Here is a 69120-nt window from a genome sequence, read left to right on the forward strand (position 1 = left end):
AAACATTAAAAAAAAACAATGTAAACCCGCGTTAACTTTTCAAACTTGTGACTCACTTGAAGTCTAATTCTCAATTAATTAAATGTTGAAGGATGAAATTGAAAAGAATGGTTTCAATTATACAAAAAGATTTAAAACAAAAAATAGTAATTACAGGAATGGTGATCAAAATTGACATAAAAATATAAACAAATTAAAAAGAAAAATGAACTTAACAAAAGGACAAACAAAATACCAATAAAAAAGAATGAGTATCGAATTATAAACAATAACATATTAAAAATTAGGATTGAATGATTAAATTGAAAAAAAATTAAAATTTTACCAAAAAAACCAAGAGTAAAAATTAAAAATCAAAATAAGAAAGAACAAAGTGGTAATCCCTATAAATTAGGAGACATATATGAAATTTTGCATTACCAACAAGAAAATCCAGAGGAGGATAGAGAAAAGAGAGGGGAAAGAAAGCATCAACGATGCCAAAACATGTCATCATCGATCACACGCGTCCAAAAAAAAATGACACTATAACACTTTTAATGACAAGGTGGAGGGAGAATTTTGGTCGTCAGGAAGTGCAACACATGTCTCCCAAAGGGTGCGGACACCCTCCACATGTTGGTGCGTGCATTGCAGATACCAATCACTTTTTATTATTATTTTATTATATATAGTCAAATATCAAATTGTCCATAGTATAACCTGGTATAACAAAAAAAAATTCAATATGGAAATACAAAAAAGTCCTTTGGTTGCTAAATTTTAATTTTTTTTCTTCTATGAGCATCTTGATCTTTTCATTGTGCTTTTGTTTTATTAATATTTTTTTATATTTAATCAAATACCTAAATTTTCTCTTATTTAACTTAATAATAATGAAAACACCATTGTAAAAAATACAAAAAAATCCTTGGATTCTAGTTTTTTTTTTTTTTACTTTCAAAAGTATTTTAGTTGTCTTACTATGCTCTTTAAAATGAAAAAATGACTTATTTGTTTTTGATCAATTTAGTAATAATTAACAAGTCTTATGAAAAAAACTTTGATGCACCTAATAGCCAATTCAATATATTTAGGCGTGAAGGAAAACGATGTCATTACACTAATCCAATGAATAGTGCAAATGAATATATATCTACGATGTTTTTTTAAGAAAAAAAAATTAAAACACGCTTGCATTATAAAATTATAGATGTTTTTTTAATTTTACTATCTTTCATTTTTTATTTTTTATATTAAGGTTCTTTTTTTTATTGCTATTTATTTTGTTAGGGATTATTTTTTATATTTGTTTTACAATTTTATCCTTCCATGGAGTTTTTTTTTTTATATCAAATTTGATATTTATTCTTTTTATTGCTATTTTGTTTTTGTTTTAACAAGTTTTTAAATTAGATATTTTTTTATTATTTTATCATTTAAGATTAAATTGGTTGGGAATTAAGCTTCTTGATTCAACTCAAGTATAGGATTTCACGTGTTGCAAGTTTTAAAAATTTGACAAAGTTTACGAGGTTTGCTCTAGTTTGCTTGGTTTTTATTTTTTTTTTTTTTAGCTAATGTATTTTTTACCCTTTTTATATATTTGCTTTTTTTTTTTTTTTCTAACTTCTACTGGGCTAGTCTCAAATTCATGATCAAAGTTAACGGTTTTATAAGTTAACGCGAGTTGATTTTATTTTTTAAAATATATTTATTTTAATTTCAGTATTTGATGTGTTATAATTTTTTATTTATATTATATAAATTATTAATTGATTATTTGGTAACTGGGTCTCAGATTTTTTCTATTTCTGTTTTTTTACATAAAAAAAAATAACCGACTGCTCAGGCCACAAATATACTAAATGGCTAAAATATTGCAGAAAAGTGAAAAAAAAAAAAAAAAAAAAAGAGAAAAAAAGGGGTGAAACAAACCTCGAAAAGTAGTCTACACGAAGCTGGGACGTTGCTGGCACGTAGAGACCACAACTTCAGTAGATATAACTCTACATCGAATTATACTTGTTAAAATGAATTGTTGGAGATTATAAATAGAGTCGAATAGATACCATGGGCCGTGTTTTCTTAATGGGCTTGGCGATGTTTTGGATTGGGAGCCATGTTTTGCAATCATTGAATTCCTTTTTGGGCTGGATTCTAGTTTATCCATTTTTAGGGTTCTCAAATCTATGGGTGTTTTTAGTGAATGTCTAGAAGTAGTTTTTATTTCATATGACTTGGAAATAAAAAAAATTTATGTTTTTATAGTGTATTTCAATGGTTTTAATGTGCAAATATAAAAATTAAATTAAAAAATCTGAAAAAAATATCATTTTAGAAAACACTTTTAAAAAGCATCATATATTATTATATCAATACATTAATCAATTGCAATTTCCAATTATGTTTTCCCGATCATAAACATTAATTGATCTTATAGTTTTTAGACTTAGCTTAGTATTGATTTTAAAAAAGAGCAATAGTTATTAGATCAACTCATATCTATCATTTTTGTTCAAAACTACATTGTTTTATTTTGAAAAGAAATTCTTAATACCAACTTGATAAGGTTTGATTGAGTCAACCGAGTTATTAGTCTATCTCATTAGACCAATGTCAAAATCAGTTTAGCATGAAATTTGGTTTGAACTAGATTCCGAAACATAAATCCTATGAGTCCACCTAGTAGATCAAGTGCAATTTAACAAGATAATAATGATTTATTTGATTATTTTATAAAAAAACTTGAATTAATCTCCATGGAGTTTAAAATTATACTTTGATAAGAGGAAGTATTTTTAACTTCACTGAAGTTTATTACATTGGATTCCTCTATACTTGGTGGCTATACTTGTTGACTTGTAGAAGAAACACAAACTTCTTGTCTATTGCAAGGTACTCACATATGAATTTCACAAGCATTGCTTGGATTAATTAAATAGCATATCCCACGAAATAATTTATATTCTTTTTTACGGACTTCACATATAATTACATCTTAAGCTTTGATTCTTTAAATATAAACTAACCTGTTTTTTCTTTATTTATCTAAAGACTGCTTTGTATTTATTTTACATTAAAAAATCTATTTATATTAAAATTCATATAAATTCCATCGGCTTGAAATTGCAATATTTAAATTGGCAGAAAGTAAACCGTACCTTTGCATCTCCTGTATTCAAACAAATAGCGTATTTGAAAGTGTGGTAGCGGTTATTTTTAAATAATTTTTTGTGAAAATACATGTCAAAGATGTTTTTATATTTTTTAAAAAATTATTTTTGATATCAGCACATCAAAACGATCCAAAAGTATAAACCGCATTAAATTTTAACAAAAAAAAAATTAAATTGAGAATACGGTTTGCACCCGCTTATAAAAATTTAGATTTTTAAACTAAAATATTTTAATTTGGTATATTTCTAAACACCGCCTTGATCAACCCATGTGTTCACATTCATAGACAACAAACTAATGTAGAGCAAGTGTGGATCTGGAAAAATATGACTACAAGGCCAATCCAACACCTCCAATCACACCGTCCGATCTCCGACGATTGCGGTTGAACTCATGACGGGTCCCATGTTCAGCAACTTCAGAGTGGGCCCACTCAGGAAAGTCCTACGCGGTTTCATCTGCCCCCTCTCTCACACTCCTTTGGGCTCACAATAGTCAAGACTCTAGAATCCTCAACCACATCTTGTCGCAAGCTATCCAATCAATTTTTATTTTTTATTTATATAAACACATTTTGAAAAAAGTTGGATGTAATGCTAATTAAGTAATGAACGTTTTTTGTTTTTATAGTAATAATATTTCTTAACCAAATTTTTTGAAAGAAATCGAATCGAAATTGATGTGTTTATGAGATATTTCTTTCTTAAATCTTTATTTCCGAATCAAATCCATTAGAAAAGCAAGCAAACCTATTTTATCATGTGTTGTAATTTATTTTTTTACAAATGTTTTTTAATTGAATATAAATTATCATCATCACCATCATCATCAAAACACCTATAATAGTTGAAAATAACAATATGTTTGACAAGTATGTGAACTTTTGTGAATTGAAGCTATTTGTTTTTTGTTTTTTTTAAATTAATTTTTTATATAAAACTTTTTTAAATAAATATATTTTGAAAAATAGCCGCTATCACAATATTAAATAGACTCTTGATATTATTGGTTTACTGCATTAATTTTACAATTTAACAGCCAATCTAGACACAAAGTTAAAAAAATATATATTTTAATGGGTCATTAAATTAACTTGCAGGTCATCATCTTGATCTGAGTCAATTATTTGTATTAAAATATCACCTTGTTTTTTTTTTTAAATCACTTGAAATTGACCTGATTGGACCAACCGGCCCTTATTAGATTAATATCTTTTTAAATTCAACTTAAAACCTAACACAAATTAAATTTTGAGTTGTAAATTTTCTGGATCAACTTTTCCAGCGGACCAGTGCTGGAAGGGTGAATGAAAGTCACTAATAATCTGCTTTGGATTTTGTATTATACAGTATTTGCATATCAAGTGTAAAGAAATGGAACAAAAATGCTGCCATATTAGGAATCCTACCATCCTCAAAAGGAAGAATCCGTCAATTCCATTAAAGCCAATACCAATGCAAGTCAAAGCGCCTCTGCAAATCTCATTGCAATATGACATCCTTCTTGAAAGTTGAAATTTAAAAAATGAAGTCAATAAGGAAAAAACAACCAGACACGGCCATAGCACAGCTTTGGAATCCATGATACCTTCTAGTGATCTCATTTCTTTCCTTGTACCAACTTGTTTTCAGGGTGGCACCTTGCAAATCCTCCTAAAACCAGTGATGTCCATCCGAAAATAAAAGAACAGAAAGGAAAAAGCTCTTGTTATTCACTTTCTTTTGTCTCAAAGAACCAATACCTTCTTCTTTTAAAGATGATGCCTACCAAGCTTGGAGCTGAATTTGACTCTGATTATTCCTTCTCATCTGAAAGTTCATGTATGAGCAGCAAATCGTCATCGTCATCGTCATGTTACCAGAAAGAAGATAGTAGCTATGAGGCAGGAAGAGAGCTGAAGAGGAAAGTAAAGAAGCTAAGATCATTCAAGCTTCCAAGATTGCCAAGCTTGAAGCTCATCACAAGACAAGCCAAAATTCAATCTGATGATGTTTCTGTCCTGTCTAGTGATGCAGCAAGCTCACAACATTCAGGCATGGCACCAAATTATATGAGGACCACCACTTCTTCAAATGCAAAGAAAGAGAATTTGCAGGCAAGTCCACCCCCCCCCCCCTTTTATTTTAAAAAAAGAAGTTTCGGTAGCAGTGTTTCAAGTAATTGAAATAATAAATGTAGTAAGCCAAATTATTGCCTTTTCTATGCAGAAATCAGCAAGAACTTTGGCAAGGCGATCTAGTTTTAAGCCAGCAAAGAGTTTGACAAGGTTGTCTAGTGCAAAATTCAGGAGACCTTTGATAAGGAAATCTTCTGGAGGAACTGACCTGAAGAAAAAAATGAGGAGGTCAAGATCAATCAAGCTTGCCGGCCGATCTTCCATTGTTTTTGCAAGTGATGCGGATGCATCAGTGGACTATTTGGAGGCAAAAAACTGTTCTGATGGGAGGAATGTTCATTTTCAGGCAAGTCCCCATCTTGAATCTACTTTGATTAGCAACAATGAGGATAGGAAAAAATCAAGTAATTCAAAGCAGAATTTAGCTTCTTCTGGTAACAACTCTATGAGAGTCATGACAAGAACTTCCACATTGAGACCTGTAAGGATCTTCACAAAAGTGGCGAGCTTCAGAACAAAGCGTTCTCAAATTTCAGAATCAAGCATCCAAAAAACCACCTGTTCTTCGGCCATCAAAGAATCCAAGTTTCCAAATCATCTTGAGCTGCAACCAGGAGGAAGTGAATCTGAAGAAAATTCGATCATGAAGGTTTGTCCATACAGTTACTGCTCACTTCATGACCATCGCCGTTCTGATGTACCTCCGCTTAAACGCTTTGTATCAATGAGGCGACGTCTGTTAAAGACCCAAAAAAGCATGAAATCAGAAAGTCGATCCTCTCGAAGAGCGAAGCATTCTGGTATTTCAAAGAAGGGAACACAGACAAGTCAATCGGCATCTTGTGGAGACTTGGCAGTTCTAGAAACATCCCATGACAAGATGGCTGTCTCGTCGTCCATTGGCAAAAAAGCTGGACCAAGAGCTGAGTCAAAGAATGCTCACGGAGGAGATGAAAAAGATGACAGAAATGTAATAAGTGTCACTGAGAACCAAACTCTTCCAGAAGAAGCTGATGAAGGTAGAATTGCAAGTTTGAACTCGAATGTATTTAAAGGTGATTCAGAATTGAACACAGCAAAGGAAAATGATTCAACAAGTGTAGCTGATGAACGAGTCAATAAACCCAGAAGCCTAAGCCTGAATAGATTCGTGGAGTCCACAGAAATCGACAATATGGTCTCTTCTGCTTCCATTGGCAAGCCATCGCAAGAGGAAACAGCATCCTGTGAAGAAAAGAACCAATATGCTGTGCAAGATTATCGGTTCCTAGGTGCAGATTCTGAGCATGATTATACTGTGGATACAGGCCACAAAAATCCATGGGAAAAACAGAAGCCCATGGGATTGTGGAACCTAATATATCAGCATATGGCATCAGGTGTTGCTGCAGAAGATGGAACCCGACCACATCTTAATAAAGAAGCCAAGGAAGAGGAAGAAGAAGAGAATACATTGCCTGGCATGAGCAAATCTGGTTCTTTTCAGGATTTTTCTAGTACAGATCACAGCATTGGTGAGGAAGATCATGATGAACGCAGCCGGAAGATTCAGCAATACCAATGTGATGCCATTAAGCTGGTGCAAGAAGCATTTGATAGAATACTCTCAGAAATTCCAGACCAGCCAACTGATGATCTATCAGTGACTAGTGACACAACTTCAGACAAGAAGATCGCAGAAAAAGATCATGGTGAAGACAGACAATTGAACATCTCAACTTCCTATGATTCAGGTGGAGACAGCATGGTGCAGGAACCAGAAGAAACGAGGCTCCAAGCTGATAATACCTTCCAAAAAGAGAAGGCAGAATCAAGTGTGGAAAGCAAGTCTAACCAGCAAACGCCCAAGAGATGGAGTAATCTGAGAAAAATACTCATCCTCAAGAGATTCATCAAGGCATTGGAAAAGGTGAGGAACTTCAGTCCACAGAAGCCACGGAATCTAAATGTAGAGGCTGACCCAGAAGCAGAAAAAGTTCATCTGCGTCATCAAACCATGGGAGAGAGAAGAAATTCTGAGGAATGGATGCTTGATCATGCACTTCAACAGGTTATTTCCACACTAGCCCCAGCTCAAAAGAGAAAGGTAGCTCTGCTTGTACAAGCATTTGAGACGGTCACCCTGCCCCCAGAAGTTGGTACTTCGCCAGGGTCCAACATAGAAGGTTCTTCTCATACAACTCCAGTTAAAACCAGCACCGGTGCCTCTGACTGCAAAGGGTCTAGAGAAGGAAAAGAAACTGTATTTGGAATCACTCTTCGTAAGACATCAAGCCTTGAAACAAGCTTCAAACAGAATCAAGACCAAGCCAATGACTTCTACAAAGTGGATGAGCACATTCGAGGTTCTTGTTCTGAGGTGAAAGAAACAAGTTTAAAGAATGGTTACATTCATCTAGCATCGAGTCCTTCGTCTTCAAAGAACACCGCTGCAGAGTTGAAGAATGAATTTGTTGCTTTCAATCTTGGTAATGGTGAAAATAATTCCACTGTTAAAGATGATGAGCCTGATTTTGTCAGCCACTGTTTGGTGGAGGATACAGATTCCAAATTATGTGACAATCCATTACCAAAGTCAGCTGATGTTCTACGAACTTCTAGTGAGGAACTTGTGATAAATGGGGAAACCCTCCAAGAGGATGCCAAAGAAGCAAGTGCACTTTCTGCCTCAGGGGTACATGATCGTGATTTTGGATTAAACGGCCAAAAGTCAGACATCAATAACAAAAACAACGGAACTTGTGATGAATCAGATGAAACCAAAAGCCAAACCCTGAAAGATTATGAGGGTTCCGTTGCAAATACCGATGTAGTTTCTTCATCTTCAGTTTCTGTGCCACTAAAGGAATCATCTGAAGTTGCTGGAGAAGAAAATGAGCTCCTCCAAGGATCCACCCTACTTGACGATTCAGAACCAGGTTGCACAACTGATGCTGCACGTGAAAAGCAGAAACATATGAAGTTCTGGTTCTTGATATATAAGCACATGGTATCAGGCAATGCGACATTACTTGAGGGAGCAGATAACGAAGAACAAGGGGATGGTGGCAACAAATTGGTTGAAATGAACACATTGGATAATGATGATGCGGGCAACCAAAAGATTAAACTCCAGCAAATTGAAGCCATTAGACTGGTAGAAGAAGCAATTGATCAAATCCCTCTTCCAGAATTTCAAGAAGACTCACCAGATGATCAATCAGTTGCCTGCGACATAATTCAAGACCAGGACCAGGAGCACACAGAAAAGAAAGCTGGGGAAGGGAAGGAACCTTTTATCTCATCTTCCTTTGAGGGCACCAATGAAAGCTTTGGAAAATCTGACAGCACAAAAGTAGAGGAGAGCACCACACTGTATCAACAAGAACAGCAACTCAATTCTGATAACATCAGTGCACAAGAAAAGGCAAAACCAATACCACCAGCAGGAAACAAGCCAAAGCCAGCTATGCAAAAATGGAGCAATCTGAAAAAGGTGATCCTCCTCAAGAGATTCGTTAAGGCATTGGAAAAGGTGAAAAAATTCAATCCACGGGAGCCACGATTTCTGCCCTTGGACCCTGTGAGTGAAGCTGAAAAGGTTCATTTAAGGCACCAAGATACGGATGATAGGAAAAATGCTGATGAATGGATGCTTGATTATACACTTCAACAGGTTGTTGCTAAACTGACTCCGGCTCGGAAAAGAAAAGTGTCATTGCTTGTAGAAGCCTTTGAGGCAGTCACCCCTATTGGAAGTTGAAAAATACATGATACAGCAGCCCTTTGAGTTATTCTGTAAGGTGAAACACAGCCCTTGTGTTTCCTTTCTGTTGTCAGTTCAAAGCCAACAATGCTGCCCACATACAGCAGCCACTTGATTTCTTTTATTGAAAAAAAAAATTGAAGTCATAACGAGTTTACATCCCAGTGTTTGGAAAAACATGCACGTAAGATAACAAGAAGCTGTTAGCCGATAATTATTCACTTTGTAGCATCAGCGATACAGGTTAAATTATCACACAGGAGAAACCTCAGTGGATTTATCATGCATACTAGTGATAGCATTCTAGCAATAGATGAAAGCCATGAATTCAGTGAAGATAGTGAAGGAGCATAGACTACTATCATTATTGTAATTCTAAAACCTCATGAATGTTTCTTGTGGAGACTGATTAAGAGTTTTGTGACCAAGTGATGTATCTTGTATGGTATACTTAACAGGATTCCTTCATTGTCAATGAGTCAAAAATAAAATACAATATATCGAATTTTGACCATAATGAATTATTGAAAGCAAACTTGATTATATTTTTTTTTTTTGGAGATTTAATGGCAAGATTCTCTTCAAACTCAGCCAAACCAGTGGCCAGAATACGATCTGCTAAACCATTAGAAGCAAAAGGTTGGACATTACAGTTATCCTTTTCTGGACAACTATTACTGCCATACATGATGAGCAAACTACTCCATAAAAAAAAATAGTGAGTAAATAGTAAATCAATATGTAATTAGATGCCTGATGAACAGGACAGGCAAGTTAATCCAAATGGGTACCCGGAAGTATCTCCATGAGCAGCCAACCAAGGTTCAACCATTGAAGCACCACAGCTGTCAAAAATATGGCTTTGAGCACCCAATCTTCCACAAGAAGCCAAATTAGACTGTTTTGCAAACCAGTTCAAAACCTTGAACCCATCTTCAAAAGCCCCCGGGTACATGGTCTCTGGTGCCAATCTATACCCAACAGCCACGACAATAACATCACACAATTTAACTATTCTCCGATAAAAGGTACCGTTTCCTACCGATTCATTGCTTCACAAACCCACCTCCGTGAAACTGCAGCATCACAGGCAACTTTCGGTCCGGTAAAAGTTACCTGGGGGAGGCAAATAGCTGCAGTAATCATGGGTGCAGGCAATCCGGAGGTGACAAAAGTGTCGGGAAGGAAAACGCGGAGGGAAAGAGAAGAGAAAGGGTCGACATGGATGTCTTTGGTAGCGACACTGTCAGTAAAAGAAGGGTTGCTAGCGGGGATGGATTCATGGGGTGGAGACGTTACACCAAAAGGGTTAGGTTACAAGCAAACTGATTGATTGTTGACTGGTGCTTCTTCCATAACGAGATTTGTCTTAATTGATGATTTCATGCTCGATTAAAACTCACTCTTACGTGAGAAATCTAGATTGTGAAACATCCATTATAAGCTAAAAACAACCAAACAAAGAACATTCCTTGAACTAAACCACAGAATGTCAAATTACACATTATGACAGAAAATTGTAGGGATTGAACAGCATGAACCATGAAAAGGTTTGAGGCAACTCCAAAACTGAAGTTATCTACAGAAAACGGCCTCTCATTTCTGCAATGGATGAGCTTAGAATGTAGCCAGGGCATGCAAGGTAAACAAGCTCCAATTCTTTTGCTGCATCTGGAAATCTCCTGTAGAGCTTCCTCAGCCTCATGCCCTAAACCATTCATCCAGCTGAAAAAGAAACAAAAAGAGAATGATGCCTGCACCTAGGAAGTAAAAACACCAAAAATATCTATAAGAATAACATGCATCTCTGTGCTAGTATCATATCAAATTTGAACCAACCACCCCCCTTACTCCATACAACAGCCTTCTCACACAAAATCCCCATGTTCATAACCTTCCAAAGATGTACAAAATGGGAAACATGAAAAAAATTCAGACATGTTACATATGAGAAAACACGGCCACAAAATTTAACAAAAACAATTTCATGAACTGCCAAGGAGAACAATAACAATTTATTAAACACACGGTAGAGAATAAAGCAAAATTGTACAGCCAAAAAAAAATCCAATACAAGACCTCAGTTTTGGAAATTGCTTCTGCTTAAACTACATGAAAACATTACAAAAACTACAAACAGTACTTCAGATGCCATAAAGTTAACAAAAGCAGTCATTTAGGAACTACCTTAAAATAAAATGTTTAGGACTTTCTTGTCTAATCTTCTTCTCCATCTTTGTCCTTCTTTTTCTTCTTCTTCTTCTTCTCACTTTTATCAGACTCACCATCAGCTTTGCCATTATCAATGGTTGCAGCCTCTTCAGCCCCTTTGTCTTTCTTCTTTTTCTTCTTCTTCTCAGACTTCTCAGTCTCCTTTTCTTCTAAATTTCCCACTTCAGCATCCTCCTTACTCTTCTTTTTCTTCCTTTTCTCTTTCTTCTCATCTTCACTTCCCTCCACTGGCAATTCCTTTTCAGCCTCGCCACCCTCTTTACTCTTCTTTTTCTTCTTCTTCTTCTTCTCCTTTTTCTCATCATCACTTCCCTCCACAGGCTCTTCCTTCACCTTCTTATCCTTGACACTCTCTTCGTTTTCAACTTCTGTTTTAGTTTTCTTAGCAGGAACCTGGGCAGCAGGGCCATCAGAGCTTTCATTCAATTTGCGCTTGCGCCCCTCACCATCTTCCCCATCCTTGTTCTTTTTCTTCTTCTCCTCTTCACCAATCTCCTTCACAGCTGGTTGAGCAGCAGCAGCAGCAATTCCAGCTACCATAGAATCTCCGCCGGGAGGCAAAACCAGATTTCTCATCCATTCATGAGGAGTGTTGTCATTTGGCTTCCCATGCTTATCCAACTTCCCCTCAGAAATCAACTTCTTCTTTATCGAAGCCCTTGGCCCCAACCCCCATTTCCTTGGATAAGTATCCCTATCCATCACAACCCTCTTAATCTTTGCCACAACACCATGATCACAAGTAGCCATAACAGCAGTTGTCATCTCCGCAATTCCCAGAGCAATAGCCTCACCCTTAGTAGTCATCAACACAACTTCCTCACCAGCCTCTATATCGTTCTCAAACCTCAACAGCCCCGGAATCATCAACTTAGCACCATAACAAATAGCATTCACAGCAGAATCCTTAACCACCAACCTCTTATAACTGGTCAAAAGCACTTCAAGAGGCATAATAGCTCTCCTCAAGTAACTCTCATCGCGATAATTATCATAAACCCACTGAGCATCCATAACATCATGCATAGTAACCATATTATCTTTCTCCCCTAAGATCCCTGACCTCACCCTCCTCAACTCTTGCATATGCGCACCAACACCAAGAATCAACCCCAAATGCACACACATAGTCCTAACATAAGTCCCCGCCTCACACGAAATCCAAAAAACAACCAAATGCCTATCTGCATCATATTCCAACATCTTACTCTCATAAATTGTCCTAATCCTAAGCTGTCTTTTAACAGCAGAAATCAAGGGCGGCCTCTGAAAAACCGCCCCTGTAAGTGTCTCTAACGCTCTCGCTACTTTCGCAACATCAGGAACCTTATCATGCAATCTAGCAATACAAACATACTCTTTTCCAGCACCTTGTTGAGATTTAACAAGTCTAGTAGCTCTATCAATACAAACGATTAAATTACCTGTAACTTTAGGGTCTAATGTGCCACTATGACCAGTTTTTTCGACACGTAAAATCCTCTTAATCCAAGCAACAACTTCATGTGAAGAAGGGTTTGCTGGTTTATCAAGATTCATAATACCATACCTGATGTATTCAGCAAGTGGACGCTTGAGTGGTGAGTGTCCAGATGGAAGTGGAGTGTAGTGTCCAGTTCTTACATTGAGTCTGTCGTAGTTTTTCAAAAGGATTGGCCACTGTGAAGTGTCGATCGTTGGGGTGAAGTTTTGAGGCTTGATCATGAAATCTTTGTCAGTGTCTGTTGTTGGGTTAGCGTCTGTTTGAGTTTCTTGGGTTTTTTTCTTGTGTTTTTTCTTCTCAGAGCGAGAATGCTCGACTTCAGACATGGTGGTGGTCAATGTTAGTAGAGAGGGAGTGTCAGTTTCTAGGGTTTTGGCGGACGCTTGTAAAGGAGTACGAGGGTTTAGAGATGGAAATGTGGATTTATAGGGTTAGGGTTTTGGGGGGGCTTCGGGGGCTAGGGTCTATGATGGCTAGTTTAGATGGGCTAGGGATTCTGTGGCTGTTAGGATCAGTTGGTGCAAACCAAATTGGCCCAAAGGTTTGTTAAGACCGGTTTGCTTGGGGCTAGACTGGAATGCAAATTTGCCCAATCAAGCAGACGCCCGTCTGGGCCCGCCTAAAAAACAATTACAGGCAAAGATATTACATCTAAGTTTTTAATAAATAAATAAATAAAAAGCAATATCATTGTTACATTATTTTATTTTTATTAAATATTTATAAATATATCGCACAAGTCTCCCGTGATAGGAGTCACACAATCAATCATAGTATCATTCAGTATATCAATCTACATGTAATTCAAATGCAATTCTAATTGTTTTCTATGGTTAAGACGCATGACGTACTTATATGTTAATTAATTTTAACCAATAATTAATATTTTTCCATGTATTAGAAAATTAATACATAAAATTAATGGGCCTTTATTGCCACGTATGCAGATATAAAAAACTAAAACATTGATATTAACATAGATTTATTAAAAAATATTTTTAATTAAACCAATAGAAAGCCCATATCATAAGTTTCAAATTAAAATGCATGTTGAAATTAATATATCAACCTACGTCAAGATCCTTAAGGTTTTTTAATATTCTATGATAGTACAGGAATTGTATTTTTTGAACTCTAATTATTTTGTAATTAAGTTTTTTTCCTTAATAAAATTATAAAATTAAGTGATATCAAATTCAATATATATCAAGAAAATAAAGATATTATAATTTTTTAAAGATTTATATTACATTTTATTTTAGTTGGAGAATAAATAATTTATAAATTCAATTTCAATCATTAAAGAAATTAAATACCAGTATACCAAGCAGTAAGAAAATCTATAAAATAACTATCTAATAAGTAGTCCGATGGTAAAAGTTTGAGATTAAGAGGTTTGCTTCTCTTATGATATCAAGTTTGAACCATGTGGTTGCTGCCAATATGATAATTATTGGAAGCTTACATAATTGTTAATTTTAAAGCCAAATAGGATTAATTAAGATTAGAGTAAACTGACACGAACACTTATATTAATAAAAAAAAATCTATAAAATTAAACTACATTAATCAGTATAAATTCTATACTATTCATGTTTTAAACACAATAGGAATGACACAAATAAACATACTTATACCAACTATAATAATACTCAAATAATTTTATTTTGTTTGTGAAACATTAAACAATGGAGATTATATATATACGAATGATTTAACGATTGAAATTGTTGTATCCGACTAGATGACTATGAATAAAAGGAATCCAAGAAAAATACACAATCTTTTAGCATATAGTAAATTGAAGAAAGAAGGTCGAAAGGAAACAGGAATGAATAAAGTTCTGCGCAAGAAAGAAGCTTCTACTTGTAGTTTCCCCAAAGTCAAATTCAAAATTCGAAGCCTTCTTGCTGTAAGACAACTACTCTCCGTGTAAAACAAGGACTTGAGGCTCAAGCCAAGGGACCGATGCTCTTCTTCCCCTTCTCCATATATATAAATATATAAACACAAAGAACACAAGCAATCAAACACAGAAAAAGTTCAAACTTGGTTCTGGATTTTGGAGCTCTCATGGCTGGCCTTCAATACTACTTCTTTCCTACAGATTTCTTCTATCCTCGCCCACCGTCAGCTGCTAAAGAGACTGTTAGCAGCACCGTTCAACGCATTCAACCACAAAAAGGAGACGCCGAAGATCGTGACATGGAACAACACAAGGCCATGATGGTTCGATACAAGCTTGACCAAAGCAACCTGCCCCAGCTCTCTGCTTCAACAGCAATAGTCCCCTCTCCATGCATAATCAAGACTGAGATCGATTCGCAGGAAACGGTTGGATAAAATTGCTTAATTTCTACTGGGATTCTTGCAATTTAACACCAAATTGACCTTGCTGATTTTCTTTGTATTGTTTTACATACAGGAATCGTTGAATACCAAGCTTTTCTTTGGGTTAACTAGTTATCCTGTCTAATATTCTTGATTAAAGTTATTTCTTTAATTTTCATTTATTTTGTTTAGTGTAATGCAAGCTCTCTCTCTCTCTCTCTCTCTCTCTCTCTCTATATATATATATATATATATATATATATATATAAAAAGCTTTTCTTATATTGATTTTTAAGATGAGATGAACTATTTAAGTTTAATTAATTAATCTCATTCATAAAGATAAAAAAAATATTCTAAACTTTTAACATGTCAGGGAGTAAGAAGGAATCCTATTTCTAGACATGTTAAATTAGTGTGTATTTGGTGTCAAATTTGGTTTTTATACAAGTGCCTTATCTTTACTTTTTTTTTATTTAAGTTGTTTTTTTTTTCCTATTTTAATGTCTATTGTTATTTCATATCAAGTGAGTCTTGATTTAAACATTATTGAAAAAAAAAAATAACAGCATATATTCAAATAAGAAAATTAGCAACTTAAGAAAGTAAAATTAAAAATGAAATTTATTAGAAAAATTAAAAAATAGATCACGCAAATATAAAAATAATAAAAGCTTTTCACCAAATATACATTTTTCTCTCATTCCCAGAACAATTTTGGGGTTAGACTTCTTAGAAAAATTAAAAAAAAAAATTGATATACTATATCATTATTCTTAATTCATATTATTTTAAAATACCCTCCTTTCAATTTCTCTTGTCATACAAGATAAGCTTTAAATAAAGGTATTGTTGGAAATATCCTTGACACGCATCATTTTAGCATTAATAAAAATAAAAAAAAGTCAGGTAATTTCCTTGTCGTTTTGATGATTCATGATTGACGGCTGATCAACAAAATGCTAAAAGTGGTGGTTTTACTTTTACCTTACGCACTATTTATTTTAATATTATTTAAATAGTATTTTTTTTTAATCCAATTATTTAGTATTTTGTTTGTTAAGGATGGGTAATTTATTATTTATTTCAATTTATTTTTTATTAAATTATTCTAGCTCTAAAACCCCAGTTGTAAGTTTAGTTGATTAACTTGTTTACCTCGTATATTTTTTTAATTGATTTTTTTTCTTTTAATTTTATTGTTTAACATTTTATTGATTGAGAGTTGGACTTTATGTTTTGTTTTGTTTTGATTTTTTTTAAGATTATTGTAGTTTCATAACTCAAGTTACAAGTTTGGATGGGTAACTCGAGTTAATTCCAGTTATTTGTTTTAGTTCTTTTTCTAAATTGGATTTTATTTTTTTATTTCATTATTTAATATTTGATTAATTAAATATTATACTTCACAATATATTCTGATTAGTTTTTTTTATGGGGTTATTCTAACGTCATGACTTGGGTCACAAGTTTGATAGATGAACTTAGGTTGAATCAAATTTATTTATTTATTTATTTGTTTTCTACTAGGTTATCTCAACCTCGTGACTTGAGTCACGGGTTTTAGCGGGTTAACCTGAGTTGACTCAGATCATTTTATTTTATTTATTTTAATTTTATCCTTTGATACATTAGATTCATTAGAAATTAAGCTTTATTATGTGTTTTGTTTTTCTTTCAATGGGGTTATCTTGGTCTCATGACCTATATCGTGAGTTTAACAGGTTAATCTAGATTGACTCGATTAATTTTTTTTTAATTGATTTATTTTTTAATTTTATCCTTTAATATTGATTTGATTAAGAAATAAACAACATAATTTATTTCAATTTATTTTCTATAAGATTATTATAATTTCATGATAAGGCTTATGAATATGGGTGTTTAAAAAATCAGTCCATTTATAAATATTTTCTATTATCTGATCCAACTTATCCCATCAAAGTTAGATGATATGAATATTATAAAATTATAGTAGATAAAAAATTCATCATATTTTTGTTTAATTAAATAATTTTTTTATTAGTTGTTCAGATTATTTTGAGATCTACTAAATACTTTTATGCAGTTAATTTTTTTCACCATAAAAAATATAAATACTGATTTGATTTCCTTATTAAAAAAAACAATTTGACCATCAACGCGTAACACGTGATAATGTTCAAGAATCTAAAAAATACGTAAGAGTCAAAAAGTAAAAACAACATCAAGAAAGAAATAAAGAGTATACTTTAAAAACCCGGCATTACAAATTGATTTGATTTGGTATTGAAATCAGGCTAGATTAAAAAAAAAAAAATTAGTATAACTTGATTGATTCGGCAGGTTGACTCAACAAGACCCGATAAAAAATTTAATTACAACTTATTGATTTTTTTTATAACTTGTTGATTTTTTTTATTAAAATGATATTATTTTGATTTTTTAAAAAAAATTAACTTAAATAATCTAATACACAGTTAAAACTAGAAACTCGGATATTGAACCGACCAGCTCTAAAAACTACGTCACGGAGTAAAAAAAAAACGAGTACCCACCTTTCCTTTCAAGCCCCAAGCCAAAACATCCCCTCTCCCCTTCTATAAAAATATCAAGGGCGAAGCACAAAACTTTCAACCAAGAAAACAGAGCTCTCAACGAAGAAGAGGATCTCACTAGACACCTCTTCCTAGATTCCTTGTCCTGCTAAGCTTTCAAGATCTTTGGCAGTACTCTTACCAACCATCTCTTGATTTTTGAAAGCTTAATTTTCATGGCTGGTCTTCAGTACAACTTCTTCCCCACAGATTTCTTCTACCCACGTCCACAAACTGTGAAAGTAGACACCGCCGCCGCCACCACACAGAAAAGCGCCGCTCTTCCATTGCAGATTCAAGAGCGAGAAGTCATGATCACTGGTGATCTTAAGCCCAAACACCACCCCGCAAGCTTGGTTCTACACAACAACAAGCATGGCAGCAAGATCGGTACTCCCATGAACAAGCGCGCTGCATGATTAAGCAAGCTTTTAAGAGAATCCTCTGCAAATCCATGTTTTTGTTTTGCTGTGTAGAGATTTGGGTTCTCTCCATGTATAACAGATGGAAGGAACATTCCCCTGTTTTCTTGGCTCTAAGTTCTCTGTTTCTAGACATATGTATCCTGTAATCTCAACTGGATTGAGTTTGATCCAGATATATTTAATCAAAGTTTGATCAAATGAGCTTTTCCTGTCACTAGCGTTGATTGCACCGTGAAGAGGGATTGGTGTTCTTAATCGATTTCAACAGTATCAATCCATGCTATTAGTTTTATATTTATCATTAACATTTAAGGACTTGGATGTGTTTTCCATTCTCTGACTCTGTTTCAAGAGCCCTGCAATTGAATTTATTTGGCTTTTTGCTCACAAGATTAAAGAAAACAAAAACAACTTGTTTTTTCCGTAGAGTAACATGAATTGATTTTTTGGGAGCATGAAATTCTTGTTGGGAATTGGTGAGTGATAGTCGTCGCCTTGCATTGATGGTTGCCAATGGTCCCTGCGTCCTTTTCACAGGAGAGCAGAGCAGAACCACCATGTTTTTAATTGTAGAATATCTCACAAGGAGGCACTACTCAATTTTTGACTTATGGTTTATGGCTAGGAAACACAGCGTGCAGCTGCGTCATGAACAAGAATATTTACACGAATATGCCAAGGAAACCATATTTTTCCGGCCGCCATATCAACTAACGCCCCAAGCAATGATTTAGGAAGTCAAAGGAGAATGATTCAGCTTTGCAGTTTCTGGTTCGGTTATAACCATGGTTCTAAACCCGGTTCGTAGGCCGATCCAAAAATATAATCAAGCCATTAAAAAATTGATTCATTTTAAATCAATTAATTTTATTAAAATAACATTATTTTATTTTTTGAAAATTTTTCTCGGTGTTAATTCCACTAAATTTAATTATAAATCAATCCAGTTATGTAAACTAGTTTTGATCATGTCTATATTTTGTTCTATTTAACTTGAAATCTAACTCCAGTCACGAGTTTTCGATGTGAACTAGATTTATTACCAATGGTTCAAACATTGACTTTTTGAAATCATATGCATGGCATAAACATGTGCCCACTAACGTTTCCTTGATATAGAAGTTAGGCAGAAACATGTTGAAATAAATAAAAAAAAGAAAGATTAGCTATCAATATGAATTAACCAGGCAAGCTTGCCTATTTCTTTGGTTCTTTCATTGTTATTTTATGTGACAATGTTCTTTCAGTATTTTTAAATCCAAAAAATATAAACTTTTGAGATCTCCCATGGACTCGAGACTCCAACAACTAACAAGAAGTCTTGAGCTTTTTGAAACATTAAATTAAAAAAAATAAAAAAATGGTTAAAGTATTGCTCTTACAACAGTCATCTTCAACAACCCTTTTTTTAATTTTTTTGGAGAATTTTCCAACCTCTTTTTCTTTGATTAGACATATGGGTTTTTTATTTGGTGGGTCGAATTTGGCTCTAAGAAGCCTCAGGCCTCCGTCATCAGATTTGGCTTTAAGAGATTGAATGGCCTGAATTTTCTTATGCTTCTTCCCGCATGACTACCTGCGTATGATGTAGTATTAGTTTATTATCGATCATCTCTTACGAAAAAAAAAGAAAAAAAAAGCAGAACTTCTTGAGGGCGGTCGGACTTGACGAGTTTTTTCAATTAAGTTTTTAATAATATGATTTATCCAATTAAATTTAATATAGAATAACTGGGTCAACGTCAAAAACCTTTTTATAAAAAAAGATTAAACGATATAATTTTATAAAAATAATTTATTTATGTTAATTATATTTTAAAACCCGGCCTGACCTGATGGGTCAATCCGGGATCTGGCTGACTCGGGGCTGGAACTGGCCGAATTGAAGAACAAATAGTGTAAGAAAAAACTCGAGGTGACCCGATCAAAAATCTGGATGGAACTTGTTGATTTTTATTTTTTTTTACCTAAAATGATATCGTTTTGATTTAAAAAAAATAAAAATTGACCCAGCCAGCCCGGCGACCCGATCAAAACCTGAAATTCAAATCTTGGACCGGACCAGGTCTGAAAACTATGATGTTAACAGTTCAGTGACCGATGTCAAAGCAAAAAATAAATAAGAAAACTATATTTTAAACAAGGTGAATCCACATTCAAAGGTGTTCAAGATTTTATTATAGTATAAGATCAGTTGAATGGTGTATTATTTGGATTTTTATTAAATTTTCTTAGTAAGATTATGAAATCATGTGATACAACAATATTTCATTCAAGAATCTACGCTATTTAAGAGATTATATTAGATTTCCATCAAGAAAAACAAAACATGTTATATACTTGTGAAAAAATGGATTGCTTTTTTATTTTATTTAAAAAAAATCAATTTCAGTAGATAAAAAAAATAAAAATTGATATCAAGTTGGAAAAAAAAATAAAACTATATAAATTCTGGGTTAAACATTTTTAACGGGTGAGAGATTTATTGCTATTTTTGCTGAAACCCAGTTTGAACAATATAAATGAACAGAGGAAGCTACATTGAGGCAGAAAAGGGAGAGAGAGAGTCGATTAATTAGGTCTTCAAGGGCACTTGGGGCCTCCCCTCTTGGTCTTCCAGTTGTTGTAGCAGGGACATGATTGCTTGTTCCCATAAGTTCCGGCAGGCACACACAAGCACTTGGCGCAGCACTTCTGGCAGAAGAACATGCATGGCTTCTTGAAGGCTGTCTTGGAGCATCTACCAGTGCAGCGAGGTCCGCACTCTGCAAGTGAGCCAACACAGCATTTTATGTTACTTGCTTTGAAATGCGTCGTTTTTTTTGTATTCAATCTGTGGAGATCATTCAGCAATAGAACCTTGATTACCTTGAGGTTTAAGGCTCCCTTGAGTGGTGCCATGCTAGAATTATCCAAGAAATCGAGAGATTTAGATCATTAGCACATGATTAAGAGAATTAAGCTCGCGCACCAATAGAAATCTTACCGGTGGACGGTTGCTATTTTTGTTTGGTTGGGGCTGAGGGGTTGGAGCCTCTGTGATGTTAGCCTGAAAAAGGTTAGCAAGGCGTGCATGATTCAGTCACAAGAAGATATATGAGATAGAAATACTGTTGCCATCTTGCGCCCATTGATGAAGAAACAGAGGACATGAGATAGAAATGAGAGAGCTTACATAATTCTCTACTATCAAAAGAAGCAGCAAAACTAGGGAGAGGATCACATTAATGCTTGGCTTCCTCGACATCTTGTTCTAAGCAGAGAGAGCTACTGTAACCACACTCGGGAGCAGAGAGAGAGAGAGAGAGAGAGAGAGAGAGAGGTTTTAGTTTAATGGGAATGAGTTGTTGTTGTCCAGGAATGGATGGATTCAAGGGTATTTAGAGGCAGTTAGATGACCATAAATCAATTCTCTGAGCAAAACCTTTAGTGCTGCCTTGTACGCATGAAAAAGTGCTACATGACACAACAGATTAAGATTCCAGAATTCAGAAAAATACAAGAAATGTAACAAAATTAATACAGTTTATAAGTTGATTAATATTCTTATAACCTTGGAAAAGTTCATATAGTTTAATTAGCAAGTCCAATTCTGATTTTGTTTACCCTCTAATCATCTACTTGAGATCATGGCAAAAATAAGAAAAACAGAGAAAGATTTCTTCATATATTGGATTAGTACCTGTCGTGAAACCCTGTGGTTATTTTCTATTTTTCTTTTAGAATAATATGAAAGTATCTGGTGAGTGTTAAAAGTATAAATAGTAATTCAATGAGTAAAAGTTCTCAACTCCATATTTCTATTCAATCACATATTTTATATATAGATTAAAAAAATCACATATTTATATATGTATTAAAAAATACAAATAATAAGATTCAAACCAAGTATCTTTTTTATTATTATTATTAATATGAGTGTCAGGACCAGTTTGCACGCACCTCGACTAATTCCACGAATCTTGAAGTTAATAACAATATAAACCTCTAGTGATCATCATATTAGTAACCACAGAGCTCGAACCTGAAACTATAGAAAAAACAAATCCTTTAATCCTAAGCTTTTACTACTAAATCATCTCCTAAATAGTTATATCTTCTCTCTTCTTAGTTGACTCGTTACCGCAACTTAACTATTGACAAAAGAGCTACCGGCTCACTTGAATATCTAAGTAGGAGAGAGAATTCATTCCCAAATCTTCTTATGATTCTATATCCATGTGAGAACTGCTAATATGATTGTGATATAGGACTCTACCTTGCTTGCATGTGCATTCACATGCAAGAACATACCAAGTTTCGCGAAAGGGGCATCGAATTCCCAACATAAACAAGTCATACAACAGATATGACAGTGATTGAAGAACTTGCAGATACCATACACTCGTCTGTCTACTGTCTTCATGGGAAGGCAAAGACAAGAGACGTTTCTGGTATTAGTCTATCCTTTTTCCCGTGACTAGTTTTGTTTGTTATACTCTTCTTTTTGTAATCTTGGAAATGTAAGACAGTGAGATATTCTGTCCTGGCCGCCCATCCAGGCCATTTAGGTTAGGTATTTTATCTGTTGGTTATGTTAGTGTACTCTCGTGATCTTTGCTGCTTGTTTGCTTCCAAAATGGACACTACCTGGTGCTAACATGCGCGCGTGGCCAGTGTTCAGTGGCAGGTATGAGGTAGCATCGTGGCTTCAAGAATTGTTGAGAAACTCGTACCCCTTTACTCATTTTGCCTGAGGTAGGACCTAAATAGGCCTCGGGTTGATGAATCACCGATTCAACTTGTCGGGTTAGACTAGCTCCTAACTATGCTTTTTACCAGTAAGATTAAACAATCAGAGATTACTATCTTGATAATTATCCTGGCCGTTGATGTCATTGATGCATGCGGTTTAGTCAATTAATTACAGGGTTTAATCCATCGCTAACCAAGATGAGTTCTTGCTGCTGTAGAATGTTTCTGTGGTTGGGAGTAGGACAAGAATGCAACACGTTCATTGATAATCTTAATCTTCTTCCTTCTTCTTTTTTTTCATCTAGTAGAACACATCTATCCTTTCCCTCACAGAATGCACAAAAGGATGAGAAAGGCTATCCGCAGAACTTTTCCATACCACAGGGGAAAAAAAGGCAAGGAAAAGATGCAGGATTCTGAGACTCAAATTAGGTCAAACAAATCATTGACATTCATTGCAATCACGTTCCTCCATGCATGCAAGAACTGAATTGCGGCAGAGGCACCAATACTCTCTTGCCGGGATAGACAACCATGGCATTGTTGAAGGCAGGCAGGTCCCCAAAGTAGATACGGTTCTGTGAAACAAATGGAAATGTGAGGACATGAGAGAATAAAGTCTACAAGTAGATTGACATAAGCTGACAGAATGCCAGCTATTAGAAACCTGAGAGATGAGATGGATATGAATATGAGTATGAATATTCACACGAAAGTAACTCACCTTTTACCAGTAAGAGCTCCATGAGCTGATGTAATGGCAAAATCAGATACTCCAGAGAAAACCTTTCTATAGTGAGGCAAAACTACTTGTCCTGCAACATTTTTCTCATTACAGTTGGCCCAATAAAAATCATAACAAAGGCACCAAGAATTAAAGTGCCAGGTGAATGTATTTTCATCTGAGGATTTTTTTTGTTAAGTAGTTTCTACTTGAAACTTATGACCAAGTTTGTAACTGGAGATTAATACCTGAATTTGTTGGCAAGCGAAGAAACAATGAGGCATATTCAAAAGTGGGAAGAAAAGAACTGAGAGGAAAAGAGTAGGTGATACCTAAAATGAAGTGAATGGTGATTGAAATTCACATGTGGTTACCTAATTTTCCAGGAATGTCTTAGGCTAAATGATGTACTTGGGAGAAATCCATGCCTGAATTAGGAATAAGGTTCTAAATTCATGGTCATGTCATTGCAGATTACACCCTTGCTGACTTATTTACTGACTTCCACTTCCCCAACTTGGTTCAGCTACTAGACAGCTCATGCAGAGTACTAACTACTGAGAGAGCAACTGTCTTGAATAGAATGACCACGCATCTCTCAAAATAAGCCCAAAATATTCAGCGTGCCAATCTACTCCTACCACAACCGGAAATTAAAAGACATCCCTGCTGCTACCATGCATTAGGTGATAGTAAAAACAATTGAACAAAAAATAGACTGACTCACCTATACTCAAAAAGTTGCTGTGGAGAAATGAGACCATAATGCTGGATCTGTTTTTGCCTCTGTTGTTGTTTCGATAAGACTTCTCAGAGGAAGAACATACTTTGTCATGACATGCAAACTCCAGAGAATCATTCTGACAAGATGCAATTTCAAACCAAATCCCAGAGGGAAATCTTCTCCGTCTCATCAACCAAAGGAAAATTTTAATATATGGTGTGCTATGAATCATGGATATTGTGACTTCAATCAATATACAAGTAAGAGAAATGGTCGTGCTCAAAATGGTGAAGAACATGTAGAAAACAGAAGTTGTTGGTAACAGAAGGAGAAGTGGAGTGAACAGAAGGGAACCCACAATATGTTGCTTCACGGTGTAGTCATAGCTATCTAATCTCTGACGCAAAGGATTCCACTTTCGACCCCTGTCAACAGTTAGAGGAACTCTGTGAGCAACATGAATCAAAGAAACAGCACAGCCATAGACATATAATCAATTATGTTGAGAGTCCACTGATTAAAGTATCTAAATCGAACACTGAAGCACAGATAAATAAACGAGATTTTCCTTCCCAGTTCCGTTGCAAAGAGTATTGGACCATAACAAGGTTATCTAGAATGATCTATTTCAATCAAATATAGCATCCACTAACCATATCTCAAATTTACTACTCTTGTTACATGTAACTTGGAATCTTTCTTGCATTGGAAGCTAATCAACGACCTTTCATTGAAACCCAAGGCCAGTAACATCACATATATAACAAAGATCAATTACTTGCATCTGGGAATGTGCACACATGAGAATGTGGAGATCAAGGATGTGGAGCACCTTCACTATCAACCACATGACATGCCCCATAAGTTGCGCCATCACAAATTACAGAAAACAGACAACGGTTTATTTAACAGTAACTACTTTTGGTTGACAATTGCAGATAGAATCTTCAGGGGATGGTCAAATTTTACCTGAAAAGACGCCACAGAGCTGCTAAAGCCTGAATTTGCCAGGAATACAAAAGTGAGATTGCCCAATGAAGAGTTGACACATGCAATGTTGCTATGGAAACCATATCTATGATCAAAGCAGCAGGAATAGTTGCCCCAAAAAGAATCCCCAGTAGAGCAAGTCCTTTGATGAAATAAATGAAGAGAAAACCAATAAAGATCCAAAGAGTAGACCAAATTTGTATTGCATTAAGAGAAATCATGCCAAGAACTCCTGCCAGTTCTGTATTCAACTTGAAACCTGCTGGCACTCCCATCAACCACACAGAACCTGAGCGCAATAACTCATTGGTAATGACATTGGCAAAGGTCAAAATCCATTGGCAAACAGATTCAGCATGAACTAAGAGTGCCAAGCCCATCAAATTTCCCAAAAGAAGATCAACAGCTAAACTTGACCACGTAGAATTCCTATGTAACGCAGCATTCTCCTTATATTCCACGCATGACTGTGACCTTCAGAGTAAAATTAAAAAAAAAAATCAGAATGATGAGGAATGAATAATAAAACTTGTTCCAAAAACTCATGACAACAGGAGGTTCAGAATATTGGATGTAAAGAGCATCAATTGCGGCCCCGGTTTCGAAAAGATACTTTACATGTAGGTTCAACAGGTTACTTGTTCAATAAAATTCCACAAGCAAGTCAAGCAGAGGACAACTCAAGAGTGTATGAAATCAGGCCATGAGGAGGAAGATCCAACTTTTATTTCCCATTAAAGAAGCAAAAAATTCTTACAATTCTTTATTGATTGATAAAATTGGTATTAAACTAAAAAATCTCACACCATATTCCATTTCACAAAATGGTAAAATCTTATGAGTCATGGCATTTGAAACTTTATATGACTAAAGAACTCTGCCATCACCTAAGGCCATTATCTTGAAGAACGATGGGCCAGTACAAAATCTGACAACAGCGGATTTGAATTTGTGTCCATGTAGTGCAGAACACCCTTGCTGATGTAGTGTATATCCGTGTTTTTGATCCAAAACTTGAAAAATTATGGAATAACTGGAGAACAATGTAGAATAGAGTGGAAATTGTTGCCACAAAAATGGCCAATACTTGCCACATGAAAGCAATAGACCTGAAAAGACACAGCAAACTCCATAAAAAAAAATGCAACCAGAGCGGGAGGTGGTGGGCAACAAAGTTTGCTAGACAGTACCTGCTTATGATGATTAAAAACCCAGAAACAGATCTCTTAAAGCCTGCACGTGTCTCAAGAGCTAATTTAGCAGCTGCAGCACTGTTGATAGCCAGAATGACTGTATCCTGTCATGAAACATGGAAATCAACTTAAGAAGCACACAAATGAACCATTTTCACAAGATGAATCTGGGAACTAGATTACCAAGTCCAATAGAGGCTGATTTTTCTCAAGTTCATTAACCCACTTGGGTTTCTTGACAGGATCTTTCACTGGCTTGGAAGACTTCCAAAGATTCAGTGAGAAATGGTGCACCCCATATACAGGAATTTCATAAACGACAACCTAAATTTGGTCAAACAATAAGAAACAAGAGACAATTAACATCACTACCAGCTACAGACGAAAACAGAATAGTAGAAGTGAGCATGACTTACATACGTGAACATTGCAATGAGAAACTATCTGCCCATTCCAATGCAAGTGATGCAGTTTTGGAACCCAGTGAACGTCTTTACCATATCCTTCACAAGAATCATACACCAACTGAATCCAAAGCCCGTTTTCAACACACTCTTTCCTGCATTGTTCATGCGACCCATCAAGTTCATTGCACCCACAACTACTCCCTCCATCCTTTCCATCGGACAGATCCCGGCTATTCATCACCGAATCAAAACCATCAGTACTCCAATCACCACCTTCCATTCCATCCCTCAACATTTTCCCATTACCTCTTCCATACAAAACACACTGACCCAAAAGCGAAAAGGCCGCTCTCTCCTGTAAAAACACTGGCATTTTCCCATTTACGCCGCTGAGAATCTCCTGTTCAGAAAAATAACAACCCAATTAAATTTCTTTCACATAACCCACTTCACTACCACTAAAATCTAACCTTTTAGCAGGATTACAACAGCTTCCAATACTACATTGACTGGAAAAAAATCAAACCTAAACCATAACTTCCTAGGCAAAAAGTTGATATACTAGCATTATTTAAATTGTTCCACAATGAAAACACAAAAGAAGCAAAACCAGTAAAATTTAACTTGTGTTTCATAAAAATATACCGAGAAAAAAGACAAAAATCACTTCTTTTTTACCTGGAGCGTAGAATTGGAGTGAGAAAATGAAGCTTCGTTGCAAGCAAAGGCCACTACAACATCAACAGAAACAGAAGAACAGGAAGCAAACCAACCGAGCAAGAGATTATTCCTATTCAAAGGTGTTGCTGGTTCAGATGAAGCCAGTTGATTTGGCCACCAAATTCTTAACTTGGTTCTCATTTTTGTGAAATCGCTGCTGCGACAACTGGGATATCATAGAAGAAGCTGAAAAGCCCCGTTGCGAAGCAATGATGCAAGTGGAGGCATGATGGGCCTCGACTCATTTTATAATGGGCCAAACTTGATAATAATCTGTCTGCATTTTATTTGCCCAGATACATTCTAAGCTTTAATTTTACCTCTTAGAAAAAGGTTTGGTTCCGATGATGAGAAGTCTGGCTGTCAAATTCCATTGGAGAACGGGTTTGGGTTTTGAAAAAGGATTTGGATTGTTGACATAATTTATGATTTATCAGGTTAATTATTTTTTTATTATATTAAAAAGTTTTATCAAGATAACATTTTATCATATTCAGTTTCAATCCAGGTTACATTTCATATCTTGAATTTGTCAACTTAATTTGTTTAGATGAGGGTTTAAGTATGTATTTAATAATATAATATATTTTTTAATAAAAAATACATTAAAAATAATATTTAAAAAAAATCGAGTTGAAATGTGTATTTAGTAAAGTGGTGTAAAGTACTTTTTAAATTAAAAATATATCAAAATAATTTTTTAATTTTTATATCAGCATATTAAAATTATAAAAAAAATATTTTAAAATACATTAATTTAGTATTTTTTTAAAACAAAAATAATTTTAAAAAATTACAATTACCTTTGATTTCATGAGCAGGAAACAAGAACATACTTGATTTCTTATATCTATGGCAAAAAAATTACCTTAATTTTTGTTTTTTGTTCATGGATCATGAACTAATAACAATCCATCATCAGGAGACAAGCCTTGTTTATTTTTCTAACAGCGTAGTTGGGTTAGGTTAGCTGGATCCACACATCAAGACTTGACTATGAATCACAAGCATAATTAAAAAATAAAATAAAAGTTTGTCTCGTAGAGTATTTTTTATTTTCTGCTGCATTGTAATACGTCACCGTTGCAACTATCATTTTTCCCCCCATCATAGATGTAATGCATGGATGTTACATTTTAGAAAATAAATTTTTTTATATAATTATTTCTTAAATCATGCTATTTATTGATGGCCAGCATGTACAACCATGTAAAAATTACATAATCAATTATGATAATTTAAGCTGGGAATTTTGCTAAAATAATATATTAGAAACGATAAAAAATAACTTTATCAGAACTATAATAACACGTTAAAGAGTTTGAATTTTTTTGAATTTCAACTAGTCAAAACCCAATAATAAAGAAGGTATTACCCGGCTTGTCATTTTTTTTTTAATCAATTATCTTTTATTTTTTCGGGAAGCTACAACTTTATTTACACTTCAACTATGATAACCGCATGTTACAGTGATATGGGCTTACAAAGCAAGTAATTGATGTAAATTTGTTTTCTAAAGATTTATTAGTTTAAGTTTTATAAATTTTAAAATTATTGGAGATTAATATAATTATTAATTTTAAAATCCAGTAAAATTAATTGAAAAGCGCAAAAAGCTGACCTGAATATTCACGTTAATAAAAAAAAAATAGTGCAATTCAAGAGTGTGACTTAACTAATCAAGTCCTTGAATTTGTTTCTTAAAAATCATCAAGTTTTGAATTTCACAAATCTCAAAGCTACTCAAAACTTATATGGTCGTTAATTTCATGACTTGTGTGACTAGTTGAAATACGTGCAAGCTAGCCTGAACATCCATGTTAATTAAAAAAAATTATTCTGCAAATTTGTTTTTTTACTAGGCAAAGTAGCTTTAGATTTTTTTAAAAAATAAACTATAGAAAAAAGGAGGATTTTTCTCAATTCAACAAAAAAAAATATCTATTTTTCTATCCATTTATCTTCACATAACATCTTGAAAAATTCTAAACTGATTTCAATATTAAGAAGTTCTTTGGCATGAAATAATATCCGCTAGGAAAACTCAAATCCAATTTTTTTATGCTTCATCAAATTTTTTTCACCACGCCCGCGTTCTTGCCCATCTCGATGAAACACAAATTTAATCAAACCACCTCGTGAACTTGCTAATCTTTTAAAAATCATCGATGGAAAAATCTTTTATCATGGATCTTTAAACCCTTGATATGACATAATTAAATGTTGCTGTGAACACATCTATCAACCGTGAACATGAAATACATATTATTTCACAGGCAATGATCTTGAGAAGATTGAGAAGAGTTTTGAGAGCAGTGCATAAACACTTGCAAGCTTGTTGATTATTTTAAATATTTTTTATATAAAAATATTTTTTTTTTTTTTTAAAAATTATTTCTGATATTAGCACATTAAAAAATCTAAAAATATAAAAAAATATTAATTTTAAAAAAATAATCAAAAAAATTTTAAAATACAAAAATAAACAATGCATAATGTTAAAAGGAATAAAACATATAAAAAAAACCCTTATACTAACTACCAATAACTTTATAATCTCACTCAACTTACCTTTAAAAGACCCAAAGACAATGAATCAAAAAATACATAACAAAAATAGTTAACTGCGACAATGTTCATCGAGTATATATTTAATATTGTGAAGGATGATATTTTTAAATAATATTTTTTAATGAAAAATATATAAAAATATATTTTAAGATTTTTTATATAACCATATTGAAATTATTAAAAATTATTATTTTTTTTTAAATCAAAACATACTTAAATACAGTCTTAGAGGAAAGAATAAACTGTGCCTAAATTATACTAAATTATAGAGGTAAAATAAGAAAAAAAATCTGGACGGGATTTAAGTTTTAAATGGATGAAAAAATAATGAATATCGTGGGGAAGGATAGAGTAGCTTCAAACCACCACCAAGAGAAGAGTAGCCCCACGAAGACGAAAAGAGGGAATGTAATAAATAAGGATGATTAAGTGGCTGTTTGGCATTGCGGTCAAAACCAGTTTTTTGAAAAAATTCAAATTTTTTTTTTTTTTTTGCTAAAATTGAGTACGGTTTGTACTTTTTGGATCGTTTTGACGTGCTGATGTCAAAAATAATTTTTAAAAAAATAAAAAAACATTATTGGCATGCAATAAATAGAGTGTGATAATGATTTTTTTTATATAAAAAATATATTTTTAATATCAAGTAAAAATATATATAAAAATTAATTTAAAATAAATAAATAATTTTTAAATATAAAAACAAACATTTCAGCAGAGATTGCATAGACTCCCAAATCAGATTAATTTTTTTTAAAATCATTTATTTTAATGTACAAGACAAATATAAAAAAAAATATATTGATAAAATTGTAAAAAAAAAAAAGAGCTAATCAAATGATAAAAAAGAAAAAAAAAGAAAAAAGAAGTGGAATCTGGATAGACATGAAGGCCATGTTTGTTCCTGGAAAGTAGTTTTCGGGAAACCATTTTCCAAACTTTCTTGTGTTTGTTTGTCATTAGAAAAGTTGGTCAACGGAAAACACTTTCCGGTCAACGAAAAACACTTTCTAGTCAACGAAAAACACTTTCCAGTCAATTTCAGTCAAAGAAAATTACTTGGTTTTCAGGAAGTGTTTTCCCTTTAACTGTTTTTTCCGGAAAGTGGTTTCCGGGAAATTACTTTCCAAACTTAGTAGAAAAGTTGGTCAAATGGAAAACACTTTCTAGTAAAAGGAAAATTTGGCTTGGTTTTTTAGGAAAGTGTTTTTCCTGAAAAATTTAGGGGGAAAACACTTTCCGGAAGTTGTGAAATATCGTTGATTATATTAAATTCAATCCTTAAACTTTTGATTGGTATATATATTTTGTTTGAATATTTATTTTTCAATTTCATCTCTTAAATTTTATTTTTATATTAACTTTGATCCTTATTTTTATAATTGCTATTTTTTATATATCTAATTTGGTCCTCATTCTTTTGATTGTTACTTATTTTATTTGAAATATTTTTTGATTTGATCTCTATTATTTTTTTTCAATTTCATTTATTCAACTTTTTAATTTGTAAGATTTGTTCCTCGTTATTTTAAATAAGTATATCATCAACTTTTTAGATTTTCGGTGCGGACATGGCGGACTGTAAGGTGTCATTGTAAGATCATGTTTTTATCTTACCGCCCACGTGTTAAACGCGCCGAGCGGGGTGTTGGGTTACCTAATGTGGCCCCACATTTAAAGACGCGTCATCATCAAATTCCATGATCCTGGCCATTGATGATTTCTATATTACATCGCAGCCGTTTTGATTAGGTAGCTTTTTTGCTGCAACTCCAATAATTGCTCACATGGGTGGGTCCATGATTCATGTATTCTTTCTTTTTTTCCTTGTATTTTAATTGAAAAATATGCTAAAACAATAATTCTAGATTTCTTTTATATTTTTACATCAATATATTAAAACATTGAAAAATATTTTGAAATAATAATTTAATATTTTACTCATACAAAAAATACTTTGGAAAACATTTAAATTCAAAAGCTTCCAACAGTTTCGAGTTCTCAAACAATTTTCTAAAAAAAATCAAAATTAATATGAAACAAAGACATGTTCATGAACTTTTTTTCTACCGTTAGAGTTCCATACATATAAATCCCTTCTCTTTTTTCATCACTATACATGTTGAATTTAGTTGGAGACAAAAGTAAAAAAATTTAAAAATCAAAGATGTAAAAAACATGATTTAAGGGTGGATTGTATTTACAAGGTGCCGAGGCAACATAATTCTTAAATCAATATTAAAAATCAAAATTACTAAAAATTGTATTTGATTATTAATGTGTCGAGATTGAAAAAATAAAAATATATTTGATTAAAAGAATGAAGATAAAAATATAAAATAAATTTATAAATAAAATAGTTTTAAAATAAATTTATTCTATTTTAAAACACAAAATATATACTATTTTTTTTTTATTATCACAATTTTTTTTTAATTTTAATACAATAATCAAACGCTATCTAATATCAGTAGATTGACAATAATTATCACAAATTACATATTTTTTTCCATCTCCCACTAGATTGACACTTAAGGCCTTAATTACCTCCCGTGCTGTTAACTTCCTTGACTTTTCCTCTCCTGTCTCCATCCTCCACTACTGTTAACTATTTTCTCCACCCCCACTAGATTGATATTTAATAGTAATTTTAATCCAAATTTTATGCATAAAAAATTCAACTAAAAACATGTAAATAAGGATTTTTTTTTAGCAAAAAATAAATAAAACAAACCTACTTATAATTTAAAATTAGACACTGTTATTGAATAACTCTGGATCACATTTAATTATTATTTTAAAATAAAAAAACAAATATAAAATAATATGCTGTATTTTCAAATCAAAAAGTACATCTCGTCTTTTCTTATATTAGGACTGTCCAAATTATTTTATACTAGTAAATAATTATTATATTGACAAAAATTCAATTTATTAATTAAGACTTTAAGATTTAATTCCTACAAAATCAATAATTCCTCTATAACAAACAACCGTACACCGTATTAGTTCAATTTTATTTTTTTTCTAACTTGAAGAAGTTTTTTAAAAATATAGTAATGATTGTTTTTTAAAATATTTTTTATTTAAAAATTTATTAAAATAAAATTTTTATTTTTAAAAAATTATTTTTAATATTAGTATAATATAATAATTTAAAAATATAAAAAAATTAATTAAAAATAAAAAAATAAAAAATTTTCAAAACTTTTTAAAAATATTTTTAAATATAAAAACAACCATGTTCTAAAAACGAGCGATACAAGCTCGATGATGCCGCCACAGGAACCATCCTTATCTTTAAAAGTCAAAGGTCAAAAACAAACACCTGGAAACTCCGTGTTGACAACCCATTACCGGATAATAACCGGCTATTTTAAAACAACGCTGTCCAGGTAAAACCCAATCAAATCAAAATAATAAAAAAACAACAGGCTGATTCGGTAATTCCGAACCTAAGGCTCGTAAGACCCGCACCAATCAGGTTCGGTCACACCCGCCCTATAAATACCACCTCATTTGGCGTTTTCATCCTAAAACGCCCGTATCATTTGCTGTTTCGTCCTTAAGAGAAACATATATTTTCTTCTTCGTCCTCGCTTAAGGTAAGAAGGGAAAAAAAAAAAAACAATCAGGCTTTTAATTACCCGGATCTGCTTTGATTCGGGTTTTTTTTTTTGCTTTCTATAGTGATTTTTTGTTGTTTGCTGAGAAAGCTGAAGGAAAATGAAGGATAAAGTAAAACAGAAGGAAATGAGGGGCTAATCGGTTTTCGAAATTTAAGATTTTGAATTTCCGTAGAGGAAAAATAGTTTTTTTTCCCTCGGTAATCAAATAGAGCTTTGCCTGGTTCATCTGTAAAATCTTGTGGTTGATTGATGTGATGTTATTGTAAAGTTTGAATTTTTTTCTTGTTAATTAGTGTTTTATTGCGTGATTAACATTTCTAATTGATAAATCTTGATTGAGCTGGGTGTTAATTAGTCATTTTAACGTTGACTTGACTTGAATTACTAGAACAGATTAATAATGGTTTTTGTTAATTCTGAGCGGATTGTAAAGGTTTTAACTCCTTCATTGCTGCTGGATAACCTTTTTTTTTTTTTTTTTGCTGGGTTATCATTGATTATGACAATTTTCTGTATAAATGTTGAATCTTGGCTTGGATTTTGAATGATTTGAACTTATCAATAAGTAAACAATTTTGAATGATTCTCAAATAGAAAAAGAAGTTGGTTAATGAGTTGATTAGTGTTAATCACAAGTTAGAACTTGCTTGCAATGGGATAATTTGAGAGCTTGCATTGAATTGAATCTCAATTTTTTTTATCTTAATTTGGAGTAGAGAGGTGCAGATTTTGGATGGGAGGGTTTGATTGTGGTATGAAAAGGATGGCACTAGTTTCAGGAGGCAGATCAACACTGAACCCAGATGCACCTCTTTTTGTTCCTGCTGCTTACAGACAAGTGGAGGATTTCTCTCCTGAATGGTGGCAATTGGTTACAACGACAACTTGGTTCAGGGATTACTGGCTAAGTCAGCATCAAGATGAGAATGGATTTTATGACAATGCTGAAAATGATTTCGGGTTTGATGGGAACGATGTAGCTGATTTGTTACCGGATACATTTGATCTTGATGCTGGTGATTATTTTACTAGTCTGGAAGCTCAATTTGCAGGTTTCATCGAAGAAAGCTTTTCTCCTTTACCTTCCGATGGGATGCGTGAAAATGGTATGTCTTGAGAATGTTTTGAGATGGAATAGGGTTAAATTTAGCATGATTACTTTGTAGAAAATTGAGAAGTTGGGATGTTGGGGTGATAGTTTGTTTTTGCTCTATTTTTACAGGTTTTATGTTGGAAGTGGAGGCACCAAAGAAGGACACAGGTCTGAAACCCAGCGCTTGATTCATCAATCCAGATAGGCCATGACTTCGAGTTGGAGTTATCCCCAGTCAGAATAGATTAATGTAGCTACTAGCTTTTGTAAGTCTGTATAGAGCAAGGTTGGAGCTCTTGTATTACTCCTTGTTCATTCTCGTTGTCTTTCTCTTAGTTTAATCCAAGAAACTGCTCAGAAATGTAAAAAAAGAAAATGTAAAATTTAGTCAGAAATGCTAAAAAAAAGTATTTCTTTTTGCTTCTTATTTTGCTCCCTATATGTTTTACACAAGTGGTTTTGATGCTTTAGCAATTTGCGAGAACCTAATTTCAAGTTGGCAATTTGGTGGACCTTGTGCTCATCAATGCTTCACAGGGGACACACATGATTAGTTCGCTGTACCAATGGCACTACTGGTTAACATGGGTGGGAAAGCGACTTGCAATAATCTTGCCAGGCGCTACCTGCTTCCTGTCTCTTTCTCGGATGCCATGGCCTGTGGGTAAGCAGTCAGGAACGCGGTGCCCTCTTGACTGACCTAACACTTCTAATCGCGCATCACTGAGAGGGATATAACTAGACAAGACAGTCACTGAAATTCTAAGCATAGCAAACATTATTAAACTTGCAATCTTGCAATGACGTAAAATAAGATTAGTAAGAATTTCCCCAGAAACTTGCAAATGAGATAACCTAAACCTTCAAGATGAAGGGCTTGCTTCATTGCCTGTCTAGTTCATACATTGAACCTGACTGCAATTCTAGGGATTACACTGGCGAAAAAGGAGAGTGCAATATCATTACATTTGCTTGATAATCACAAGGAAGCAAATATGGAAACTACAGTTCGCTGACAAACGAGATCCACGAGTGTCGAACAAGCAAAATGTAAACTAACTTGCTTTCACTGACAAGATCAAGCAGTGTGGAATACAATGCCCTTTACGGACTGTAAATTGTATTATTCAATTGACTCTAAATATATCTCTATTTTATAAGCAAAAATGTATTAATATTGTATATGCAAATGCAACCACTTTGTTTGTAAATTACACATTTGATCCAAATGACACATTTTCACACTTCGTTCCCCTGGCTCTTCACCCATCAAGTCAAGAAAGAAACTGTCATCTAAAGCAATCTTTGCTGCACTAATCCCGGCTGCCAAAATCTTGATTTGCCCAGATGGGAAGTTAACCTTACTAACAGCCCATTTTCTTTCAAATACACATCTCCCATTCCAAAAGTTGCTTTGGGAAGAGAAACAAACTGATCTTCTTTCCTACTTGAGCAGGCAACTTTGAAAGGGACATTGATCATCTCCTTCCCGTTTAAGCAGAAACCTCGGATAGAAAATCCAGGCTCGATTCTTGAAGCTTTTTCCTAATTTTGGCTTCTAGTTTGGTTTGGTTGCCAATAGCATCGGATATTGCCTTAGGCAACAAAAATCCAGGTCTCTCAAGGAATGGTGCTCGGTCAAGGACCAAAGGTTCTCTCAAAGTGATCTCAATGCCAGCAAATGACCACAAAGTCAGGGTTGCTTCCCCTTTGAGGCCAACAGAAAACCAGCCTAAACCAGCTATAGAAATATCAATGCTATTGGCATCCCAGCTAGTTCCACTTACTTTGATCTCCCTCTCTTCCCATTTTCCTAACTCAGAAGCTCGATCTTCACCAGTTGGTGGCTGCAAGAGAAAGCCAGATACAGTTAGGCAGGCTGTAAAATTTATATGAGATGCAAGCCATCTTAATTTCTTAAAAACTAGCAAGAAAATAAGAAAATAAAACTCCAGCAAGTGAAATGAAACGTGCTAGTTTGAGAGTGCTTTGATAGACTGGCAGCCTGTTAATGCACTAAACTTTGAAGGGGATCAAGGCACAATTTCCCCTACAGGGAAGGAATTGCATGGTGAAGTGACATCCTTTCTTTTTCTTTCCTCCAGAATCTGACCATTTGAATTTTTTACTACAAATGAAACAAGCACTCTTCCATAGGAGAGTAGTAATTCTCTGCTCATATAGAAACTGTGCAAACAATATTCTATGTGCATGAAAGCCACATGACATCCACCACCCATTGCTACATAGAACCAAACTAGCAAAGTTCTGTATTTGTATAATTATTGAAGAATACATAAATTTACCTGCAAACGAAAACCAATATGGTTCTTCCGAAACTCATCAGCATTTTCCATCTTCCCCATGTGCAGAGAAACATTTGGCGACGCCCAAACTGTGACATAGATAGTTTGCACAGATGCTTGATTGAGATCCAGTCGCAACAAGCCACCAACATGTATTGCCTGTCCTGCCTGCAAAAGGTCCATTGCTCTTAAGAACTCAAAGAAAGTGTATATATGCACCCTAGGAACTATAACAGGAGCCTCAGCATAGAATGCTTTGAAGCCTCAGAACAGTGAGCAAATGACAAATTGAGAACGTTCAACAATATAAAGATAAGCCATTTCACCTTACAAAAAGGAACTTTAGAGCAAAAAAATTTAAAAGCTGTTCAATTTAGGAGACTAAATCCTGTAAATAAAAGTTTCGGTACTTGAATCATTACATATCAGAGTAAAAATACACGCTCATTACCAAAACATTATTTTAGTTCATTTCCCAGGTTCACACATACAGGCACACAGATATTGACCAGAGCAACATGAGCAAATTGGTCTAAGTATGCAGAGTGCCAAGTCACACCATGATATTGAACCAAAGAGATTACAAGAAATGAGAGGAAAACTTACCTTCACTCTATATGTTCGAGGTTGTAGCTCCTTTCGTATTTCAACCATTTTCTGTTCATCCCTATTCAATCTCATGGACATTAGATATGGATGTAGAAGACCTGGAGTGTCATACATCTTTGCCTTAGCTGATAGAATCCCTCCAATTCTCAAAATTCCAACTGTCGTCCCAGGAACTGGAGCTTCTGTAAGCTTTGTGACCTTAGCACCTCCTTTCTTGGCTAATGCATTGATTAGAGTAGACTTGCCTGCATTCTGAGCCCCAATAACCCACACATTCCCTCGAGGACCAGCCAATTCCTTAATGAATGATAACAAGTTTCTCACACCCACATCCTTACAAGAACTAACTAAATAAACCCCACTAAGCTTAGGCGCCCCTCCAGCCCTAGCACGGTGCCTAACCCATCTATCTAATCTGGTAGGTGAAATTTGAGAAGGGAGGAGATCAACCTTTGTACCCACGAGAACAAGCTTAGGCAACTTTTTACTAGCTCTAGGGTCATCCTTGACTCCTTCCAATGCATTGAACAAGGACTGTACCGCCCGCTTAGGAAATGAGCCATCAAAGTCAACACAATCAACAACCATAACAACAACAGTAACATTACCACTGCCACTAGGTTTCATCAACCTAGTTGTGATCAACCTATCGAAATCGAAATCAGGTATCAAATTTTCAGCTGTTTGGTTCTTGACCTGCCCATAATTCCTCAAAGAATGACATCGAGCACACACTGTAACCTCATCCTTTTCCTTCTTAGACTCCCTAGCCAACCTCTTCCTCTCTGCTTTGGACACCTTTTTCTGCTCTTTTTTCCTCCTTTGTTTCTCTATTATCTCCTCTGTAATGTTACCATATCCAACCCCAGCTGGACTAAAACCATCCAAGTCAGAATCACCACCCTCTTCATCTTCTAAAAAGGGTTCAAATTCGTCAGAATCCAAATCAAAACCGGCCCATGTTTCCAAATTACCTTCCTTTCCATCACTTTTCTCAAGTTTACCCTCAACGCCATTCTCTAACTTCTCTTCATCACCTTCAAAACCATCTTCAAACCCTTCAAATTCATCTACAACATGCTCCTCCTCGCCTCCCTCTTCCACTACTTCATCTCTTTCAGCAATAACTTCTCTTTTCTTATAATATCCAGGAAGGTTTGGGTCTTTATCTTGCATGAAGACCCCACAACCAGGACAAATAGGTCCGTAATTCTCATCTTCTTCTCTTCCTTCACTCAAAACTAAGTCTTTACCTCCTCTTCTAGGTCCTATTTTAGCATGACCTCTTTGTTTTGTTTCAATGCTTGTTTGATTCTTAGCAACAAAATTTACAAAACATAATCTCTTCTTGTGTTTCTTGTTCTCTAAACTCAATCCTAAACAAAAAGAAAAGGTGCCTTAAAAACATGCTTTACCGGTTAAACACCGCAAGGAAAGGAATTAAAAAGCTGCAGAAAAAGTAAAAGAATGGACTTACCAGTGAAAATATTAATTGGGATTGAAGATATTTCTGGTTTAATGCCATTGTTGTTAAAAAGCTTCAATCTTGGCTTGGTCACTGCTACTGTTGACAACAAAACTGCCATTTCCTTCGAGCAAAGCTCTCAAGCAGCCAAGTTGCTCGCAGGAAAGACGAAAGAGTGAGCACGAGCAATGAAAGATCATGTTCTAAACGCACCGTTTCTTGTTTCTAGAATAACTATCTTTGGGCCTCTACTTGGGCCTTCTGTTATTAACCCATCTTAAACAGTTGTATTTGTACCGTTGAATTGGGCCACTATGAAAACTATGAGCCCAGTCAATTTGTTAGAAAATGATTTATTAGATTTAGATCTCGTTTGGAGCACTATCCTTAATTGTAAATTCAATTCAAGATTTTTTTAGAGTTGTTTAAAAAGTTAAAATAAGATTGTTTTTTTTTTTATTTTAAATAAAATTAGATTTTATCTAAATTTTAACTTAGTTTGACTAGGTTGAATGTTTATTTATTTAATTAACCAAGTCAATTTTCAATTTAATTTAATATAAAACTTGCTTCATTCTAACATTAAAATTTGAATTTGAACAAAAATTAAATTAATAATATTTTTGTGATTTTTTATGTTTTTATGTGTTAATCTTTAAAAAATATATATAAAAATTAATATAAAAGCAAAGAATATTTTTTTAAAAATCTTACATTATAATAGTAAATACACTTAAAAGTGTCTGAAAATAATAATAACGGTTGCTTTTCAAAGTATTTTATATTTAAAAATATATTAAAAATAACATATTTAAATTTTTTTAAAATTAATTTTTGAATATCAACATATTAAAATAACAAAATAATATATTAAAAAGTTACAAAACACATCATATTCAACGACGCAAGTCCATGACCTACATTCCATGTACTAAAAGGAAATGATTACGCGATATATAAGAAATCTAACCATGTAGCTGGTAGACAGGTTTTGCCCAAGATTTTTTCGAATAAACTAAGAAATTAATTTTTCTATTAAAAAAAGTTAAATTCGATCCCAACATTACGACATCTATTTATTTTTCTACAAATTTGTCATTATTATTAATTAATTAATTTTCCAAAGAGATTAATTTATATTTTTTTAAAAAAACTTGACAGTAAAAAATATTATCAAATCAGTTTATATATCAATCAACTCTTCCGAGGTTAGATTAATTTATTCTTCTAAAATTAAATGGAGTGGTTTGTTGATTTCTTAAGAATATATAAACTCATTTATAAGAAAAAGAAAATAATACAGGGGCAATTATAACTTGCTTATCTTTTTTTTTTTAAAAAGTAAAAAGCCGGATTGCCACGTAATACGTGCAACCGTATAACCTCTAGTACCCAGCGTGTGTACAAGCTATCACGCACGTGTTAACCACAGAGGGGACGCACCCATGTAAACGTGTCAAATAAGATCCATGCGAAAAACAACCTTAAAAACACGTGTTGTCTTAACCACAACACGATAAAACACCTCCCAATTTAACGCATGCCAGATATTGATGCAAACAATATAATATTAGAGAATCAGAAACTACGAAGACTTAGTTTGAAAATGCAAGGCCAAAAGAGATTACACGTCCAAGCTATGTCAACTAGATCTCCCAAATCTTCATCACCGCCACCGTGGGGGGTTCTTGTTCTTCTTGCTCACCATCTTGACCCTAAATCTTTAGGGGTGGCTTCATGTGTGTCCAAGTCATGGTACCTGTCCATGGCGTCTGACCATATTTGGCAACCTTTGTGTATGAGTCATTACCCTTCTCTTTCCAACCTTAAGATTACGCATCCTTCTGTTTCTTACCACCGTTTGTATGCCATGGCATACGTTGCTGCCAAACGCAGGGTGAGAGGTCCCTCCGTGCCTCAATTTTCCATGGACAGTCTCATCTTTGATATCCATATTCTGGGCACCAAGGGCAATCATCCTATCGTCAAAATAGCAAAGCCTGGTAATGAATTTTGTTTTGATCATAATGGGGTGTTTAGATTTGATTTTGGAGTGAATAATTACGAGTGCTTGACGTCGTCAATGAATGAGATGCTAGAGGATGTAAAAATCACATGGAATGTGGTTTTGAAAGATTGGAGTGCGGTTTTTACCATGATGGATTATGAAGGGAAAGTGAGATATTCTCCTGGGTCTGAAGGTTGGTTTTCGCAGGAGTTACCACCACCACGGTGTTGCTCTAGTGATTCCACGAGTGGGATCGTGGCAGATTTGAAGTTGGTGTTCTATCGTAGGAAAGATGGTGGTGACAAAATTAGGGTTGACAAGGTAAGTGTGGGAATATTGAATGTTGTTAATTGGAGATACGTGGTTGTTGAGGATGGTATTAGGTACTTGCAACATTTCCTTTTTCCATCTTGATTTGTATATTTTATAGCCCTTGTATGCTGGAGAGTTTGTTCTTTATTGTTTAGCTCATTTTATGTTCTTCAACAAGTCCACTGGTCGCTTGGTTGAAGTTCTTAATCTGCACGTCTCACCTGCTGTCGCCAAGCTCTGCATTATGTATACGTTTTCGAGTACCATATATATTTTTTTAACTGAGAAACAAAGAGATATTACATGTGTGTGTTGCAATTTAGATTGAGCCTCTTCATCTGGGAAGAAATCCAGGTCTGATTATGTTCTTTAAATTTAGATAATTGAAAGAAAAAAAAAAGAATTAACAGTTGAGAAACCATCTATCCATGTCTCTATTGGTATAAGTTTCAAGCTTCGTAATATGAAGGTAAGAAACCATGGCAAATCGGAGACGAGAAGAGAGTAGAAAGAAGAAGAGAATTAATTTAAGAACGAAAAAAACACTTTGATTATTATCTTTTGCCTGTAGCCTACTAAAAGAAATCTAATCTGCTAAAATACTCAACTGCGATCGAGGCATGAACCATGAAGATTAATTAGTGCACAGCCTAGTCTCGCCACATTAACGACATCATGAAGATTAATGATTACAAGCAATGAACCTCCAAGCTCCTGGTAACAAATTCCCCAAACGAGACTTGTCTTCAGCACTGGGCCTTTTCAATCTCAAAAGCTGAGATTTGAGGACTTTTTCCTTGGAGTGAAATACCCTCTTGGACTCTTTAAGATGTTCGATGAAACCCTTAACATTCTTGAGGAGCTTCAATCTCTTGAGATCGGGCTTGAATTCCTCATGCGCCATTCTGTACTCAGCTTCCAAGCATCCCATATCGTTTTCGAATGCATAAATCCGCTCCATGAGATTTTCCATACCATCGAGGTTTTTGCTTTTGTATTCGTTAGAGAGCAACGTTTCAAGGTATGTGATTTGAGATTGAACGTAGAGCCTATCGTTTTCGATCTTTTCGGTTACGAGTTTGTAAAGGTCAGAACCGGTGTATTTGCTGCTGCCGGCGAGGTCATGATGGGGTGATTGAAGCTGAGATTCGAAGACTTTTTTCTTGGAGTGAAATACCATCTTGGAATCTTTAAGATATTCGATGAAATCCTTAACATTCTTGAGCAGCTTCAATCTCTTGAGGTGGGGCTTGAATTCCTTATGCGCCATTCTGTACTCAGCTTCCAAGTATCCCATATCGTTTTCGACTGCATCAATCCGCTCCATGAGAATTTCCATACCATCTAGGTTTTGGCTTTTGTTTTCGTTAGTGATCAAGGTTTCAAGGTATTTGATTTGAGATTGAACGTAGAGCCTATCGTTTTCTATCTTTTCGGTTACGAGTTTGTAAAGGTCAGAACCGGTGTATTTGCTGCCGGCGGGATCATGATGGGGTGATTGATCAGAAAGATAATTAGAGGATAACTTTCTGTGATAATTTGGAAGGTAAGAAGCGCAGACCGAGTTAGGGTTACAAAGATTACTGCTGCTATTAGGCATCGAGCAGCGTAACTCTTGAGTCTCGCCTTCCTCTTGCATGCAGGAAGTATTTCTGGGGTCCGCCATTGATAGTGGTCGGGATATCCTGGTTAATTTTCTCTAAGTTTCGTTTCAATCAGCCATGTATATATATACATAGGGAAAGCTTGCAGCAAATCCGTTTGCAAATAAAATTCTAATTTCACTACGAAGAGGATTAGCTAGCTAGGTATTTTAGTTCCCTTAGAATACGATCAAATCCCAAACTAGAAGTATTTTTGAGGTTATATATATAACTCCAAAATATTAGGGTATTTAAACTCTTATAGTACTCTTCAATCGCAGATCGACAAATTAAAAACCTCAGTAATTTGTATATAAGTGCCTTTGTATTTCTAATATATAATTATTTCGTTTACTGAAGAACAAAAATGCAACATAAACCTATCAATTATATATATATATATATATATATATATATATATATATATATAGATTAAGGCCCCTTGCAAGTGATCAAGTTATAGGGTAATCATTCATATATTCAAACCTATGTTTTCACCAGAGACTTTTTCAAGATTTCTATACATGTATCCTGATTGTCTCATATTCCAATGTTCATCTTTTTATTTTATTTTATTTTATTGAGTTTTTTTTCCAGATCTTGAAGTGTTTTTTGAAGAAATATATATTATCACAATTGACGTTTAATAAGACAAAAAAAGAAAGAAAGAAAGAAAGAAAAGAAAAAGTAAATATTGTCCTACAAATTTATATATAACGCTGAAACTTTTAGAAAACATAGGAGTAAAATTAAACTGTAGGAGTAGATGGAATTAATAGCAGGGGTAATAATAATAAATACGATCGAGGGACAATAAAACACATTACATTAAGTTAATTGTTATCTCGAGACATGATAGATGAAGATAGTATCTAAAAGAAGAGATCGAAGACATGTTTTTTAGTTATTTATATTTTGAAAATAACTAAATTCACAAAAAAAAACTATCCACACATTTATTTTATAACTTTGTCTCCATCCTTGTCCAATTAAATATGTTTTTTTACCTTGATATATATATATATATATATTAATTAAATGTAATCCAAAAAACTAAAAGAATATCACCGGTCTTTTTTTTTAAAAAAAAATTAACTATCGAAATAAAGGAAAACTAAATAGAGGGGGCCATGTGGATTTTTTTTAATGCAAAAAAAATAAAATTATTGTTACGTACCATCGTGTTTTTCAATTAAAAAAATTAAACCTTATAAAAAATAATCAAATATGATCCGATCAATTTGATAAATTTAAATATGATTTAAATGAGTAAAAAAACAGCAGCAAAAATAAATATTCACAAAATCAAACACCAACAAAATGACAGGATATTTAATTGAGATTACAATAATTCTATGGAAAACAAAACAAAAAAAATTTATTAAGATCAATTAAAAATAAACCAAGTTTTGAAAGATAAAATTAAAAAAAAAAACCCACAAAAAAAGCCTAAACGAGCATGCCTGCGTGCCCTAGTACACCTTTTCTTTAATAAAAAAAGTTGTGGATCTACTAGCCTAGGCCCATGTGCCCGGGCCTTCATTATTATTTTTTCCTATTTTAAGGGGTTTCGCCAACCTTTTTTTAATGAAAAAAAAAATAATAGGCGATTCACCACTTGCTGATGCGCATGGCATGTTATGCCCAGGTTCTAGAGATAAAAGGTCATTAGAAAGTCAAAGCAAAAGTGTTTTACATCTAAAATTTTATTTTTCAATCATTTTAGTTCTTAAAATATCTAAAAACACTTTAAAAACCTAAAAATACTTGTTTATACCTTCAAATAACTTGTAAAAGATCCAAAAACCGAAAAAATTGTTGAAAAGAAAAAAAATTCAATGATAAAAAAACATTATGGATTCTTATAAAAAAATCCATCTTTTAGCTTTTTTTCTTTGCAATTCTAATGTAACAATAGCAGTAAAAATCTTCAATGATGATGGTAATAGGAGCTTGAGTAAAAATGAAGTTTAAGATATTATTTAGTTTTGTATTTGAATTTGTGTTTAAGTGCGTTTTTAAAAATATATTTTATTTGAAAAATAATATTTTTAATATTTTTTAATGATTTTAATATATTATGTTAAAAATAAAACAAAAATATTAAAATTACTTTTAAGCCAGAGACATTTCTAAAAAGCACATGCAATGTAATGTCAAAACTAAATCAACCAAGAAAATAAAACACACCAAAAGAACTAAAAAAGGCCATTCGCTTTTCAACAAGATTACGAAAGCACCCTCTTCCCGCCTCTTTAAATACCATCCCTTCCCTCTTTTCACTTCCAAAATAAATCATGGCGCCAAAAAGATCTTCTACAATCCAAATCGGTAAAAGATGAAACAATTCACAAAACCTTAATTTTCCATCAATCAAATCTTCAAATTAACGATTTCCAGCCTTAATTTTTCCAACATTCTTTTGTTTTTGAGTTTTACAGGTAATTGTGAAGTTGCTGTGGAAGCAAACAAATTTGTTATTAACGATTCAGAACCAAACATTCTGCACATCGCAATCAATCGAAATGCAAACTTTAAAATTTCAGGTATTTTTTTATTTGAATTTCTTAGTCTAATTATGATTATAAGGTTATTATTATGTGTTTAAATTGAGTCAATAATAACTTTGAAACAGTGAAGGATGGGCTTAATAATGATTTTTTGCTATCAAATATCGAAAGAAGAGGTAAATATTTTGTTCAATCTAGATGAGAGATTAATTAGGACTAAAAATTTTGTGGCTTTCTTTGGGTTGTTGATGATTTTTTTGTGCATTAGTGAAATTCGAGGATGATTATGCTTTTTTCGTCGTGAATTCAAAGGATAAAGATAGTAATAGCAAATGTTATCTTGAGGTATGTTATTGCATACTGGGTATGATTTATTTTTGATGCATTCGTGTGTGTATGTGTTTGGCTGTTTGGTGAATATATTTATATGATGGGTTTTTGTTTATTAATTGACTTTTTTAGGAAGTTTTAAAGATTTATACAAGAGAACTACCTGCAATGAATTATGCTGCTAATACTGGAAAACAATCAATGTTTCTTGAAAAATGTATCTCCAAGGGGTATTGATTACTTTTTCTCTTGTCTATTTAAGTTGTACATCCTTCGTTGTTTTGAAATGCTTTATGTACTAACACTAATCTTGCAGGAAATACTGTACACTGCTTTTGAAATCCAAGTCAACAGAAGGTCCTGGTAAGGTAATCCTGCTTTGTCCCTCTAAGTGTTTATTTGGTTGTGTACTTCAGAAGGAAAACAAAAAAACAGTATACCCTGAAATCTTCTCATGCATTGCAAATGGTTTCTCTGTTGAGGTGTTGCATCTTATACACGTGCTATAGGTGGTAAACTCTAATCTACATGTTAGCTCAAAAAAACAATTTTGTTATCTTGACTAGTGATTAATTTATAAACATCAGATATATTTATGGAACAAGGTTTTTTCGTGGTTGGAATATGGATTGGTTAAGTGTCTCTTTAAGTAGCCTTCTCCTCTAATGTCAAGGAAAACTTTCTTGATGAATGTTTCTGAGTGCTTGCAAAAAATCCTCTTTTAGGGTGTTTGAGGACTCTCCAATGGTAAAGTCAGAAAAATTATAAAGAAAAAGGGTGATAAATGTGCTTAAAGAGCTTTAAATTATGAAATTTAGGTTGTTTTTGTGTTGAAATTATATGCTTTTATTGTAGAAAAACTTGAATCTCTTATCTGGTAGTTTAAGAGGTATTTATAGCCATTGATCCTTGTCTGTTTCTTTGGTGAAGGGATTGAAGAGTGATTTCACCATAATAACATTTATGAGGGATAAATATCCCTTATACAAGCATTAATGAGCATTAATGATGGATAATTATTCCTTACATAAGTATTAATGAGCATTGATGGAAATAGTTATCTCTTATACAAGCGTTAATAGGAGATAAATATTCCTTAGAACATACATGAAAGAGAAAAGAAGAAAAAAGGACACAGGGCATGTCTTTGGGCTTAAAAGGAGGTCAATATCTACATTTTAGGGCTGGGCTCTGGTGGTGCGCTTAAGCTCACAAGGAGAGGGTTGGGCGGATGCCCAACACCCAGGCTCAGGCATGCCCATCCCACTATCTGGGCTCGGGTACTCTACCCGAGCCCCTCAAAGGTGTCTTGGAAATGGACTGAAAAAAAATGGTCCCATGACTTTTATGGGTTTTTTGTTAAAGAAACAAGGGATAAAATCTTGATCCATCAACTAGGGTGCATTGTTATTAGAGAATATAGGTGGTCCTAACTTAGTTTTCCTGCTTTCCTGCCTATTTTGACTTTTGTCTCAATTGTGTGATTTCTTTAACATCCAAGCACTTCATGAAAGTGCAAGAATTTGCAGTTTGATATTGTGAACAATGAGTTGATTGCATCAACGAAGAAATTTAGCTAGCATTTTTTTACAATGGCCTTGTAACTCAACTTTTTTGTTACTAATGCAGGTTATAGCTGCAATTACGTATCAAATTATCCCTGCTGACATGCAGTATGCTGAGGTTCCTATTGCTGCTGTCAGTGCAGTCTACCAACACAAGGTTTATTGTCTGCTTATTTACTGCTGAAACACATTGCTACTCTTCTGAACCAATGATTGATGATATGAGTCTGTTCAGGAAATCTTGCTCTGAACTTTACTGCTACTTCGATTACTCAGGGTTTTGGTCACTTCTTGTACATGGAATTGAGGAAGAGACTTCAGAATGTTGGTGTTCATACAATATACTGCTGGGGTGATAAGGGATCTGAAGGTTTCTGGGTTAAACAGGTAATGCTCACTTGAGAATGTCTTCGGATTGGAGCATGATATGTTCTTATTGATTTGAGTTACTATTCCAGATGTCTTTCCGCAATGTATAAAATTTATATAGTGAGAACAGGCCTTCTGTTTTTCGTCCAACAGCAGAATTATGCAAGATGGAGTTTTCCAATAGCTAGTTAATCCAAAAAAAACAGTGTTTTTGTCCTTGTCTTGCAGAAGTCACTATGTGATTTAAGTTTGAACTCTTGTAATATAATGAAAACGAATGCAGGGTTTTGCATCAATAGCAGAAGTGGATAAAAAAGGCAGACCTCGCAGGCTGCCTATTAAGCCCAACATCCGCAGAGCATTATGCTTTCCTGGCAGTTCGACTCTTATGGTTTCTTATCTAAACGAGGGGAATTCAGCTACCCCTGAGGCCTCTCTGCAGTTTTGTTTTCCACTAAAGCCTCGTAATAATTCCTCATCAGCTGTTTATAGATCTGCTGAGTCTGGCTTTATTGCAGAGGATTACACTACTTTGAAGTCACAAAACCAAATAACTTCCAGGATAGAAAATTCTCAACATGAAAGATTTGCAAAGGATGAATTTTCTGGAGCAGATGCCAATCCAAGTGGTAAGACGAATTCTATTTATTTATTTTTCTAACATGTGCTTCTTTTAATGCATAGTGATTTTCATATTTCATTATTCGGCTTAAGCCCTGCATAAATGCTTTAGAAATATTTGAAGTGAAACATCTCTTCTATTTCTGCATCTTCAGATCCCAACTTTCCACTCCTACCCTTTCTAGCAAATTTCCATAGGTTACTAGGATAGGCTTCTACCTTCTTTTTTTTTTTAATTTTTTTTTCAACAGGCCTTCCTCAGAGTCCGGATTGTGGTGACTTAGCTCCTTCTGAGAGAGGGGAATGCAGCAAGATGACAACTGCTGCAGAATTAGCCAAGACTAGAGCTGATGCTGATGTCAAATGCAATTATAGCTATATACAAGGTACTAAGAGGAGGGCTTGGGAAGCTTCATTGTCATCATTGAAGACTAAAAAGGTGAAGGGTAGCCATCAAACTGACTATGAATCAGATTCTGGCTGCGGTTCAGATTCAGAAAGATTCACAACTAATCCATGTTTTAGGGGGTGCTCCTTGGGAATTTCAAAAAATAACTCTTTTGGAAAAGCTACTTCTATGGATCCTTTGACTCGTAACTGCATGGAAAATAATGTGAAAGAGGACAAATCAAGTAATAGAACATCAGAGGTTCTTGTCAGCAAAGAATTTCAGTCTAAAGGAGAATGCTTTAGAATCATGTTGATGAATATTGCTGATGATGATAAGAAGACGCATCTAACAAAGGTATATCCAATGTCTGATTCCTGTTCCACATATCATACATAAACATCACCTTGAATTTCTTTGTTTGGCACTTTTAGTGCTGTGATTGAAGATTGAGATATTCTGGGGTTCAGGTTATGAATCCATGTGAATGCTTTGACATATTACTAAATCAGGACATTTTCATCCTTTCCCATTTACTTTATGATTTTACAGCGAAATGCTTTCCATGTTTTATTCCTCCCAGAAATTGTGTACAGGTGCCATGCATGAAGCTATCTTGATTAATAGCTACATAATTAGTTGTTGCTGAATATGGAATTTGAAGTGCTTCTGTGGTGCACTCCGTTAACTCCTATACAAATCATTTGTATTGGCGCTTAGCCAAATGACTTCTAAAGGATTTTGTCCCTTTTTTGTTATGAAAAGCAGATAAGGTTGAGCATGCACAAATCAATTGTGTTGGTCACTGATTTTTCTCCCAGACATAACTAGTTACTTATTTAGAATAATACGTCACTGAGGCTGAAGATAAGGTTTTGAGCCACAAGAATTAGTCTTTCTAGCTTGAATACTTGATTTGATTGTTCATTCCCCTGCTAAAATGCCCATTCCTCGTGAGTTAATTGTATTGTATGGAATGTGGTTATATTTATGTGCGTTTGTTGAGGATTAGTACCTTTTGTATAGGTAATTGAAACTCTTGGTGGTGCTGTTACTCCTTATGGAAGTGTAAGCACTCATGTTGTCACAGGGAAAGTGAGAACAACTTTGAATTTCTGCACTGCTTTGTCTTCAGGGTTAGTCTTTTCTTGATCTACCATTTTCTTTTTTAAAATTGGATATTCTGCAATCTGTATATGCAATTGCGATGTCAAAATAGCTCAATGCTCTAGTTTAAAAACTTTCCCCATTGTTGACATACATACATTTTTGAACACGCATACATTATTATTGCTTAAATTATTTTATGCTAACCTGGACGTATCGCCCATTAAGCAGAGCTTGGATAGTCTCATCAAAATGGTTGAAGGAAAGCTTTCGCAGAGGCAGATTTGTGGGTGAGTTGAAAACAGATTAAAGCTTTAGTGTTTTAACACTCGTCTAGATAATTCTCGTATCTCCTTTTAACCAGTCTGATGTACAGACGAATTGCCTTATATACTGTACGATGAAGATTATGTGCTGAAGCACAAAGCTGAGTTAAAAGATGCTGTTCTCAGAGCGAGAGCAAGACCCCAAGCTCTTCTCAAAGGATATAACGTATGCATAGCAAAGCATGTCCAGCCTCCTTTCCAAACTCTATCCGCCATTGTTGAGTCTGCTGGTGGAAATGTAAGTTTAGAACCTCATCTAGTTTGACTATATGTGGTGCAAATTTGTGAATGATAATTTTGTTTTTCATGGCCAATTTTTATCATCTATATCAATGTACAGGTGAGATGGGTTTGAAAACAGAAACACAGAGAATCGCCTTTTGTTGTAGTGGATTTTGTATAATGCGGATATAGGGATCGGTTCTGCTTCTTGATTAGAACCCTTTAGTAACTGCTAACCATGGTGAAACAAATACAGGTAATTTCTGGACTAGATAAAGAAAATGAAGCATCAGAAACAATCTTTGTTGCCAGTGAAGAAGACATTGAAGAAGCATTATCAGCTGCGAAGAAAGGAATGCGGACTTTCAGCAGTGACTGGCTGATGAACTGCATCATGAGGCAAGAACTGGATCTGGAGGCACAACAATTTGCAGAGTCCTTGTGAGGAGACTAATTTATACTCACGTATTAAGTTTGGACCATTTTCTGCCCCTTTATAGTTCTTGCATTTGTAAGTAGGAGGAAATTACGGTCTCAGAAGAGCAAGTGCAAGTATTTATCCACGGAGTTCTTTTTGAATCTTTCAGGTGATTACTTGAATCCTGTATATTGAACTATTGTTATGAAACTGCTGACCTGCAAACCTTAGTGCCTGAACTATTGTTCCTATTGAGTTTTGACAGTTAAAATTAGGAACCTGCCAGAGCAAATAATTCTTGTCTTTGGGTTTTTAGCCCTTCAATTTTTGAAAACCTACAACTTAATCCCTTAACGCTTGCTGACTGTTATTTTCTTAAAACAGCCACTGGTTTTTTCTTAGTTGCAAACCTAACATTTGACAATTCTTAGAGACAAACCAGCATGGTAAAAGCTCAGAGAATAATGTTTTCAAAAGACAATCGCCAGCAATGGTCAGGAGATTGATTCAATGGTTTTCAAACACAAAGAATTAAGTCATAGACGGATTTAAATCTAGGGTTTACTCTAATTTACTCCATCTAACAATTTAAACGTCACTCGTGCACAAAAACGACATTCTTTGTCTTTGTTGTGAACAAATCCAAGTATCTGAAATTACAAATTTCATTTCGCACCCTCACTAATCCATCAACCATCAATTTTCCATTTTTATACTTAAAGCTAATTTCTCTTGATCTTACCACTATAGTCCCTGAAAAGTTTCAACAACACCACTCACCCATAAAATTAACAAGAAATTCTATTTTTCATTTTCTTTTATCTTTCTACTCAAATCTCATAAATAAAAATCTAAAAGAAACTCAAAAATGGGAAAAAAAATTTCATAGGTGGGTTACTGTTAAACTTTATTAGCTGAACCATGGGGACCAGGTTGAAATATTTTAAGCTATAGCGGGCTAAATGAAAGATTAATGAATATTTGGAGGCAAATATTTAATTTTTAAAACAACAAAACACAAAGGAAAAGAAAAGAGTATTTGGAGATAAGGCAGTGGAGTGGACAGTGAATCCCGGAGAGAGAGGAGACACACATATTATAAGTCCACAAACGAGGATACCCGCATAGACAGAATCTCATCTCCCTTCCCAATTGATTATAGATACATACCTGGGCACTTCATTCCAGTTTCTCGAGCCAAGAAAATGGCAGCAGAACCTGTATTTGTAAGTGGCGCTACTGCTATTCCCTCAAAGTTTCAGTCTTTTACAAGAAACATCAATGACAAGTCACAAGCCAAGCTTCTTTTATGCTCGAGAGTCAGAGCTTCACAAAAACATTCTATGGATGACAGAAACAATGTCTACAAACAACTGGGTTAGTTTGTTTCTCTCTGCTCTTTAGTTCTCTCTCTGTTTATATATATACATCTCTTGGTGTTCGTAGTTGTTAGAGGGTCTTAACCCATTAATGAAAATGAATTGGTTAGAGCTTAAATTTGGAATTTTCTGTGGTCAAATGTAGGAGAAATCGAAAGGGTTTATGTTAAAATGTCTAATTTAACTGTTTGGGATTGATTTTTCAGTTTATTTTATATATTTTGTGGTTGGTTTTCCAAAAAAGCTCAGTTTTTTTCAGCTTTTGTAATGAAATTTTGAAAACAGGCCATGAAGGTAAGTGCTTCTAGCATTCTGGAACTGCTTTGTTTTAGTTTTCCTGGATAAAGTTGATTTCTTTACTTCTTGTTATCTCTTGGCAAGAAAAGTAGTTGAAAATGCTAATAAATAGCTCATTGAAAATTCAAAAACTCAACTTCAAGCATCACAATATTTGTTAAAATCTCAGGTTAGCAAGCTGATTATCCAGTAATTTTGACGGCCATGTTCTTGTATTTATCCTTTTTGTTTGTGTTTAACATAATTCATCAGGTGTCAAGCTGAATCTTAGTTTCATCTCTGTTCACAAGTTTCGTTGTTGTTCACATTACCATGTGTTGAGGTTTTTTATTCTGTCATGATCGACATTCATAGTAAAAATGTGGTGCTCGTGATGCTTGTTGAGGCTGTCTAATGACTTTAATTATTTGTTTTTCTTGACAATCTGAATAATGGTCTAAATGAATTTTAGGAGAATAATGCAGTAGGCTAAAGCTGTAATATATTCAAAGATGAAGATTTTATGACATGGAATTGAAATTCAGGTTAATTTGTTCTGTCATATTATATATTACTGGAGCACAGCTCATTGATGTCATGGTGTATTTTCACATCTTGGAATGTTTGTGCCTGCTTTCAGTTGTACTAATTACCAGAGGATAGAGTTATATAAATGTAGAAGAAATTGAAATATGATCTTGAATCAGCCTTGTCAGATGGTGGTTGCTATTTTCCAAATGCATGTATGTCTTGGTGTATGCTGTTTCATCTGGTGCTTTCTCATAGCTGTAGTTTTCACTTCTAAGTGGTAAGTTTTTTTAGGTTTGTTTTCTTTGAAAAAGAATATTGAAGATACGGTTCTCCGTGCTGAGATGTTAGCACCAACAGCACTGGAACATGAGGAAGCAAGACGAATCAAGCAGGAAGAAATGATACATGAGTGCAACTTATGGGAAGACCCTGCTAAATCCAATGAAATCCTCATCAAATTGGCTGGTAGTGCCAAAGCGATTGATGCTCTCAAAGACTTGAAATACAAGGTGATACACGTGGAGATCATTTTCTATGAGTTTTATCTATAGAATTGACATTAATGTTTACAGGAAGCATACAACAAGACTAGGTTCTATTGTTTTGGTTAGCCATGGGACTAAAAGCTTAGTGTAAAGCCTGCATAGGGCCATCATGAAGCATTATATTTTTCTCTGTACTAAATACTCAGACTTTTTACAGCCAAGATATTTGTAATTGTATATATTTCTTAGGCTGAAGAGGCAAAGCTGATCTCGCAGTTGGTGGAGATGGAAGCTATCAATTACCGGCTTTTTAAGCAGGCTTATACTGCATCTTTAGATGTGAGGAAGCTCTTAGATCAGTATGAGATGTCACGGCTCCTCAAGGGACCCTATGACAAGCAGGGAGCTTGTGTAGTTATTAGAGCTGGATCTAAAGGACTTAACCATGAGGTTTGGTTGTGTTATTACTGTTCTGTATGTGGTTTGAACATCATAGCGCTCTTCGTCTAACAAAAGTGTTACAAATTTCCTCACTCAGATATGGAGAGAAGAACTTCTGAATATGTATGTCAAATGGGCTGAAAAGCTAGGTTATAAAGGCAGGCTGGTTGAGAAGCATACTTCCATGCATGGAGGTATCGAGTCAGTGACTATTGAATTCGAATTTGAGTGTGCTTATGGTTATCTTTCCGGGGAGCGAGGCATTCACCATAAGATAAATTCTCAAAATGGATCTGTTCACCATGAGGTAAGCCATCCAAACTGCTCTCATCTGCCTAAATTTAAGAAAAGGACCACTTGTATTTCCTTGAAAATAATTCTTCTGATTTTTCAATTCCTGATAAGAATTAACCATTTTTTCTGACACCTGAAAATGTTGTTTTTTGTAAAATTTATACTCTGTTTTAAGCCCATGGCCTGAAAACTCTATTTAGTTTCTTTGATTGTTGGATTGTTTCAGCTGTGCATGTCTACTGGTATATTTGCTTGTTAGTTTGTGCAAGGTTACAAATACAATTCTGCTTCTTCTGGTTTTCCTTTTGGACATGGCCATATTATAACGTACCATGTTATACTGCTATTTCCACCAAAGCATATTAATCACCACCATGTTTTACAAATTGTTGTTTCTCTGGTATGCTGTAACTATTTGTTTGAAAATTGGAAACCATGCAGGTTACCACAGCATGTGTAGATGTTGTTCCTCTATTTCTTGGAACAGGTTTTGACTTTCAAATAGATGATAAGGAATTGATTGTCTCGTGCTCTCCCTCATTGCTAAGAGACGGGAAGAGCCGAACTGAACTGACAGTTTGCCTGCAGCACATTCCTACTGGCATTAGTGTTCAGTCTTCAGGTACTCAATTTTGTACCAGAATCTTCTGCATTTTAGTCTAGGGCTTGAAATTACTCTGTTTGACATGGAAAACTTTCGAAGTGGAAACTTTTAGCAGCTTTGCAGTTGAAGTGTTTTTTAGTGAAACAGGCACCGCCTGTGTTAGGGTAAAAGCTGAGATGAAAATTCAAATGTTGAAAGGAATGCATTCTAGTTATTTTAATTTCCCTCGCTTTAAATTTTCATGGAAAAAAATGAAAATGAAAAGAAAGGTTTTAAAATCTGTTGTCCAGTTAATGTGATTTTTCAGATCTTGGTCTTTATTCCTAGTTACCTGTGTGCAAATGAGTAACATACAAGTGGTAACAATAATGTTTACTTGACCTCAAGATATGATTTTAATTACCAGGTTGTAGGCACAGGAAATTATAATATTTTGCTCATTTGCACTTGACATGCTAATTAATGATAAAAAAGAGAGAGAGAGGCGTGTGTATTGGAGGCACAGATAAAACTTGTTCAAGCTTTGTCTTGAGCTCACTTTTGAAAGTGTAAGGGCTCGTGATTGAAGAATTAATCACTTCTAAACCGCCATAACCTCTGTCTTCTCTTCCAGACTTTCTCTGATGGGCAATGTTCAATTCTTGAAGTGATATTGTCATGTTCATTTTCACATGCAAATGCCAACCAGCCAGTTCCACCTTTCTCAATGCAATACTTTATATTTTGTAATTGTCTTTATCTGTTTCGATGTGTTCTATAATTATTTCAATTAGCTTATAAGAAGGGATTAAAAATGGCTATTTTTATCTGCAGGTGAGAGGAGCCTCTTTGCAAATAAGGTGAAGGCTCACAATAGATTGAAAGCCAAGCTTCTTGTGATTGCAGAGGAGCAAAAGGTCTGCGATGTGAGTAGCATCAGGAGAGCTGACATTGTGGACGTGTGGCAAAAAGAGACCAGGAGGTATGTGTCTCAACCGTACAAGCTAGTACAAGATGTAAGAACGGGCATTGAACTGCCTGACCTAAACTCTATTTTGGATGGAAATATTAATACTCTCATCGGAGCCCATATTAATATTAGACATACAGAATAATTTTGCATTGCTATCGTAGCTCTGTACTTCAATGAGACCATTTTTGTTACCTATCATGTGATTTTGATTCTTTCAAACTCTAAAATTGAGCAATACCCCCCTGCCCATTTTAGGCATTGAAACAAAAATAATGGCAATCAAATATCACTGAGGATCTTTTAAGCCCATAATTGTAAACTGCAAATTAAGGGAGAAAGGGCTTTAGTTTACAAATATTACATTGCATGTCCAACAATAAAATGATCCATATGATTTGCCAACTTCATCAGATAGAAAATGCTGTATTTCAAGTTTTAGCAGGATGCCTGTTAATCAACAACGAACAACATCATGCAGTTGTTTCATAGTATATGCTTACAAGAGGAGGCTATTCGATCAAATCAAGCGTCTTTGATCTGTTAAGAAATTATGGAAGGAGCAAATTGAGAAGAAAATTACATCTCAGATGTACTTTTCAAAAGAGCCTTACATTTAGTTGTGCCCCTATGGAAAGGTTTGATGGCCCAAACCACTTTTTAGCAGTGTCATGAAATCGCTTCATATGCATAGTGAATGTGCATTTTTTTTAGGAAAAAAAACACAGTGAATCCGGTCAATTACTGTAACTGGGAACTGGTCCGTTATAGTAATATGATTCACTCTTCTAGACTCTGTTCAGAACCTTAAATACAATTCTATGATCATGATTTCTTTTAGGGGGTGATCCTCATGGTTTTTTAAATACACCTCGTGATAACTTGGTTACACAACTTACAATTTCTAAAAAACCAAAAAAAATCTAATAGAAGTATGGCATCATTATTAACATGTTCCAAGACACCAATATTATTGTAATTCAATCAAATAACACCACAAAACGAGTTAATATAATTTTATCAAAAACTAAATGATAAAAGAATCACTCTTACATATTAAGTTGAGAAAACTTCATTTCAAGAACTAAATGATGCAAGAATTACTCTTACAGTCTCAGTAACTTACAGTTCAAAGCAACTCCATTTCTGAGTATTTTCCTTGTGCTTAAGCTAGCTTGAAAAAACAAAAAAAGAGAATTTTTAGGTCAGAAGCAATGGCATCCGATTCAAAAGAAAAAAAAAGTTTAATCATGGCATGGAAGATACCCTTGATCATGTGAAAAATTTCCAGTATAAATTCTTCATGTAAAATCGGGGTTCCTTTCCAAGGTTATTTGATTGATTGAATTATAGTGGCCAATAAGAAGCTTCTATCAAATAATTATAAAAAAATTATTGTTAGGTGCAGGTCACTAATAGATTTTTATATGTCAGCACACTCTCATAATAAAGAAGAATAATGGCTCGAGAGGAATAATGGCATCTGTCAATTAAAAAGATCGAGTGGCAAGCTGGTGGGTGGTCTAAGTCTTAATAAATGATAGCTTAGAGAGAGATAACAGAGCAAAAATCAAAAGCCAATCATAAGCTCCTTTACAAGGATTAAGCGTGATTAATAATGTGATAGCGATTATATTTTAAATAATTTTTTATATTAAAATATATATTAATGATGTTTTTTTATTTTTTAAAAATTATTTTTAATATCAGCATATCAAAACAATCTCAAAAGTACAAATCACATTTAATTTTAACAAAAATAAATTTAAATTTAATACTAATATGATTTGCAGCATGTTTCCAAACGCTGCCACGCCAACTTTCCAGTTGAACAAGACAATTGAATCAGTTCGATATCTTAAAAATAAAGTGCAAAACACTATTGTTTTAATAAAAAATTATTCATCCAATGACTTAACCAACCAATTTTTTTTCCCGGGTTAGTCCTCGGATCGGCTCTTACAACTAATTAAACCCAATAAACTCGGTTTCCATCTTCCTCGGTAAAAATAAGGAAAAAACTCTCAACATTCATTTTACCAAATTAATTTAAGAACCGGTATTTGGGCAAATTAGAATCGCACACGTATAATATATTTGTTTTTGGATTCTTTTTGTTTCATAGATTAGGAATAACAAAACACACAATATATCATTATCTCTTAATTAATCCACACACCATCTGGACTAGCTTCAGATGGCTCTTCCTGTAGCATTCCAGTACTTGAGGATATTGTTGTCCAAGCACCGGCATGCTAGTCTCTTCTTTATTGACATTTGCATTCTGGTGGTCTACAAGGGGAAAAAAACAAAAGAATTGAGCATAGAAAGCTAGTTACTTGCTCAATAAATAATAATTAATATGCTTTTTTTCTCAATTTCTATTCCATGACAATCATCCCTATTTTACTAATTATAAAATACAAAAAGATACGTACTTGGAAATTTTGTTTTATTAAAAAAATGCAAAAAATTCAAATTCTTTAAGATTTGTTCTTTTTGAAACCATTTATTTCAAGTCCGTTTGGTATTGTGATATCAATCACTTATTAAATTTTTTTATTTATTTAGATATGCATTGAAACAATATATTGTTTTATTTTAAATTTTTATTCTTGATATCAGCATATTAAAATAATTTAAAAATATATAATAATAATAATAATAATAATAATAATCTATTTAGATGTGGGTCAAATATCTAGTGTAATACTAATAATTGTAGTTTAGGGAAATTCATAAAACTCACTCATTTCGGGATGGCGGCGGCGGTGGCGGTGGCGGATAAATAACTATAACATCACGCTGACGGTGACGGCGACGGCGACGGCGGCGGCGACGAGGAGGAGAAAGCATAGCACTCATGTTTACCAGATTTAGACCATGGTAACCATCATCGCCGTCCCGTGGCTTAGCTGTTAAAGTAGCTTGTCTCCAATGGTCACCATCATCGTCGTCGTCCTCGTCGTCCTCGTCCTCATCATCATCATCATCGTCCTCGTCATCCTGCAAAACAGCTTGGTATAAGTAGTCAGTAAGTTATAGATTATTGTTCGGATGAGGCCAAGTACTGATTCACCTGAACGAGCCCCTCAAGTTTGACCAGACGAAGTGTATCATCGTTCTTGACCCCGCAATGTTCGAGGATATCCGCGCCGTGCAGCAACCGGTTATCAGAATATAAAGCTTGCTGCTCAATAGGAATCCCTTCTGTTTCTTTGATTTTGGCCTTGACGCTTGAGATGTTATCTGTGCTCGCCACGTCCAAAGTGATTCGTTTGCCTCCAGGTATGATTTCCACGATGATCTGCATAGCTGCTAGGAGCCTTAGAACAAAGACCAAATATAGATAGTAAATTAACCCTGATGATTGTTAGAGTAATTAGCAAATGATTTGGTTTAAATTATCTCTTTTCTTGAAGAATGATTTTAGTGCTTCTGATCTTTGATTGATAGAATGGATTCAGAGGCATGGTTTTTGTAGGTAGTCTGAGTATTTTCCTTGTGCTTAAGCCAGCTTGAACAAAAAAAAAGAGAATTTTTAGGTCAAAAGCAATGGCATCCGATTCAAAAGAAAAAAAAAAGTTTAATCATGGCATGGAAGATACTCTTGATCATGTGAAAAATTTCCAGTATAAATTCTTCATGTAAAATCTGGGTTCCTTTCCAAGGTTATTTGATTGCTTGTATTATAGTGGCGAATAAGAAGCTTCTATCGGCGAGGCGATGTGTGATGGAAAAATCTATCAAATAATCATAAAAAAAATTGATTTTTATATATCAGCACACTCTCGTGAGCAAATTAACTTGATATTTAAATGGTTGAATATCTTACAGGTTTTTTTTTTTTTTTTAAGTAGATATGAGTTTTAACATTATAATTTTCTCTTTTATTAGGTATCTTTGAGCTTTCTAATTAAAAGAATAAAGCACATTTCCTTTTATAAAAAGGCTTTTGAAACTTAGTGCGATGGTTAAAATAGATACCCCACTACCTTTTTCTCAGCAATTAATTTTGTATAAAAATTAAGAGTTTATAATTAGAGAATAATATAAATTATATCTTCGAATCTCACCTAACAACTTAAATTATTGGATTGAATTAATTATTTGACATAATATCAAAATATTAAGTAATCACGAGTTCAAATTTCACCATCCATATATATATATATATATATATGATAAAAAATTAAGCATAGGATAGTGTAAATCTATGCAAATTTTAAGTTCAAATAATTTTTACTTGAAAAAATATGTTAAAGATTAATATAAATCATATCTTGAAATTTCTCAACTTAAAATTTTTAAGTTAAATTGATTCTTCAATAATTCAAGAACAAATATTGTCATAAAATTAATTTTGTGTGTGTGTGTGTATATATATTGGAACATTGTCTCATACTTTCAAGTGGGTATAATACTATGAATCAGCTTCCGCCGCCATAACATATGACAAAGAGAAAGTGTCTAAATCAGAATCTTGTTTCAAGTGGACATTATTACTATATATGCATCAGCTTCGGCCATAACATGATGGATGAAGGGTGTCTAAATCAGAACCAGATTCATTCATGTGTTTATATAAAAAGTTTTGGATGGAGTTAACCCCTTAATTTTCTAAGTGCATGGTGATAAAATTTAAGGTTTAGGGTTTTATTTAATTGTGCTTATTTTATTTTTTATTTTATTTATATTAAAGTGGATGTTCGGGCCAACTTGCACGTATCTCTACTAATTTCACGGGCCATAAAGTTAATAACAAGCTTATTTTCTTCTCTCCTTGAAGAACACCTTATATAGACAGATACATATGAAGGTTACAGAGTTCCTATTCTAAAGGAATACATCAATATATATCTTTTATATATGAAAAGTTACCCTCCTAATTACACGTTAACACATGAAACGGGTGTTAACATGCACTTCATTTTCTTGATATTCTTGATTCTCGGTCCTTTGATACTTCTTAATTTAGTGCTACATCGATATGCATGCATGTTAGCAGCTGGCTAATAAGCCTCTCTTATAGGCAGGAGCAAGAAAAAAAAAGAAGGAGGGGCCAAATTATAAATTAGAGGAGATAAAAAAAAAAATTCAGTTATTTTTATTAAAATTATAAATATTTACAAGAAAAGGGTATTTCTTTATAAATTTACAAGGAAATGACATTTCTTTGCAGGGACCGGGCCCTGCCACCCCTTCCTCCTTCTGTTAGCATTATGGAGACAATAATGTCCCACCATGTGCAAGTGGGAATAACTAATCTCCCACTTTGCACATGGTGGAGGACACAAAGTGGAGGCAACGATGGGCATAAATCATGATGCCCTTCCCTCATCCTTGTATATGTATGTGCTCTGTGAAGAGATGTTTGTAGACAAAAGAATTGCAGAGTGAACAAACACGGAGAGAACAGTAGAGAGAGCTTGAGTGTAGAGTTAAGTTGAGAAGAGTTTTTTCTCCTCCTCTTTGTTTGTATTGTTTCCTTTGAGTGTTTAATACAAACCAGTAGCTCCGTGGAGTAGACAAGTTGCCGAACCACGTAAATTATGTGTGTTTGAGTTCTGGAAATTCCTAACAACTGGTATCAGAGCGTGTTCTTGAAAAAGAGGGTGTTTGATCCAAACTCAAACTTCAAAGTTCTCCAAACGTGTTTTTGATCATACAATAGTGTATATGACAACTGGACGAATTCACTGGTGAAACCCCAGCGAGGAACCGACGTCCTGCATGCTCGAACACGCCTACACGCGTCGACGTCCAGACTGCCCACGCGCACCAACGCGCCTTACACGCGCCACGCTCCTTCTTCGCCCGACTTCTACAAAACGGGTCGGGTTTGACCCGCCACGTCATCCAATCCGTGCAGTCAACGCCACGTCACCTAACACGTCATCATATTGAGTTTTGCTCCGGTGTGCCGCAGGCCCTAATCTTCTGACACGTGGCTCCATCTGCACCGCTACTGAGTTTTGATCCGGTGCGACTCAGGTCCTAATCTCCTGCCACGTGGCTTAATCTGCACTGCCTCTGAGTTTTGATCCGATGCGACTCAGGTTCTAATCTGCTGACACGTGGCTTAATCAGCACCGCTACTGAGTTTTGGTCCGGTGGGACGCAGGCCCTATCTGGTGACACGTGGCTCCATATGCACCGCCGCTGAGTTTGGATCCGGTGCGACGCAGGCGGTACTCTGGCTGACACGCGGCTGCATCTGCAGCGTCCGTTGACCAAAAACTTTGATTGCTAAAATCTGAGCCATCCGAAGTCCGATTGGGGTGATCTCAGTGTCATTTCCAATATTTTTGGCCGTTCCGGACACATCTGTAAGGTCAGATTTGGAAAATTCAAATCGAAGAAATATTAAAAAATGGCAGATGAAATAAAGGCTGCTGGAATTGAAAAATTTGACGGGACAGATTTTGGATACTGGAAAATGCAAATTGAAGATTATCTATATGGGAAGAAACTTCATCTTCCCTTGTTGGGGAGCAAACCAGAAAATATGCAAGAAGAAGATTGGCTACTTCTTGATAGACAAGTTCTGGGCATTGTTCGGCTATCCTTATCAAGAAGAGTTGCTCACAATGTTACTAAAAAAAGATCCACAGTAAGATTGATGGAAGCCTTGTCTGGGATGTATGAGAAGCCATCAGCAAATAATAAAGTGCATCTGATGAAAGAGTTGTTCAATTTGAAGATGGTTGAAAACACTTCTGTGACACAACACCTCAACAACTTTAATACCATCACAAATCAATTATCATCTGTTGAGATTGAGTTTGATGATGAGATTCGTGCACTCATCTTGCTAGCTTCACTTCCAAGCAGTTGGGAAGGCATGAGGACAGCCGTGAGCAATTCAGCTGGAAAATCCAAACTGAAGTATGATGACATTCGAGACTTGATTTTGGCTAAAGAAGTGCGAAGGAAAGACTCGGGTGAAAGTTCAAGCTCAGGATCAGCTCTCAACATCAACACTCGAGGGAGGAGACAAGATAGAGGCTCATCCAGAGGCAGATCAAAATCAAGATACAGAAGTAAAAGCAAGTTTGGATCCAGAAAGCAGGTTGAATGTTGGAATTGTGGCAAACCTGGTCATTTCATGAGGAATTGCACAAAACCGAAGAAACCTGAAGCTGACTCTGCAAACGCTACCACAGATGAGGTACAAGATGCTTTAATTCTTGTTGTACAAAGTCAAATTGATGAGTGGATTCTTGATTCTGGTGCTTTATTCCACTGTACGCCACACCATGAAATGCTGCAAAATTATGTTGGAGGAGATCATAGTGTAATCTATCTGGCCGATGGAACACCACTGAATATTGTGGGTATATGAGATGTGTAAATCAAGACAATGAATGGATCTATATGGACCTTGCAGAATGTAAGGCATGTTCCTGAATTAAAGAAGAAGTTGATCTCTGTCGGACAACTTGATGATAGTGGTCATTCAATCCTTTTTGCTGGAGGAATGTGGAAAGTATCAAAGGGAGCAATGGTTTTAGCTCGTGGAAAGAAAACCGGCACCCTGTATATGACCACAAGATTTGCAGACATCATTGCCTCAACTGAAGCAGAAAATCAAGCACAGCTATGGCATTGTAGACTTGGCCATATGAGTCAAAAGGGGATGAAGATACTTCAGTCGAAGGGAAAGCTGCCAGAGTTAAAAAATGTCGATCTAGACATTTGTGAAAGCTGTGTTCTTGGAAAATAGAAGAAGGTCAGTTTCTTGAAGGTTGGTAGGACCTTACGACCACGAAAGCTAGAACTGGTACACACAGATTTATGGGGACCGTCTCCAGTAGCATCTCTTGAAGGTTCTCGATATTATGTGACTTTTATTGATGATTTTAGCAGGAAGGTATGGGTTTACTTTCTGAAAAATAAATCTGATGTGTTTGAAACATTCAAGAAATGGAAGGCTATGGTTGAGACTGAATCAGGTCTAAAGTTGAAATGCTTGAGATCTGATAATGGAGGAGAATACATTGATGGAGGTTTCAAGGAGTATTGTGCTATCAATGTTATCAGAATGGAAAAGACTATTCCAGGCACACCGCAACAGAATGGCGTTGCTGAACGGATGAACAGGACCATCAATGAACGAGCTAGAAGCATGAGGTTGCATTCTGGGTTACCTCAAACATTCTGGGCTGACGCAGTTCATACCGCAGTTTACTTGATCAACCGTGGACCATCAGTTCCTTTGGAATTCAGACTGCCCGAGGAAGTATGGAGAGGAAAAGAGGTACAACTCTCTCATTTGAAGGTCATTGGGTGTGTTTCCTATGTTCACATAGATTCTGATGCTCGCAACAAGTTAGATGCCAATTCCAAGAAATGTTTCTTCATTGGCTATAGAGATGAAGAATTTGGATTTCGGTTCTAGGATGATCAGAATAGAAAGATTATCAGAAGCAGGAACGTGATCTTCAATGAGAAAATTATGTACAAAGAGAGATCAAGTGTAGAAACAAAGATGGTTGATTCAGATACAAGTCCACAAAGATCTGAATTCATAAGATTAGAAGGGCTTCCCGATGTTACTAAGCAGAACAACAATCAAGAGTCTTTACAAGAAGATTCAAGCACATCTGTGCCCACTACTACACAATAAGATGTAGAGCCAATTGAACCAGCTGTTCACAGGTCTTCAAGGACGATAAACCCCCGCAATGGTTCACACTTTTATTGAATTATATTTTGCTGACAGATGGTGGTGAACTGCTAACCTATGAAGAATCCTAACAAGATGGAAACTCAAGCAAGTGGGAGTTAGCCATGAAGGATGAGATGAGTTCGTTGTTGAAGAACAAGACTTGGGAGCTAACAGCATTACCTGAAGGAAAGAAGGCCTTGCAAAATAAATGGGTTTACAGAGTGAAGACTAAGCATGACGGAAGCAAACGGTTCAAGGCAAGACTTGTTGTAAAAGGGTTTCAACAAAAGAAAGGGATTGACTACTTTGAGATATTTTCTCCAGTTGTGAAGCTTACAACAATCAGAGTTGTTCTGGGGATAATAGCTGCAGAAAATTTACATCTTGAACAGTTAGATGTAAAAACAACATTCCTTCATGGTAACTTGGAGGAAGATATTTACATGCAACAGCCAGAGGGGTTTGCAACGCAAGGAAAGGAGAATAAAGTCTGCAAGCTACAGAAAAGCCTATACGGTTTGAAACAAGCTCCAAGACAATGGTACAAGAAGTTTGACAACTTCATGTGTAGTTCCGGGTATACAAGATGCCAAGTTGATCATTGTTGCTATGTCAAACATTTTGACAACTCCAAAAACTGAGCTAGAATGTGGATACATGGATAAGATTCCATACGCCTCAGCTATCGGCTCTTTGATGTATGCCATGGTCTGTACCAGACTAGACATTGCCCATGCAGTGGGAGTTGTAAGCCGATATATGAGCAATCCTGGAAAGCAGCATTGGGAGGCGGTGAAATGGATCATGAGGTACTTAAAAGGTTCATCGGAAACTTGTCTCAGTTTCACAGCTGGTGGTTTGAAACTTGAAGGTTTTGTAGATGCTGATTTAGCAGGAGATGTTGATAGCAGAAAGAGCACTACAGGATATGTTTATACTCTAGGAGGTATTGTTGTTTCCTGGAGTTTTACATTGCAAAAGATCGTTGCTCTTTCAACAACAGAAGCTGAATATGTTGCAATCTCAGAATCTGCAAAAGAGATAGTATGGTTGCAGAGTTTCTTGAAAGAATTGGGCAAGTTGAATGGAAAAAGTACTTTGTATAGCGACAGTCAGAGTGCAATCTTCCTTGCCAAGAATCCAGCATTTCACTCCAGGACTAAGCATATTCAGATCAAATATCACTTCATCCGACAACTGCTGGACGACGAGCAACTAATGCTCGAAAAGGTCTGTGGAAGCAAGAATCCAGCTGACATGTTAACTAAAGGATTTACACTTGATAAACTGAAGTTGTGTAAAACTTCAGTTGGCCTTCAAGGATAAAAAAGGATTTCATTGTTTGTCTCCAAGTGGGAGATTATTAGCAATATGGAGACAACAATGTCCCACCATGTGCAAGTGGGAATAACTAATCTCCCACTTTGCACATGGTGGAGGACACAAAGTGGAGGCAACGGTGGGCATAAATCATGATGCCCTTCCCTCATCCTTGTATATGTATGTGCTCTGTGAAGAGATGTTTGTAGACAAAAGAATTGCAGAGTGAACAAACACGGAGAGAACAGAAGAGAGAACAGTAGAGAGAGCTTGAGTGTAGAGTTGAGTTGAGAAGAGTTTTTTCTCCTCCTCTTTGTTTCTATTGTTTCCTTTGAGTGTTTAATACAAACCAATAGCTCCATGGAGTAGGCAAGTTGCCGAACCACGTAAATTGTGTGTGTTTGAGTTCTGGAAATTCCTAACACCTTCCACCACTGCTCATAGGTAGTCTGAATATTTTTCTTGTGTTTAAACTAACTTGAACAAAAAAAGAAAAAAAAGTCAAAAACAATGGCATCCGATTCAAAAGAAAAGGAAAAAAGGCCTATCATGGCATGTAAGATGTGAAAATTTTCAAGTACGAATTCTTCACGTAAAATCGGGGTTCCATGCCAATTTTATTTGATTAATTTTATTAAGAAGCTTCTATCTGTGAGGCGAAGCAAATAAGAGTTTAAGAACTTTTAAAAAATTATTTCTAATAGATCCATCATTGTAAGCTGAATCTAACCACTTATAAAGTTAATTCAAAACTAATGCTAGTAAGTCTAAATTTTGATTCAAATAAGCTTTGGGTTCTAATTAAAAACAAAATATTAATTAAGTTCAAATAAACCATGTGTTGTAACTAATGTAAAAAACATGAAGTCTATAAATTTGATTCCTATGCTGCCGTGATAAGAGAAGAAGAAGAAAAAATATTATAGGTTTGATACAAGGTTTATTTATAGCCTGCAATACAACCCAATAATCCTAGAAATTAATTGAGAAGTTGTTACCCAAGTAGTTTACTAGATAGAAGAGGATTTTAATTATAACCTTGTATTTATCATTCCTTTAAAAGAAAACTAGTTGTTATCCTTAACATTTTTGGTAGAATTAGAAAACTTTTTAAAATAAGCTAACCAATCTGTTATTAAATACCATTAGTCATTCTTTGCTATTGTAGTTAAGATGAATAAGAATTCATTGTAAGAAAAGAATTTTGGAGCATTAATGAGTATTTTCTATACTTGAAAATTATATTGTAATCCATTAAAAATCCTTTTATAACTATGACATTTTCAAATCAAGTTATCATGTTCTTACAGAAAAAGGATTCTTGTTAAATAAGAACTCCAAAAGTTAAAAGAAAATAAAAAACAAAACTTGTACAATTTGTTTTGACTTATATTATAAGAACTTTCAAACTTTGACTTGTACAATTTGCCAAATAAGAACTCCAAATATGAAAAAAAATTTATGAAAAAAACACAGTGAATCCAGTCAATTACTGTAATTGGGAGCTGGTCCGTTATAGTAATATGATTCACTCTTCTAGACTCTACACACATTCTCCATGATGCATCTTTCTTTTTAACCAAAACAACCGGGGAAGAGAAGAGACTATTACTGGGTTGCACAATGCCAATATTCAACGTTCTTCCTTGAGGTTTTCGATCACATCCTTTTGAGTGGGGAAGAGGATTTAAATTGACTTGGTTAACTTAAAAAAAATTAAAAATAAAATAGAAGTTTGAGATATATATTGTAAATAATAAAATTTAAAAGATTAGTTAAAAAAAAATAATTGTATGTTTGAAAAATATTATCTTCTCATTTTGAACTCAAGTATTTACATAAATAAAAATTATCCCACTTTTTTTATGGGAACATAATATATATATCTACTTTTATTTTGCCCTTTTCTTCTTGAAAAAGTGTTAAACAATGTTTTTTTTTTTTTTAAAAAAAAAATAATGTTTCTTCATTGATCGGTTAGGGGTCAGTAGATCATTGGGTTCCTCGGTAGGGTGAGGTGAGGTGAGGTCTTGTAACATTACAATGCAATCGTTAAATTTCTCGGAATCTATAAAATCTTATGGAGAAATATCTCATTTTAATTGACTTATAGACTGAATTAGGAATACGTTTATCACAAAAATAATAATAATAAATTCTAGGTGTGGTAACTAACTAATGATTTACTATCCTTAAAATATTCGATTCTTTGGTTTTTTTTTTTTTATGCAAAAGAAAAAACAGAGAAAGACATGCAAGTTATCTCCAGCTTTAGGTATAAATTTGAGAATGTATTTAGATGTTTTTTTAAAATTGTGTTTATTTTTTAACAAATATTAAATTTATATTTTTTTAGTATTTTTTATGATTTTAATATATTGATATTAAAAATAAAAAAAATATTTTTTTATATTTATAAATAAAAAATAGTTTTTTAAAAATAGAATTAATCACGAACACTCACTTAAATAATACTCATTATATCCCTGTTTAAAAAATTTCATAACACTAATGAATACCGAAACTTAAAAATACTTTGAAGCCAATGAATTAAAACCTAAATGTGCTTGAGAGTATGGTGTGTTAGCTTTTTTTCATGTAAAACTCATTTAATGCATAAACATCACAATCTAAAAAAACAAGCTAAACGCATTTAATGCATAAACATCACAATCTAAAAAAACAAGCTAAACGCATTTAATGCATAAACTCATTTAATGCATAAATGTGCTTGTGAGTATGGTGTTTTAGTTTTTAATTGTTTTTTTTTTCTTGTTTTTTTTTTTAATGTAAATCCCATGTAAAAGAAAAGGCTAGTGCCATAACATCATATTTTTAAATACCTCCAAATATTTACTTACTAAAAACTAAATGCTATGAATTTGCTTGGTGTATCTATCCATTACAACAAAAACTAAAAGGCATCAGTTTTTTATTAACAATTTTTACTTTAGTTTTTAAATTTTTATTTTACACATTAGCCCTTTTGAGCCTAAATTAGCTCCTAGTTACATATTTTTTTTTAGAGAAATGATTGAGTCGAAAGTTAAGGGATTGAAGTAAAACTCTTAGGTAACATGGGGACGGGTTAAAATATCTATTTTAATCCCTCGTACTTT

The 69120-nt window shown here is 34.3% G+C and overlaps 10 protein-coding genes across 14 annotated transcripts; 5 read left to right on the forward strand and 5 right to left on the reverse strand.

Moving 5' to 3' along the window:
* Positions 1 to 4573: 4573 nt before the first annotated feature.
* LOC118053038 (uncharacterized) lies at positions 4574 to 9448 on the forward strand. The gene is made up of 2 exons (XM_035064169.2): positions 4574 to 5254; positions 5367 to 9448. Exons 1-2 carry the CDS (start codon positions 4916 to 4918, stop codon positions 9015 to 9017), a joined length of 3990 nt encoding a protein of 1329 aa, XP_034920060.1. The 5' UTR covers positions 4574 to 4915; the 3' UTR covers positions 9018 to 9448.
* Positions 9449 to 10430: 982 nt separating this feature from the next.
* Positions 10431 to 13149, reverse strand: LOC118053041 (H/ACA ribonucleoprotein complex subunit 4). The gene is made up of 2 exons (XM_035064172.2): positions 11208 to 13149; positions 10431 to 10745 (listed from the first exon to the last, which is right to left on the reverse strand). The coding sequence occupies exon 1, from the start codon at positions 13059 to 13061 to the stop codon at positions 11238 to 11240; it is 1824 nt and encodes a 607-aa protein (XP_034920063.1). The 5' UTR covers positions 13062 to 13149; the 3' UTR covers positions 10431 to 10745; positions 11208 to 11237.
* A 7346-nt stretch (positions 13150 to 20495) lies between these two features.
* LOC118053059 (protein GAST1) lies at positions 20496 to 21555 on the reverse strand. The gene is made up of 4 exons (XM_035064196.2): positions 21243 to 21555; positions 21054 to 21116; positions 20936 to 20969; positions 20496 to 20832 (listed from the first exon to the last, which is right to left on the reverse strand). The coding sequence occupies exons 1-4, from the start codon at positions 21312 to 21314 to the stop codon at positions 20651 to 20653; spliced, it is 351 nt and encodes a 116-aa protein (XP_034920087.1). The 5' UTR covers positions 21315 to 21555; the 3' UTR covers positions 20496 to 20650.
* A 1508-nt stretch (positions 21556 to 23063) lies between these two features.
* LOC118053060 (N-acetylglucosaminyl-phosphatidylinositol biosynthetic protein gpi1) lies at positions 23064 to 27774 on the reverse strand. Of its 2 annotated transcripts, XM_035064197.2 has the most exons (9): positions 27518 to 27774; positions 26853 to 27239; positions 26616 to 26756; positions 26430 to 26536; positions 26127 to 26348; positions 25219 to 25713; positions 24253 to 24674; positions 23526 to 23616; positions 23064 to 23379 (listed from the first exon to the last, which is right to left on the reverse strand). In XM_035064197.2, exons 1-9 carry the CDS (start codon positions 27698 to 27700, stop codon positions 23244 to 23246), a joined length of 2184 nt encoding a protein of 727 aa, XP_034920088.1. In that variant the 5' UTR covers positions 27701 to 27774; the 3' UTR covers positions 23064 to 23243. The 2 variants fall into 2 exon arrangements, with proteins under 2 accessions (XP_034920088.1, XP_034920090.1); XM_035064199.2 differs by lacking the exon at positions 27518 to 27774 and having other exon boundaries at positions 26849 to 26993.
* Positions 27775 to 33591: 5817 nt separating this feature from the next.
* Positions 33592 to 35279, forward strand: LOC118053063 (protein EARLY RESPONSIVE TO DEHYDRATION 15). 2 transcript variants are annotated; one of them, XM_035064201.2, is made up of 3 exons: positions 33592 to 33735; positions 34476 to 34865; positions 34982 to 35279. In XM_035064201.2, the coding sequence occupies exons 2-3, from the start codon at positions 34493 to 34495 to the stop codon at positions 35038 to 35040; spliced, it is 432 nt and encodes a 143-aa protein (XP_034920092.1). In that variant the 5' UTR covers positions 33592 to 33735; positions 34476 to 34492; the 3' UTR covers positions 35041 to 35279. The 2 variants fall into 2 exon arrangements, with proteins under 2 accessions (XP_034920092.1, XP_073266070.1); XM_073409969.1 differs by lacking the exon at positions 33592 to 33735 and having other exon boundaries at positions 33753 to 34865.
* A 503-nt stretch (positions 35280 to 35782) lies between these two features.
* On the reverse strand, positions 35783 to 39417 carry LOC118053062 (GTP-binding protein BRASSINAZOLE INSENSITIVE PALE GREEN 2, chloroplastic). The gene is made up of 4 exons (XM_035064200.1): positions 39245 to 39417; positions 37765 to 39143; positions 37159 to 37326; positions 35783 to 36699 (listed from the first exon to the last, which is right to left on the reverse strand). The coding sequence occupies exons 1-4, from the start codon at positions 39351 to 39353 to the stop codon at positions 36346 to 36348; spliced, it is 2010 nt and encodes a 669-aa protein (XP_034920091.1). The 5' UTR covers positions 39354 to 39417; the 3' UTR covers positions 35783 to 36345.
* Positions 39418 to 40772: 1355 nt separating this feature from the next.
* On the forward strand, positions 40773 to 41654 carry LOC118053064 (probable F-box protein At5g04010). Its single transcript, XM_035064202.2, has one exon. The coding sequence runs from the start codon at positions 40773 to 40775 to the stop codon at positions 41652 to 41654; it is 882 nt and encodes a 293-aa protein (XP_034920093.2).
* Positions 41655 to 45436: 3782 nt separating this feature from the next.
* On the forward strand, positions 45437 to 51397 carry LOC118053065 (uncharacterized). 2 transcript variants are annotated; one of them, XM_035064204.2, is made up of 14 exons: positions 45437 to 45526; positions 45637 to 45741; positions 45831 to 45881; positions 45974 to 46050; positions 46168 to 46265; positions 46352 to 46403; positions 47665 to 47757; positions 47877 to 47987; positions 48253 to 48598; positions 48842 to 49335; positions 50005 to 50114; positions 50317 to 50375; positions 50462 to 50649; positions 50890 to 51397. In XM_035064204.2, exons 1-14 carry the CDS (start codon positions 45493 to 45495, stop codon positions 51076 to 51078), a joined length of 2007 nt encoding a protein of 668 aa, XP_034920095.1. In that variant the 5' UTR covers positions 45437 to 45492; the 3' UTR covers positions 51079 to 51397. The 2 variants fall into 2 exon arrangements, with proteins under 2 accessions (XP_034920095.1, XP_073266303.1); XM_073410202.1 differs by lacking the exon at positions 45831 to 45881.
* Positions 51398 to 52086: 689 nt separating this feature from the next.
* LOC118053066 (peptide chain release factor PrfB3, chloroplastic) lies at positions 52087 to 56164 on the forward strand. 2 transcript variants are annotated; one of them, XM_035064206.2, is made up of 6 exons: positions 52087 to 52428; positions 53529 to 53746; positions 53999 to 54172; positions 54261 to 54470; positions 54899 to 55079; positions 55875 to 56164. In XM_035064206.2, exons 1-6 carry the CDS (start codon positions 52257 to 52259, stop codon positions 56153 to 56155), a joined length of 1236 nt encoding a protein of 411 aa, XP_034920097.1. In that variant the 5' UTR covers positions 52087 to 52256; the 3' UTR covers positions 56156 to 56164. The 2 variants fall into 2 exon arrangements, with proteins under 2 accessions (XP_034920097.1, XP_034920096.1); XM_035064205.2 differs by having other exon boundaries at positions 52088 to 52428; positions 53972 to 54172.
* Positions 56165 to 58072: 1908 nt separating this feature from the next.
* On the reverse strand, positions 58073 to 59662 carry LOC118053067 (uncharacterized). Its single transcript, XM_035064209.2, has 3 exons — positions 59090 to 59662; positions 58760 to 59016; positions 58073 to 58302 (listed from the first exon to the last, which is right to left on the reverse strand). Exons 1-3 carry the CDS (start codon positions 59321 to 59323, stop codon positions 58278 to 58280), a joined length of 516 nt encoding a protein of 171 aa, XP_034920100.1. The 5' UTR covers positions 59324 to 59662; the 3' UTR covers positions 58073 to 58277.
* Positions 59663 to 69120: the final 9458 nt, after the last annotated feature.

This window comes from Populus alba, chromosome 6 (assembly GCF_005239225.2).
Source record: "Populus alba chromosome 6, ASM523922v2, whole genome shotgun sequence".
NCBI lineage: Eukaryota > Viridiplantae > Streptophyta > Magnoliopsida > Malpighiales > Salicaceae > Populus > Populus alba.

Bases quoted from the DNA above. Each gene is read 5' to 3' on its own strand.
- LOC118053060 (XM_035064197.2), bottom strand. From the start codon at position 27,700: ATGAGAACCAAGTTAAGAATTTGGTGGCCAAATCAACTGGCTTCATCT. The intron at 23,617-24,252 runs GTGAGTCAGTCT...AAAATGTTGCAG, and splicing joins CAGCAACTTTTTGAGTATAG to GACAAGTAGTTTTGCCTCAC. The intron at 23,380-23,525 runs GTGAGTTACTTT...TTTGTTTCACAG, and splicing joins GGAGCTCTTACTGGTAAAAG to AACCGTATCTACTTTGGGGA.
- LOC118053067 (XM_035064209.2), bottom strand. From the start codon at position 59,323: ATGCAGATCATCGTGGAAATCATACCTGGAGGCAAACGAATCACTTTG. The intron at 59,017-59,089 runs GTGAATCAGTAC...GCTGTTTTGCAG, and splicing joins AACTTGAGGGGCTCGTTCAG to GATGACGAGGACGATGATGA. The intron at 58,303-58,759 runs GTGAGTTTTATG...TTCCCCTTGTAG, and splicing joins CCGCCGCCATCCCGAAATGA to ACCACCAGAATGCAAATGTC.
- LOC118053062 (XM_035064200.1), bottom strand. From the start codon at position 39,353: ATGGCAGTTTTGTTGTCAACAGTAGCAGTGACCAAGCCAAGATTGAAG. The intron at 37,327-37,764 runs GTAAGTTTTCCT...GACCTTTTGCAG, and splicing joins CTCGAACATATAGAGTGAAG to GCAGGACAGGCAATACATGT. The intron at 36,700-37,158 runs GTAAATTTATGT...TTTCTCTTGCAG, and splicing joins ATATTGGTTTTCGTTTGCAG to CCACCAACTGGTGAAGATCG.
- LOC118053064 (XM_035064202.2), top strand. From the start codon at position 40,773: ATGCCAGATATTGATGCAAACAATATAATATTAGAGAATCAGAAACTA.
- LOC118053038 (XM_035064169.2), top strand. From the start codon at position 4,916: ATGATGCCTACCAAGCTTGGAGCTGAATTTGACTCTGATTATTCCTTC. The intron at 5,255-5,366 runs GCAAGTCCACCC...TTTTCTATGCAG, and splicing joins CAAAGAAAGAGAATTTGCAG to AAATCAGCAAGAACTTTGGC.
- LOC118053063 (XM_035064201.2), top strand. From the start codon at position 34,493: ATGGGAGGGTTTGATTGTGGTATGAAAAGGATGGCACTAGTTTCAGGA. The intron at 34,866-34,981 runs GTATGTCTTGAG...CTATTTTTACAG, and splicing joins CGATGGGATGCGTGAAAATG to GTTTTATGTTGGAAGTGGAG.
- LOC118053059 (XM_035064196.2), bottom strand. From the start codon at position 21,314: ATGTCGAGGAAGCCAAGCATTAATGTGATCCTCTCCCTAGTTTTGCTG. The intron at 21,117-21,242 runs GTAAGCTCTCTC...AACCTTTTTCAG, and splicing joins TTTTGATAGTAGAGAATTAT to GCTAACATCACAGAGGCTCC. The intron at 20,970-21,053 runs GTAAGATTTCTA...GGATAATTCTAG, and splicing joins AAAATAGCAACCGTCCACCG to CATGGCACCACTCAAGGGAG.
- LOC118053041 (XM_035064172.2), bottom strand. From the start codon at position 13,061: ATGTCTGAAGTCGAGCATTCTCGCTCTGAGAAGAAAAAACACAAGAAA.
- LOC118053065 (XM_035064204.2), top strand. From the start codon at position 45,493: ATGGCGCCAAAAAGATCTTCTACAATCCAAATCG. The intron at 46,051-46,167 runs GTATGTTATTGC...TGACTTTTTTAG, and splicing joins ATAGCAAATGTTATCTTGAG to GAAGTTTTAAAGATTTATAC. The intron at 50,115-50,316 runs GTTAGTCTTTTC...CCCATTAAGCAG, and splicing joins TGCACTGCTTTGTCTTCAGG to AGCTTGGATAGTCTCATCAA.
- LOC118053066 (XM_035064205.2), top strand. From the start codon at position 52,257: ATGGCAGCAGAACCTGTATTTGTAAGTGGCGCTACTGCTATTCCCTCA. The intron at 53,747-53,971 runs GTGATACACGTG...TATATTTCTTAG, and splicing joins TCAAAGACTTGAAATACAAG to GCTGAAGAGGCAAAGCTGAT. The intron at 54,471-54,898 runs GTAAGCCATCCA...GAAACCATGCAG, and splicing joins ATGGATCTGTTCACCATGAG to GTTACCACAGCATGTGTAGA.